The 72,089-nt window shown below is 41.7% G+C and overlaps 1 protein-coding gene across 1 annotated transcript; it reads left to right on the forward strand.

Moving 5' to 3' along the window:
- Positions 1-13,036: 13,036 nt before the first annotated feature.
- prokr1b (prokineticin receptor 1b) lies at positions 13,037-27,478 on the forward strand. The gene is made up of 2 exons (XM_064930825.1): positions 13,037-13,506; positions 26,767-27,478. The coding sequence occupies exons 1-2, from the start codon at positions 13,037-13,039 to the stop codon at positions 27,476-27,478; spliced, it is 1,182 nt and encodes a 393-aa protein (XP_064786897.1).
- Positions 27,479-72,089: the final 44,611 nt, after the last annotated feature.

Genomic DNA, 72,089 nt, shown 5'->3' on the forward strand with positions numbered 1-72,089 from the left:
TAGCCGTTGAATTAGCAACAGTAGATGCAAACGAGGGTTAGGAAGGAACAGACAGAGTATCCCGTCTATCACCCAATGACGTTACTACAACGTATCCATTTGACAACCAGAGACATTCTTCAAAGGACTCGGTTGGGCAACACGGCCTTCCATCTACCACCAACCTACCGAAGCGCAGCTCAGAGTAAATATTTATTGCATTTTCCTTTTCCAAATGGGCGGTTATTTAGAATGCATAACATACTGTATTTACGAAAGCACAGCTTCTTCCCTTTGTTCCTCGGTCTTCCCGCTCTTTCACTGAAACCCAGCCCCTTTTCGTTTGTGTAACACGCTCTCATATCTGTTCCGCCCGCTAGGGACGTTTTCCTTTATGACGTAATTTGTAATCAAGTTATGATTTAATTATGTGTATGTGTAATTCTGTGTGATTAGTTAGGAATTTAGTAAATAACTAATTATACCAAATTTTGTATTGCTGATTCAACTTGTGAGCCAGGGTTCGTGCAGATAACCAAGAATTTACAACTTACAGATGAGACTAAATTAAGATGACGATTAATATTGACTACTATTGATGTAAAATATTACTAGGTCTTCAAGAGTTTATTCGGAAGATAACAGCTCTATAAATATTATTTTGTGGTGTCCGACTCTCTAGTTAATTACATTTACATGATTAGCTCAATCAGGTAATATTAATTACGGAGACATTATTTTATAGAATAGCATGTCATATCACTTATTCCGGTATAGCCAAAACACAACAGTTCTAAAGTAGCCCTCATACCAAATTCTGAAAATAATCGCTTCCTCATTCACCAACGCCTGACAGAGTCAGACATCCCAAAAATACCTAGGATAGGATAAAGTAATCCTTCTCACCCCCCCCCCCCTTAAATGATTTAGATGCACTATTGTAGAGTGGCTGTTCCACTGGATGTCAGAAGGTGAAATCACCAATTTGTAAGTCGCTCTGGATAAGAGCGTCTGCTAAATGACTTAAATGTAAAATGTAAATGTTATTTGCATTCCAATTCATATGACTACTTTTACGCATCACTAGAACAAGATAGTTAAGGAAGTGCATGGATGAACTTAAAGCTATGTAATTGGAATTAAATCACTGCAGTAGTCATGATAAGAACATTTTACTAACAATACATAGTTACAGGGTTGTAAATAGCTTGTAGCTTGTGTAGAATTTGGTAAACTGGTGCAGGCTATAGATTTGTACATAATTCTACTTAACTACTTAATTAAAATAAACATAAGTTGAAGGTTTCTGCCCCATATACAGTGAGGGAAAAAAGTATTTGATCCCCTGCTGATTTTGTACGTTTGCCCACTGACAAAGAAATGATCAGTCTACAATTTTAATGGTAGGTTTATTTGAACAGTGAGAGACAGAATAACAACAAACAAATCCTGAAAAACACATGTCAAAAATGTTATAAATTGATTTGCATTTTAATGAGGGAAATAAGTATTTGACCCCTCTGCAAAGCATGACTTAGTACTTGGTGGCAAAACCCTTGTGTCACGCCCTGACCTGAGTATTCTTTGTTTTCTTTATATATTTTGGTTAGGTCAGGGTGTGACATGTATGTGGGTGATGTATGTGCTAGAGTGGGCATTGAGCCAGGTGCCATGAAGCCGGCTCTATGCATCTGGTCTCCAGTGCGTCTCCTCGGGCCGGCATACATGGCACCAGCCTTACACATGGTGTCCCCAGTTTGCCAGCACAGCCCAGTGCGGGCTATTCCACCTCGCTTCACTGGTCTGGCTACGGGAAGCATTCAACCAGGTAAGGTTGGGCAGGCTCGGTGCTCAAGATCTCCAGTGCGCCTTCACGGTCCGGTCTATCCGGTGCCACCTCCACGCGCCAGCCCTCCGGTGGCAGCCCCCCGCACCAGTCTGAGCCGCCAGAGTCCCCCGTCTGTCCTGAGCCACCAGAGCCACCAGTCTGTCCTGAGCCGCCAGAGTCTCCCGTCTGTCCTGAGCCACCAGAGCAACCAGTCTGTCCTGAGCCGCCAGAGTCTCCCGTCTGTCCTGAGTTGCCAGAGCCACCAGTCTGTCCTGAGCCGTCAGTCCACCAGGAGCTGCCAGAGCTGTCAGCCAGCCAGAAACTGCCAGAGCCGTCAGCCAGCCGGGAGCGGCCAGAGCCGTCAGCCAGCCAGGAGCGGCCAGAGCTGTCAGCCAGCCAGGAGCGGCCAGAGTCGCCAGGCAGCCAGCCAGCCAGGAGCCGCCAGAGCTGCCAGTCGGCAAGGAGCGGCCAGAGCCATCAGCCAGTCAGGAGCCGCCAGAACCGTCAGCCAGCCAGGAGCCGCCAGAACCTTCAGCCAGCCAGGAGCGGCCAGAGCCGTCAGCCAGCCAGGAGCGGCCAGAGCCGTCAGCCAGCCAGGAGCGGCCAGAGTCGCCAGCCAGCCAGCCAGCCAGGAGCCGCCAGAGCTGCCAGTCAGCAAGGAGCGGCCAGAGACATCAGCCAGCCAGGAGCCGCCAGAACCGTCAGCCAGCCAGCCAGGAGCCGCCAGAGCCGCCAGTCAGCCAGGAGAGGCCAGAGCTGTCAGCCAGCCAGGAGCGGCCAGAGCCGCCAGCCAGCCAGCCAGGAGCCGCCAGAGCCGCCAGTCAGCCAAGAGTTGCCAGTCAGCCAGGAGCCGCCAGAGCCGCCAGTAAGCAAGGAGCGGCCAGAGCCGTCAGCCAGCCAGGAGCAGCCAGAACCGTCAGCCAGCCAGGAGCTGCCAGAGCCACCTGTCACGTCGGCGATGCTGGAATCTCCCTCCTGTCCGGAGCAGCCAGAGCCGCTCCTCAGTCGAGAGGCGCCTTTCTGTCCAGTGGCGCTTTCTACGATGTTCTTCAGTCCGGGGCCCGCTGCAAGGGTCCCCGCTCCACAGGCACCACCGAAGTGGGCCAAGACTGAGGTAGAGCGGGGTCCACGTCCCGCACCCGAGCCGCCGCCTTGAAAAAGGCCCACCCGGACCCTCCCCTTTTGATTAGGTTGTTGCGGCCGGAGTCCGCACCTTTGTGGGGGGGTACTGTCACGCCCTGACCTGAGTATTCTTTATATATTTTGGTTAGGTCAGGGTGTGACATGGGTTATGTATGTGTTTTTGTACTGTCTAGGGTTTTTTGTAGGTTTATGGGGTTGTTTACCATCTAGGTGTTTATGTATGTCTATGGTTGTCTCGATTGGTTCTCAATTAGAGGCAGCTGTTTATCGTTGTCTCTGATTGGGAACCATATTTAGGCACCCATCCTCTTTGGGTATTGCGTGGGTTATTGTCTGTGTGATGTTGCATGTTAGCACTCAGTTTTGATAGCGGTCACGTTCGTCTTGTTATTTTGTTTGTTTGGTTAGTGTACTTCGTGTTTTTTCGTCTTTCATTAAAAGATGTACTCACATCAAGCTACGCTTTGGTCTCCTCAATACGACGATCGTGACACCTTGTTGGCAATCACTGAGGTCAGACGTTTCTTGTCGTTGGCCACCAGGTTTGCACACATCTCAGGAGGGATTTTGTCCCACACTTTGCAGATCTTCTCCAAGTCATTAAGGTTTCGAGGCTGACGTTTGGCAACTCGAACCTTCTGCTCCCTCCACAGATTTCCTCCGGAATTAAGGTCTGGAGTCTGGCGAAGCCACTCCAGGACCTTAATGTGCTTCTTCTTGAGCCACTCCTTTGTTGCCTTGGCCATGTGTTTTGGGTCATGCTGGAATACCCATCCACAACCCATTTTCAATGCCCTGGCTGAGGGAAGGAGGTTCTCACCCAAGATTTGACGGTACATGGCCCCGTCCATCGTTCCTTTGATGCGGTGAAGTTGTCCTGTTCCCTTAGCAGAAAATCACCCCCAAAGTGTAATGTTTCCACCTCCATGTTTGACGATGAAGATGGTGTTCTTGGGGTCATAGGCAGCATTCCTCCTCCTCCTCCAAACATGGCGAGTTGAGTTGATGCCAAAGAGCTCCATTTTGGTCTCATCTGACCACAATACTTTCACCCAGTTGTCCTCTGAATCATTCAGATGTTCATTGGCAAACTTCAGACGGGCATGTATATGTGCTTTCTTGAGCTGTGGGACCTTGTGGGCGCTGCAGGATTTCAGTCTTTCATGGCGTAGTGTGTTACCAATTGTTTTCTTGGTGACTATGGTCTCAGCTGCCTTGAGATCATTGACAAGATCTTCCCGTGTCGTTCTGGGATGATTCCTCACCGTTCTCATGATCATTGCAACTCCACGAGGTGAGATCTTGCGTGGAGCCCCAGGCCCGAGGGAGATTGACAGTTCTTTTTGTTTCTTCCATTTGCAAATAATCGCACCAACTGTTGTCACCTTCTCACCAAGCTGCTTGGCAATGGTCTTGTAGCCCATTCTAGCCTTGTGTAGGTCTACAATCTTGTCCCTGACATCCTTGGAGAGGTCTGGTCTTGGCCATGGTGGAGAGTTTGGAATCTGATTGATTGCTTCTGTGGACAGGTGTCTTTTATACAGGTAACAAGCTGAGATTAGGAGCACTCCCTTTAAGAGTGTGCTCCTAATCTCAGCTCGTTACCTGTATAATACATCTGGGAGCCAGAAATCTTTCTGATTGAGAGGGGGTCAAATATTTATTTCCCGCATACGATCATAGATGAATTTGACTACACATGTTTACAAACAATTACAATGGCAAAGTCACATTAATCACAAGAATGGCTTCAGATCAAAGTCTACGTTGAGAACGAAGGGCGCAAGGGTCTTTAAATTAAAGATCCAGGCAGCTTCTCGTTTTAACAATAAATTATCAAGGTCACCCCCTCGCCTAGGGAGGATGACATGTTCGATGCCAATGTAACGCAGAGACGAAATCGAGTGCCCTGCCTCCAAGAAGTGGGCCGCAACTAGATAAGTAAAGTTTTTACACCTAATGGTGCTAGACGCTCTGAGATACGTACCTTTAATTCGCGCTTTGTTTCACCTACATCATTTTTACCACAAGGACAAGTTATAAGATAAATAACTGCCTTAATGGAGCACGTAATAACACCTTTTATTGGGATCCATTTCCCTGTTTGTGGGTGTTTGAAGGATCTGCATTTATAAGTGCCATTGCATTGAGCACAGCCATTACATTTGTAATTTCCATCCAGTAGCGGCGCAAATAGATGTTGTTCAGGAATATCTTGGGGTGGTAAATCAGAGTTTACCAATTGGTCTCTGAGATGTCTGCCCCGCGAGAATACAACCAAGGGAAGGTCCAAAAACACATTACCGAGACTATCATCGGATTTTAGGATGTGCCAATGTTTGTGAACAATTCCCTTAATTTGTTCAGAGCACTTTGAATAGCGGGTAGTTAGAACGCAAGAATGAGTCGGCATAATGCCGAAAGAATGAGATGAAAGCGGGGTACCATTCAAAGTGCCTCAACACGGATTTTGAATCAGATTGACGTGGAAATAATCCAGTCAAGTCCGCATACCGATCACTTGAGTACATTGTTGGAATTGCTGTCAGCTAAGGAGGACAGCTTGTTTGAACTTGATCATGGAATTGAACAGTTAACGCCATTGGACGGATTGGAGGCGGAGTTTGCATGCATGGAGGATTACAAAGAGTGTGTTATCATGCTGAAGAGCCGTACACAATGGGTGGTCAAGAAAAAACAGGACCTCAATCCACTATCAGCATGGGTGATTGATGCTAACTCAAACAGATCACAGAGACAATCAGTAAGGCTACCAAAGTTGACTATTGAAAAATTCTAAGGAGTTTTGGAGCCAGTATGAGACTGCTATTCACAACAATGATTCAGTGTGTAATAAAGAGAAGGTTACCTATCTGAAAACGTATCTCACTGGACCAGCTGCTGAGGCAGTAGCAGGACTGATGTTAACAGACAGAAACTATGATGATGCAATCGCTCTGCTCAAGAGCAGATTTGAAAGGAAAGATCTTGTGATTAGTGCTCACATGGTAAAGCTGCGGAATCTTAATCCTGTGAAAAAATCCTCTGTTCTAAATGCATTGAGGCAGCTATATGATGAATGTGAAATTCAGATTAAGAGCTTGGAGTCACAGGGTGTAGTGTCAGAAACCTATGGAAGCCTACTATGCCCAATCTTACTGTTGATGATTCCAGAAGACATAGCTCTTGACTATAGTCATCATAGGGGAGTAGATGATGGATGGAATCATCAGTTTCCTACAGAAGGAGGTTCAGAGCAGGGGGAGAGCACTACAAATGACAAGATCATGCAACCAACAGAAAGAGAGCAAACCATGGAACAAGTCTTGCTCCTCCAATGAAATTAAAATAAAAAGACCCAAGGTGCCATCTGCTCTGGCACTGCACACAGCCAGCAAGAAGGAACAATCCGGTCTATTCTGTGATAGTGCAGACCACAAACTGCCCTGACCACAATATTGCTACACGCAAAGAGAAACTAAAGAATGGGAAGATGCTTTGTATGTTTAGGACATAAACACATAGCAAAATTATTTAAATTCAAAGATGTGTCATGTGAAACAAGTGGAAGCATTGCTGTGTGTACTGGTAAGAGGAGTGAGGTGCAACCCCCTACTGTTTCTGCAGATGCTGTTGTTTCCTCAGTTATTCCCCAATCAGTGAAGATGAAACTAGATGGACAGAACACTGTGTTGCTACAAACGACAAAGGTATGGGTAGAAGGCTCATAGGGTAGGAAGATAGCTCATTGCTTACTAGATGGAGGCAATCAGAGAAGCTTTGTACATGAAAACCTTGAGAAGGGCTTGATGATACCAGTAACCAGAAAAGAGGCACTCACTCTTCACACGTTTGGCTCCTCTGCTTCAGCAACGTCCCAACGCAACACAGTGAAAGTCGTCTTGGAGAATGTCTGGGACACACAGCAGAGAATAGTAATAGAGGAATTTGAAACCACACAAGTGTGCACAGCTGTGATGAAGGTTCCCGGTGAACAGGTTAAACATGAGCTCAATAGAAAGGGACTGCAGCTCGCAGACTTTCCAGGAGATGACAATGATCCTGAACTCTGTCCTGATAGGAGCAGACTACTTCTGGCAGATGGTATCAGGCAGAGTGGAGCGACGGACAGAGACACTGGTTGCTTTAGAGATCACCTTTGGATGGTCGGTGCAGGGACCACTGTCCATGTCAAGTGATGCCGAGGCAACATGCATGTTCATCCCACTTGATGAAGACACACTAGTCTCCAAACAACTGCATGCATTCCGGGAGCTCGAGTCTCTGGGTATTATAAGCGAGAAAACACAGAACCCAGAAGAAAACAAGGCTCTACAGAGGTTTGAGAAAACAACCACCTTCAAAGATGGACGATACCACATGGTTGCCATGGAAACGAGACAACGATAGAATCGCCAAGAAACGGTTGAAGGACTGAATAAGAGACTGAAGAAGGATGTGATGCTGTACAGCAGATACAATGAAGTAGTAGAGGACTACTTACAACAGGCAGAGGATGTGCACAAGGACAATGCATCAAGCACAGACAACGTAAAATACTACGTACCTCACCTCACCATCTGAGATGACAAAACTGAGAGTGGTGTTTGATGCCTCGTCCCATGAAGATGGCTGTCCATCCCTCAATGACTGTCTACTCACAGGAACGAACCTGAATCTTGATCTGCTCAGCGTTCTGATAAGGTTCATACTACATGAGATCGCATTCATGGCAGACATCAAGAAGGCTTTCCTGCAGATATCCCTAGCAGAGAGGGACAGAGACGCCATGAAATTCCAATGGCTCACAGGCCCACCAAGGGGAGAAAATGAAGAGGAGCTGCGTGTGCGTAGGATAAACAGAGTGGTATATGGAGCTTCCACAAGTCCATTCTTGCTGGCAGCTACAATCAGGAAGCACCTGAAACAATATGAAACAAAGTAACCAGAAGTTGTTGACATATTATGAGAGTCACTCTATGTACATGACTTCATTGCAAGTTCACGAGATGTTGAAGAGGCTTACCTTGTGACAACAACTGCAAAGCGAATGCTGTCGATTGCAAGTATGGACCTCTGCAAGTGGATGACCAACTCACCTGAACTGAAAACAAAATGGGAGAGTACGACAACTGACCACCCGTTGGCGCTAGAAACACATGGAGTAGTGCTGAAGGTTTTATGTTTAGTATGGAGACCGGGAACAGATTACTTTGTGTTTGAACCTTAGGCCGTTACTGAGCATTCTAAAGCAAAAGGAAAACACAAAGAGAAGTGTTCTGCAGTCGTCTGCACGTATCTTCAACCCTCTTGGTTTCCTGACCCCCTTCACCATCAGGATCAAGTGCATGTTCCAGGAAATGTGGGAGAGGGGACTCAGCTGGGTTGAAGAATTACCACCTGATCTAACACGAGAATGGCAACAGTGGTGTTCAGAACTAACCCAGTTACACCAGCTCGCCATACCAAGGAGGTAGAGAACAGTCATGCGGCCACAGAACAGCCACACACTGAAACTACACGTGTTCTGTGGCGCAAGTGAATGGGCTTACGGTGCAGTAGCTTACTTGCAAGGTGAATCACAAGAAACGGAAACAACGACAAGTCTAGTCGCATCCAAGTCCATTCAAGAAAATGACTCCGCCACGCCTGGAGCTCATGGGAGCTGTGATTGGAGTGAGACTAGCAAACAACCGGATGATCACACTGCAAATGGAACAAAAACAGATCTCTCTGCTTGGGATATCTACATTCTCTCTGCTAGGGATATCTACATCCTCTCTGCTAGGGATATCTACATCCTCTCTGCTAGCGATATCTACATCCTCTCTGCTAGACACTCAGCATCCAATGCTAAACAAGGAGAAAATTACACGCAGATGGAATACAGGCAGAGATTTGTGACCAGTTTCTGGAACAGCTGGCGAAGAGGCTACTTGCTGGATCTAAAGTCAGCACACCGCTGTGACACACCACAGCCCACCCCACTGAAAGTGGGTGACGTGGTACTCATCGGAGAAGATAACACACCCAGATAAACCTGGAAACTAGGAAATATTGAGGAACTGTTTCCAGGCCCAGATGGCCTAGTTAGGTCATATTCAGTTCGTACTGCTTCAGGTACTTTGTTGAGAAGACCTATTCAGTTGATATACTGCTTAAAGATTTAGATGAAGACAGTTTTTCATCATTGTAACTTTTAATGGGTTACAGTGTTAATGTTTACAGTTAATTCATTGCGCTGTATCTAAAGATATTTTCTTTACAGTTATTTACATATGCAATTGTATTAGAATTTGTGTGATGGAGATTGAGAGAACTACATACATATTTATGCTGTATTGGTTAGTACTGGATTAGGCTATTTACTGCAAGTACCAGAATGCCTTGCAACAGGTAGTAGAAAAACGAAGAACACGCCAGTTATGTACAAGTGATTATCCGGACTTTCACTAGCAACTTTCTTTTATTGTTTGTAGAATCTAAAGTTGTTAAATGTAACATGAACAAGTAGTATTACTAAAAGAAGCTTTCACTTCACAACCCGGCGTCCAGAGTTAATACTTTGAAGATAGTTATTCTCATCACTGGTACAAAGGAAAACTAATACCCTCACTAACTTGCTTTCCAAACAAGATGCATTCACAAATGAGCTATGTACATGTGAAACATATTCAGCAAAGAGGACAGTGGAAGTTGACTTTCAATAGAATAGAATAAAACTTTATTGTCCATCTAGGATGGACATTTTTCTTTGGCATCACCTTCATTAAAATAATCACATACATACACATTCTCACATAATACACATTTAAATATACATATTCATTATCAGACGCATGTTCATTATCAAAACTAAAATGTATATGCTTCAGCTGTATATTTTCACATTTATTCAACCACCAGTGCATATATTTCTAATGGAAAACAATTGAATTGCTTCCAGGGGTAACATGCAGTCTGGCCATTGACTGTTTGCTAAAATGCGTGCTCTAATGCCAAAGTGTTAAATCGGAAGGACATTTTGTGATTATACAAACTAGCTAATTGTGAAAATGTCACTTAGAGAATAGAAATGTCACCCATTAGGCCTATGAATAGTCTTGAATTTGTATTTTAGAAACATATTAAACAGTGTGGCCCCATGAGTGAGCGAACTGTGACCTCTGCCAAGGTACTGGAAAATCTCCCCATTGAGTAGACTATAACGTTGTAACAGGTGCACCACGATTCAATTAGCAAAGCCAGTGAGGTCATGTGTGGTGGTTAGTTTCTTTATTATCAAATGAGAGACTTATCACGCAAGTCAGAGTTATACTTAAACTAAATCTTGAATCACTTATTAATAAAGTGAATCGATTGAGTGCTCTACGGTAATGATGGCTGGTCATGGTTGGTCGACGATTCACACTCAGATGATTCGTTGAGAGCCCCAAGACAAAAGTACAAAGGTCTTTTATAGCCAAGATACACCCCTTTCAACCTACATGACAAACAGATATATAGAATGGGTCACAAGGTTAAGATTGGTATGAAAGATACCTATAATACATAGCAGACAGTATCTGCTGTGTCAACAGTTTTCATTGTGTAGAGACCAGTGTCCTCTGACTCCAAACTGGAACCATCTCTCCCTCGTACGGTATAGAACAGAAACATTAACTCATGCTCTGGAAGGCTCTTTAGGTTTTATCACCCAAAATACATTGTAAATCTCTCCTGTCCTCCCAGAGGCCAATAGAACACACTCACAATAGTTAAGAATACTCTATTCTGTTGCATAAAACAACCATTTGATGCAATAAAATTATTATAACATAGTCTTGCAATTTTCCACCATACGTGCCAGCTGTCAATACAGGGAACTGGACAAGATGTTTCCAACTAGTGACTGAGTGAACAATATCACACATGCATTACACTCACCCTGCATTCAAGACTTGAGACAGGACACCTTTATAAAACACCTTCTCAGCTAGAGAGGAAGCCTCTCTGCTAGAAAAGAAGAAACAGTATGTGTCACATTGCCAGAAGAGGGAGAGGAGGAGGAAGCATATTTTTTATTCTCTAGGAGCACGTTGGTGGAGAGGAGTGAACAGCAGGAAGGACAGGAGCGACAGTGCATTTGGAGGGATGAAGAGGAGAGGACCTGTTGTTTTCTTACAATAGCCTACGGAAAGTCATTGCCTGGGGACGTGGGCTAGACTACATGTTAAATACATGAACTGCTCAAGATGAGAATGATAATGCGAAAAGACGACACTTCCTGGGATCTTCTGAAAGCAAGTCAGTATCCTGGATATATTTTCAGTTTCTTATGTATCAAATTGGTGATCTTTTTGAGAGACGAGTTTAAATGTTACTTTCCACAACGGTAAATCTTTGCAAAATGTAATTTACACTGCCTTGTTGAATAATGTACCCACAGTGACGGATTTCTTTGGTTTTCTCTAGCCCACATCCACTTGCTTATTTCATTCAAAGAGGTTTAATGGAATGGAATCCATTTCACATGTTGAAAACGCATGTAGGAAAATACCTTGTGCGTGCATAGTCGGGTGTTTGTAGCCTATCAGTCGGGATTACTCTTCACAACACAGTGGTGCAGCTTCAGCTCATTAAATATTATATAGGCCAATAACATTTTTAAAGTTAAAGCTTTAATCTTAAATGTCTGTGTGATGCTTAATTGGACAGTGCATAAGTCCTAATTCATATTGTTTTCCATTGGTGTGAGAGAACGATCGGATGTTTTCTGCACTTGATAATTCGACATCGCCTAACAGTCTAATCATGGAAGAGCACAGATGTAAATTAAGTCAGCTGGAACTCCAAAGGTGACAGGTATGCCATGGTTCATTGTAAAGTAGGGCTAAATGATCTAGTCCCAGTGGTTTGGTTAAATAGAGACGAGCCTGTTTGTATAAGAAACCATTTAATGCAATATACCACCTCCTCACTTTTTCAAGGTGCAATTAGCGAACTCAGTTTGCATTTAATTGCAACAAGTGATTATTTAATTTGTTGATTTGCATATGTGTGCATGATTGTTGCTTTATTTTCCCAACAGCTTTAAATTGTATTATTTGCGTGATTGTACTCTCTCTCTCTTCCTCTTTCTCTCTCTCTCTCTCTCTCTCTCTCTCTCTCTCTCTCTCTCTCTCTATCTATCTATCTATCTATCTATCTATCTATCTATCTATCTATCTATCTATCTATCTATCTATCTATCTATCTCATACAAGTGATATTTCTTCCCCCAACCACTCCGTCACTTGCTTCCTGTCCTCTGCCCTCCACACACACTCTCTCTCCCTTGCCAAGAGTGTTGATGTTGTTTGTGGAGGGCTTGTCTATTGAGTCAGTGTTAAGCTTTTTTTCTGAGTGTTTCATAACACTCTATTGTGTGTCGGATGGTGTCCAGGTTATTACAGCTGGCTCTTATTCCACATTATTATTCTAACAATGAGAGTAAATTGGCTAATTCTCTTTCAGCTTTGTCATGGCTATTCTATCTCCTGACCACAAATCACTCTGACGCAATGTCCATTCATGTGGATTGAAGTGAATAATTTTACAACATACTTGCTAGGTACATAACCCAGGGTTGCTCTTCAATAGAGAGCAGACTGGGGGCAAGAATCTGTGTCATTGACCAATAATAAAACTGTTGAACAGAAAATAAATTGTCATAGCGGTTTTCATGATTATTTTACCAGCTCTGCAATGTCAACAGCAGCACCCACAAGATGCTACATTTATTCATGCTTATTTGATCCGGGGAGCATGTTTGAATCTGAAATCAATGTTTAATGAATTTTCACATATTCTCTGGTCTCTCTGTGAGTCTAAGTTGAGAACAACTGTGTTGCAGGTCAGTCGAAGATGTTCTCTTGGCTGTCTGAGTGACAAGTGGGATCTTCTCTACACTCAAAAAGACCCTCCCTCATCCACCTCCATAGTTCCTGCAAGACACTGACACCATGACCCAAACACCTTCTGAAATGGTTCCTGGAAGACGCTGAAATAATTTAGAAAGAAAACACAAATTAAAACAAGAAACCTAAAACTTATTGGGAATTCACCATGGGAGATCCCAACATCAGCCAGCTGGCTGCAGTGTACGCTGAGACCCCTGGCCATGTGCTGGGAGGAAGCGAGCTGGACCCGTTTACGGATAACTACGACACAGACTATGGTATTCCCGACAACGAGATTCCCGACACTACGCAGGGCACAGCCTTCTTCGTTGCCACCATCGTCATCGCCATGGTGCTCATCTGCATTATGCTCGTCTGCGGTGTTGGCAACTTCCTGTTTATCGCTACTTTGGCCCGGTACAAGAAGCTACGTAACCTCACTAACCTGCTCATAGCTAATCTGGCTATATCAGACTTCATAGTGTCAGTGGTGTGCTGTCCGTTCCTGGTGGATTACTATGTGGTGAAGCAGTTGTCCTGGGACTATGGCCTGGTGCTGTGTGCCTCTGTCAACTACATCAGGACTGTGTCTCTCTACGTGTCCACTAACGCACTGCTGGCTATCGCTGCAGACAGGTGGGTCAGTGCCTTAGCCCCTTTTATTAGTATCTTTCAATGACAGGTGTGTGTGTGCGTGTGTCCACTAATTGCCTTGCACTTGTCAGGAGTTTTATCTTGTTGAAGGCACCTTGCCCCTTGTTTCAGCCTTGTAGCAATCAATAAGTGACTTAGCTAGCATAGTCTGCCATCAAAGTCAGTGTCAGTGTCTCTAAATTTTCCCCTGTAAGTGTCTTCCTTCCTTTTTTGCAGCTTCATTAAATAGTACCCGCAAAACACCAGTCTCAACGTCAACAGTGAAGAGGCGACTCCGGGATGCTGGCCTTCTAGGCAGAGTTCCTCTGTCCAGTGTATGTGTTCTTTTGCCCATCTTAATATTTTGTTTTTATTGGCCAGTCTGTTGACGTTGAGACTGGTGTTTTGCAGGTACTATTTAATAAAGCTGACAGTTGAGGACTTGTGAGGCGTCTGTTTCTCAAACTAGACTCTCTAACGTTCTTGTCCTCATGCTCAGTTGTGCACCGGGGCCTCCCACTCCCCTTTCTATTTTGGTTAGGGACAGTTTGCTCTGTTCTGAGAAAGGAGTAGTACACAGTGTTGTACGAGATCTTCAGTTTCTTGGCAATTTCTGCAATGGAATAGCCTTCATTTCTCAGAACAAGAATAGACTGACGAGTTTCAGAATAAAGATATTTGTTTCTGGCCATTTTGAGCCTGTAATCGGACCTACAAATGCTGATGCACCAGATACTCAATTAGTGTAAAGAAGTCCAGTTTTATTGCTTTTTTAAAAATCCGAACAACTGTCGCGAATACTCCCACTCCGGCCTCTAGTTCATCAGGCTGCTGATTATCCCGCACACCTGTCAACATCGTCAAGCGTAGCAGCACCTCATGACACTCACCTGGACTCCATTACCTCCTTGATTTTCTTCCCTATATATGTTACTCCCCTTGGTTCTTTCTTCAGGTGTTATTGACTCTGTTTCATGTCAGTGCATTGTTTGTGTTTCGTGTTTATTGTTTTCTTTACTTATTAAAAAACACTCACTCCCCATACTTGCTTCCCGAGACTCAGCGCACTCATTACAGAATAACACCTCACCTAAGAGAAGCATCAGGGAGTGTTTTTTTCTGACAGTGTAAATTACTTTGGGTCTGGGAGCCGTTACAGGCTCTCATGCCTCAGCCAGATTGCCAGACTCCCCTGTCTCCACCGGCTTGTCAGGCTCTCATGCCTCAGCCGGATCGCCAGGCTCCCCTGCCTCAGCCGGCTCATCGGGCTTTCATGGCTCCGCCAGATCTCCAGGATCCCCTGCTTCCACCGGCTCGTCAGGCTCTCATGCCTCAGCCAAATCGCCAGGCTCCCCTGCCTCAGCTGGTCTGGCAGGTTACTGCGCCCCAGCCGGCTCGACAGGTTCCCGTGACAGGGTCCCGCGCTTCAGCAGGGGTGACCGGTCCGCTCCTGATCCCTGGTTTCGTCCCCTTTGTCAGCATCCTGCGGCATGAGCTGCGTGTCTGGCAGGGGGTACTGTCACCTATACACTCTCTGGCCTCATGGTAATCAGGCTACTGATTACCCCGCACACCTGTCACCATCGTCAAGCACACCAGCGCCTCATGACACTCACCTGGACTCCATCACCTCCTTGATTATCTTCCCTATATCTGTCCCTCCTCTTGGTTCTTTCTTCAGGTGTTATTGACTCTGTTTCATGTTGGTGCGTTTGTGTTTCGTGTTTATTTATTAAAACACTCACTCCCTGTACTTGCTTCCCGACTCTCAGGGCACTAAACAGTTTCCAGCTGTGCTAACATAATTGCAAAAGGGTTTGCTAATGATCATTTAACCTTTTCAAATGATAAACTTGGATTAGCTAACACAACATGCCATTGGAACACAGGAGTGATGGTTGCTGAAAATGGGCTTCTGTACACCTATGTAGATATTCCATTAAAAATCATCCGTTTCCAGCTTCAATAGTCATTTACAACATTTAACAATGTCTACACTGTATTTCTGATCAATTTGATGTTATTGTAATGGACAAACAATGTGCCTTTCTTTAAAAAAATACAACATTTCTAAGAGACCCCAAACTTTTGAACGGTAGTGTACAAACTTTCCACAAACCCACAGGTTGGTTTGATGGAGTTTCTTACATACAGTTTCCACCTTTCAAATATTTTCTAAACAAACTAAAAGACAGAGGAGGAAGGTAAGCTATTGGGGCACATCTTTAATAAAAGATCAGCCTGCTGTACAGGATATAATCGACTACCCTCAAGCGGCATTTACCTGCTTTATTTGTTCCTCATCAAAAAGACCAGTCTCATGTTCTTTGCTTGAACACCATACTTTAAATCCCAAATTGTATCAAAACGCAATGATGAAAGAAGAATGTTCTATAAAATGTTATTAATGTCAATGGCTTGTGTCTATATTAGCCACAGAATTAGCCACAGCAGCAACCATTGCAAATTCAATTTTAGCCATTTTTTTTACCCCCCTCAATGTACTTTGAACATTTCATGACTCTAGGACCAAATGTCTTAAAAGAAAGCTTCTGAAGTTTCATAATTGGCCCTGCAAAGAAGGGCATATATAGGTAGATGGGAAAAACAAAGCAGACATTTTGATCATGGTGAAGTTATGAACTACACTTTGGATGATGTATCAATATACCCAGTCACTACAAAGATACAGGCATCCTTCCTAACTCAGTTGCTGGAGAGGAAGGAAACCACTAAGCGAATTCACCATGAGGCCAATGGTGACTTTAAAACAGTTACAGAGTTTAATTGTAGTTACTCCACAATACTAACCTAATTGAAATAGTGACACAATTAAGCCTGTACAGAGTACAAATATTCCAAAACATGCATCCTGTTTGCAACAAGGCACTAAAGTAATACTGCAAAAAAGATGACAAAGCAATTGTCTTTTTTGTCCTGAATACAAAGTGTTATGTTTGGGGCAAGTCCAATGTAACACATTACTGAGTACGACACTCCATATTTTCAAGCATGGTGGTGGCTGCATCAGTTAGGTTATGCTTGTAATCAATCGTTAACGGCTGGGGAGTTTTTCAGGATAAAAAATACAAGGAATGGAACTAAGCACAGGTAAAATCGTAAAGGAAAACCTGGTTCAGTCTGCTTTCCACCAGACACTGGGAGATTAAGGAAAAGTATATCTTTAATTTCATGTATAACACTTGTATTTTCATCCACATTTATGATGAGTATTTCTGTAAACTGATGTGGCTCTCTGCAAAATCACTGGATGTTTTGGAAGCAAAACATTACTGAACATAACGCGTCAATGTAAACTGAGATTTTTGGATATAAATATGAACTTTATCGAACGAAACATAAATGTATTGAGTAACATGAAGTCCTATGAGTGTCATCTGATGAAGATCATCAAAAGTTAGTGATTCATTTTCTCTATTTCTGCTTTTTGTGACTCCTCTCTTCGGCTGGAAAAATGGCTGTGTTTTTCTGTGACTAGGTGCTGACCTAACATAATCACATGGTATGCTTTCGTCGTAAAGCCTTTGTTAAATCGGACACTGTGGTGAGATTAACAACAAGTTATCTTTAAAAAGGTGTATAATAATTGTGCGTTTGAGGAATTTTGATTATGAGATTTCTGTTGTTTGAATTTGGCGCCCTGCACTTTCACTGGCTGTTGTCAAATCAATCCCGAACCTCTTGATACTCCCCATCTCGGATCCGGGATCGTGAATAAAGCCTCAGGCTCATTAGCATAACGCAACGTTAACGATTTCTGAAAATCGCAAATAAAATGAAAATAATGCGCCTGCTCTCAAGCTTAGCCTTTTCTTAACAACACTGTCATCTCAGATTTTCAAAATATGCTTTTGAACCATAGCAATTCACTAATTTGTGTAAGAGTATGCTAAGCTAGCTTAGCATTTTGAGTAGCATTTAGCACGCAACATTTACACGAAAACCAGATAACCAAATAAATAAAATCATTTACCTTTGAAGAGCTTCGGATGTTTTCAATGAGGAGACTCTCAGTTACATAGCAAATGTTCAGTTTTTCCTGAAAGAATCTTTGTGTAGGAGAAATCGCTCCGTTTTGTACATCACATTTGGCTACCGAAACGAACCGAAAATTCAGTCACCAACAACATCAAACTTTTTCCGAATTAACTCCATAATGTCGACCGAAACATGGCAAACGTTGTTTGGAATCAATCCTCAAGGTGTTTTTTCACATATCTCTTCATTGATATGCAGTTCGTGGAAGCCTGCTTCCCCCTCAGAATCGCATGGAAAAATACCAGCAGCTGAAAAAGACGCACCAATTTCGACGGAGGACACCGGGCGGACACCTGGAAAATGTAGTCTCTTATGGTCAATCTTCCAATGATATGCCTACAAATACATCACAATGCTGCAGACACCATGGGGAAACGACAGAAAGGGCAGGCTCATTCCTCTCGCATTCACAGCCATATAAGGAGACAATGGAAAACGGAGCCTCAAAAATCCTGCTGGTTTCCTGGATGCCGTTTCATCTTGGTTTTGCCTGTAGCTCCCGTTCTAGGGCACGCACAGATAATATCTTTGCAGTTCTGGACACGTCAGAGTGTTTTCTTTCCAAAGCTATCAATTATATGCATAGTCGAGCATCTTTTTGTGACAAAATATCTTGTTTAAAACGGGAACGTTTTTCATCCAAAAATGAAATAGCGCCCCCAGAGTTTCAAGAGGTTAACGGGATTTCAGTCGTAAGAAGTTAACAGCACGATTGGTCAAGGCAGGATACTCTGAGCACAGCCCAAAGCAGAAATCTGGCAGCCGCTTCTGATTAAATTATATTTTCACAGAACCGTTTGCTGAAATTTTGTTGCAAGTGAAAATTATGGTCATTAAAGAAAACCTTTTGCACATTTCTCACTTGTCAATACTTTGCCCCCCAGCGCACTTCTGTATGTTGTAAAAGTGTTGCATGGTCGCTGCCCATATTATTGCATTCAGCAGAAAATAAACTAGAGTTCAGGGGCCTTCACTGTAGTGTCCAAAATGTATTTCAAGCTGTCAGACATTCCTTTGGCAGTAAGAGCCTCTCGGTAGATGCTGCAGTGTACCCAAGCGGCGTCAGGAGCAACTTCTTTAACACTCGTTTCCACTCCACTATGACTCCTTGTCATGGCTTTTGCGCCATTCAGTACAGATACCAACACATCTTGACCACCAAAGTCCATTTGATGTCACAAAGTTGTCCAGTACTTTATTAAAAATATAATCTCCTGTTGTCCTGGTTCCCAGTGGTTTGCAGAAGAGGATGTCTTCCTTAATCGATCCCCCATAAACGTAACGGACATATAACAACAGCTGTGCCAGGCCCGCCACGTCTGTTGACTCACTCAGCTGTAACGCATATAATTCACTGGCTTGTATGCGAAGCAGTAATTGTTTCAAAACATCTCCTGCCGTGTCACTGATGTGTCATGAAACAGTGTTGTTTGATGAAGGCATTGTCTGTATAGTTTTTTGGGCCTTTTCCCCCGGCATTGTCCCAGCCATATCGCGGCAGCAGGAAGAATTAAGTCCTCCACAATAGTATGGGGGTTCCCTGTCCTAGCCACTCGGTAGCTCAACATATAAGACCCTTCAAGTCCCTTCTTATTAATGGTATCTGTTTCTTTTATACATGTCTTACTACTCGAAAGTATACTTAATTCTTGCTCTAAAACTCCTGTGGCTTATTTTTCAAATTGGCATGTTTTGTTTCTTAATGTCTGATCAAGAGTGAAGATTTCATAGAGTTGTGAGATAGTACTTGTGCACATATAACACACTGTGGCTGAGGAAAGGCACTTATCTCAATATAAGTGAACCCCAAAACAATGTAGTTCTCATCATATTTGCATCTTTTCAATGGTCCATGTCCATGTCTGTTGCTCGGTGCTTTCCAGGGTAAGGGGGCAGTAACTCTTCGGCTGCATCAGATTCACAACTGTCAGTGTCCATGCTAGCTGGGCTAACAACAAATGTACAATTACTGATGCTAGCATTGGATGTGTTCGTGGAAGCAGAACAACTTGTGTCGTCGACAGGTGCAGGTGTACTACTGCTGGTAGTAAGAGTACTTCCAGTAGAGCTGGCATGTGTCTCTATGGACGCGGGTCTTACTTTAACCATTTATCAATTTTCGCGCAAACGGAATGAGCAGCAGCTACGTTTGGCTACATACAGACCGCTATTGGACTTCCCGCTAGAGAGTAATGGTTAATGTGAGTGGATGTTAATTAATTAACTAGGCTACCTGTATTTGACATTGTGTTGTTGTTTTGCTGAACACTAGATGGTTTCATTTTATTTTTCACAGTAAAATTAGGCTACTCAGGCGAGAGAAATAACCTCACTCAAATGTATAGCCCCGTTGGAAAATATAAATGCACTGTTTGAAAATGTGAGAAAAAAAAGAAAGAAAAAAAAACATAATATAAAATATATATATTGTGAGTCACATTTTTATTTGGCGTACCTCCTACAGCTACTGCCCCATTACGCGTACCCCAGTTTGGGAATACCTGGTCTACTGGTATCATTCTTAAAATGAGAACATGAAGCTCAACAAAATGTAAAAAATGTTAAGCTATTCTCTGCTTCAGATGCACAATGTCAAGGGGTGTATTGCAAATGCCCATAAGGCTAATCTCACGGTTTCCTAAACTCAGTCCTCGAAGGGGTGCACATTTTGGATTTTGCCTTAGCACTACAAAGCTGAGCTGATTCAAATAATCAACTAATCATAAATCAATCAAATGTATTTATAAAGCCCTTTTTACAATGGCATATGTCACAAACTTCTGTACAGAAACCCAGCCTAAAACCCCAACCAGCAAGCAATGCAGATGTAGAAGCAGGCTAGGAAAAATTACCTAGAAAGGCAGGAACCTAGGAAGAAACCTAGACAGGAACCAGGCTCTGGGGAGTGGCCAGTCCTCTTCTGGCTGTGCCAGGTGGAGATTATAAGAGTACATGGTAATTGTTCTTCAAGATGTGCAAACGTTCATAGATAAATAGCAGGATCAAATAATAATCAGTGGTTATAGAGGGTTATAGAGGGTGCAACAGGTCAGTACTCAGGAGTAAATGTCAGTTGGCTTTTTATAGCCGAGCATTCAGAGGTCGAGACAGCAGGTGCGTTGGAGAGAGATCAAGCTTGGATCATTTGAATCAGCTGGGTAGTGTTAGTGCAAAACGAAAACATGCACCCTTTGGGGTCCCGAGGACAGAGTTTGGGAAACTCTGCGCTAATGCCATCATACTGTAGGGCCAGTGGTCCGGTCCTCAAGTACCCCCAACAGTACACAGTTTATTGTTTTCCCAGACAAGCATACCTGATTCAACTTGTTAACTAATCATCAGACTCTCAATGAGTTGAATCAGGCATGTTTGTCTGGGACTGCAACAAAAATGTGCTGTTGAGGTACTAAAGGACTGGAGAACCACTGCTGTAGGCTTATGGCTGTATTGGCATTGCACGCCATTATCAGCTGCAAAATGGGTTCACATGGCTGATATACTGAAAAAAAGAGTGGTAATCAAACAACACTATTAGGAGAGTTTACAACTATACAAAAAGTTAGTTAATGTTAATTTGAGAATACAACACAGACATTAGTGGCAGATTCCCTTACCCCCTTACCCGTTTTCTGCAGAATTGTGAGCTGTGATGAATCTACATTGACGCTGTTCACCTTGAATAATAGTTTTAAGTTAACATTGGTCTTCAAACATGGCGCCTGGTACGGTTTCTAGGTGATTTGTGACGCAACTACAAGCCCTCTATTATTTTCACGTCTATCTTCTTCTTCAACCAGGTTAACAGCAGTTGGCATCAAATAAATGTTTCATTACCGCCACCTACTAGACTGGAGTACAACTCCTTTATACTTTGCTTATTTTTTTTTTAAAGCAGATCAACAAAATCAACAAATACCCTACTGTCTATCCCTACTATTTAACCCTATTATCTAACCCTACTGTCTAACCCTACTATCTAACCCTACACTAAAAACCCACCACACCTTACTCCACTATTTAAATCTACCTAGTCCTACCTCAGGTCAACAGCCTGAATGGACGGGACACCACCACTCAAAACACTCTGTAACTCTTCTGACATCACATCTCGTACACCCAAATCCCTCTCTGCAGCTACCACCACTACTTCAAATTTCTGCGATTTATATTCCATCCCTGCAGTACAGTTGATAAGCATAGCTATAATCTCTAAAAATCCGATTTTACTGAAGCATATATGACTTGCATATATCCCTCTGTACTGGTACAGATCTACTACTCACACCACCCCTCTCATGATCCCTCCCCCTTGATCCTTCTTCCTCTACTTTCCTCACTGCCTCAGCATACGAGAACTTCTGCACTACTCTAACCCTGGAAACCTCAACCTTGCTCTCTCGCACCGGACATTTCTGATCCCCAGCCTATGGTCACCCCTACAATTAACACATACCATTACTTTCCCCAATGCTAAATTTGTCTCATGCCCTTCTGCACACTTCTCACAGCTACAGTAGGGACCTTCCTCCTACACACTGCTGCCACATGCCCATAAGCTTGACACCTGTAACAATGTAATGTATTTGGCACAAAAACCTGTAAGAGATAACTTATGTATCTTAACATGCCTTTGTCGGGCAAAGACTCAACATCAAAACTCAAAGGAACAGACAATTACTTTTATCTGTTTCACCACTCACGCCCCTCTGTCTGCATCGCACTAAACGACGAGCATCACAAACACCGGGAATCTTCCCGTTCAGTTGGTCAACTTTCACATTTACCGCTACCTCATAATCAGTCATTTCAATGGCACCCTTTTCTTGAGAGCAAAACAATTCACATCTCTTTTCCCCATTTGTTTAACATGAAGCGCCTGCGCCCTCTGACCTGCAGAAACACAAGCAATTGATATAAGCAATCCAAATCTGTTTTCACCCACCCTGAAACCACAAATGGATCAGCCAAAAGGCAAGGATCCACTTTTTCGAAAATGGCACAGAGGGTCTTTATCGTGACCCTCGGTGCAAGACCTTCGGAGTAAAACAATATCGGCATATCTATTTATTGTGGTCATCAAAATGTTAGCTATTAAAATCATATCCAACAAAAATATATAGAGGGCCTAGAAATCCAGGGCTTAAAAACAAAGGTGTCATTGTATGCTGATGACATACATTTCTTCTTAAATCTGCAATCTGGATCCCTGAACAACCTCAATGTGGATCTGGATTACAACCAAACTATGATAATATTACATATTGGATCGCTAAAAAAATAAAACTTTTAGGTTACTGTGTAGTTCATCGTCAGACCATTTTATTGGTAAAGTGGACAGACTCACTATTCCTATCCCTAACGAAATAAAGGAACATACTACAACTCATTTTTACAGAAAGTTAGCCAAAATTGATAAGCTCTTGCTAACATGGAGAGATAAATACCTGTCTATTTGTGGAAAAATCACCCTGAGTAATTATTTAGTCATATCCCGGTTTACCTATTCACTTATGGCACGGTCTACGCCAAACTATTGTTCTTTAAAATGATTTGGAATGGCAAGCCAGACAAAATAAAACAGGCTTATTTATATAATAACAATGAGTTTGGGTGGCAAAAAGTACTAAATATTAAAGCACTAAACCTCTCACTAAAAGCATCAGTCATACAAAAGACCCGAACTGGTTCTCAAGTAGATTAGTAAGAATGTCTCATCTCTTGTTCAAAAATGGTCACTTTCAGTTAATTGAAAATTGAACATTTTTCACAATATCACCCTTTCTAAAACAAGACATTCAAAGCTGGCTGCAATTCCAGTTTCATCCGCCAGAAAACACATAACAAATAATATAACAAATATACTAATATACTAATTTCAAATATACTAATTGATAAAAATATATATATATATATATATATATATATATATATATATATATATATGGAAATACGTTTTGTTTTAAGCAATTATCTTTGTTAAATATTATGAATAGGAAAGGTGGAGTTATGTCACATGTGAAGTTAACAAACATACTGTGTAAGGAAATGTTTGCTCTCTCCAAAATTACAAACAACTGATTGCAGCATTACAACAAAAATGGAGGAGGCAAGTGGAAGGGGGAGAAGGTAGTGAACATGTTTGTTTGGCAAAATTAGCACACAAAAAATCATGAATATAAAAACATATCAGTTTTACTTGAGGACCAAAATGTTGACCGTGACGCCATACGGGTTGCAAAATAGCTGAGAATAGATTTAACGTGCCGATTCCATGGCACCTGGTTTATAAACTGATACACAAAACAACACTTGATTCAAACAGAGTTTTTCTATTTAAATTATTGTACAAAATGATTGCCACAAACAGAATGTTATCTACAGTATATGGGGCATACAACCATCTCAGCTCTGCAGATTTAGCTACCAAGAGAGAGAATAATTTGATAATTTGATCACTTATTGTCTTTAACTCACAATCTGTATACGGTATACTATGCAACGAGACAGGTTCAGAATGTATGTCAAACATCATAGCACAGTAGAAAAATATATGGCACATGGAAATCATAAGAGGGTGGTTTACAAAGAGAGATGGGATGGAGGGAGAATAGATGAGAGGTGGGTTTAAAAGCTCAGTTTGACCAAAAACATGATTTATAATATAAGTATAGATAGTACTTATACTATCTATCTAGATGTAGCATATATCAACATATCAAATACTTTTATTCTTGCTATGTAACTATTGAAAAAAGGGCCATGTATGTATACCGCTACCCCATATACAGGGGGGGGGGGGCAGGTATTTGATACACTGCCGATTTTGCAGGTTTTCCTACTTACAAAGCATGTAGAGGTCTGTCATTTTATCATAGGTACACTTCAACTGTGAGAGATGTAAAAAAAATCCTGAAAATCACATTGTATGATTTTTAAGTAATTAATTAGCATTTTATTGCATGACATAGGTATTTGATCACCTACAAGTAAAAATTCCGGCTCTCACAGACCTGTTAGTTTTTCTTTAAGAAGCCCTCCTGTTCTCCACTCATTACCTGTTAACTGCACCTGTCTGAACTTGTTACCTGTATAAAAGACACCTGTCCACACACTCAAACAGACTCCAACCTCTCCACAATGGCCAAGACCGGAGAGCTGTGTAAGGACATCCGGGTTAAAATTGTAGACCTGCGCAAGGCGGGGATGGGCTACAGGACAATAGGCAAGCAGCTTGGTGAGAAGGCAACAACTGTTGGCGCAATTATTAGAAAATGGAAGAAGTTTAAGATGACGGTCAATCATCCTCGGTCTGTGGCTCCATGCAAGATCTCACCTCGTGGGGCATCAATGATCATGAGGAAGGTGAGGGATCAGCCCAGAACTACACGGCAGGACCTGGTCAATGACCGGAAGAGAGCTGGGACCACAGTCTCAAAGAAAACCATTAGTAACACACTACGCCATCATGGATTAAAATCCTGCAGCGCACGCAAGGTCCCCCTGCTCAAGCAAGCGCATGTCCAGGCCCGTCTGAAGTTTGCCAATGACCATCTGGATGATCCAGAGGAGGAATGAGAAGGTCCTGTGGTCTGATGAGACAAAAATAGAGCTTTTTGGTCTAAACTCCACTCGCCATGTTTGGAGGAAGAAGAAGGATGAGTACAACCCCAAGAACACCATCCCAAATGTGAAGCATGGAGGTGGAAACATCATTCTTTGGGGATGCTTTCTGCAAAGAGGACAGGACGACTGCATCGTATTGAGGGGAGGATGGATGGGGCCATGTATCGCAAGATCTTGGCCAACAACCTCCTTCCCTCAGTAAGAGCATTGAAGATGGGTCGTGGCTGGGTCTTACAGCATGACAACGACCCGAAACACACAGCCAGGGCACCTAAGGATTGGCTCCGTAAGAAGCATCTTAAGGTCCTGGAGTGGCCTAGCCAGTCTCCAGACCTGAACCCAATAGAAAATCTTTGGAGGGAGCTGAAAGTCCGTATTGCCCAGCGACAGCCCTGAAATCTGAAGGATCTAGAGACGTTCTGTATGAAGGAGTGAGCCAAAATCCCTGCTGCAGTGTGTGCAAACCTGGTCAAGAACTACAGGAAAGGTATGATCTCTGTAATTGCAAACAAAGGTTTATGTACCAAATATTAAGTTCTGCTTTTCTGATGTATCAAATACTTATGTCATGCAATAAAATGCCAATTAATTACTTAAAAATCATACAATGTGATTTTCTGGATTTTTGTTTTAGATTCTGTCTCTCAGTTGAAGTGTACCTATGGTAAAAATGACAGACCTCTACATGCTTTGTAAGTAGGAAATCCTGCAAAATCGTCAGTGTATCAAATAATTGTTCTCCCCACTGTATACCGCTACCCCAGTATACATGTAACAGCAAAGTTTACGGTACCGGAGTGCCAAGTCTAGGACAAAAAGGCTTCCCAACAGTTTTTACCCCCAAGCCATAAGACTCCTGAACAGGTAATCAAATGGGTACCCGGACTATTTGCATTGTGTGCCCCCTCCATGTACATACTACCTCAATTGGCCCAACCAACCAGTGCTCCCGCACATTGGCTAACCGGGCTATTTGCATTTTGTCCCTCCCACCACCCGCCAACCCCTCTTTTACGCTACTGCTACTCTCTGTTCATCATATATGCATAGTCACTTTAACCATATCTACATGTAGATACTACCTCAATCAGCCTGACTAACCGGTGTCTGTATGTAGCCTCGCTACTTTTATAGCCTCACTACTGTATATAGCCTGTCTTTTTACTGTTGTTTAATTTCTTAACCTACCTATTGTTCACCTAATACATTTTTTGCACTATTGGTTAGAGCCTGTAAGTAAGCATTTCACTGTAAGGTCTACTGTATTGGGCGAACGTGACAAATAAACTTTGATTTGATCTACTAAAGATATTCAACCACTCTAGGTGGAGCATGGAAAACTCTTTCTATATTTTCATTGGAATTTTTGTTTGTTCCTTCAAGAGCAGCTCAAAATTGTTTGTAGATCCCATTAGGATTGGTTCGCTCATAATGTTATGCACCTTGTTTAAATTGCAAGGACTAGCGACAGTATACTTTTCATTTGCATGTGTCCTAGTAGCCCGATGAAAATATATACTGACAGAAATGTCCTTTTTCAAATTTTTATGTACCTTAATACACCCTCTCCTCTGTCCTCAGGTACATGGCCATTGTCCATCCTCTGAGGCCTCGTATGAAGTACCAGACGGCCTACTGTCTGATCACTGGTGTCTGGGTTGTACCAATCCTCATCTCCATCCCTTCTGCCTACTTTGCCTCCGAGACCATGTACCCTCATGTTGGTGCCAGCACCTCTCAGAACACCCACAAGACCTTCTGTGCCCAGATCTGGCCTGTGGACAAGCAGGCCTACTACCGTTCCTACTTCCTGTTTATATTTGCCCTGGAGTTCCTTTGGCCCGTTTTTGTCATGGCAATATGTTACGCACGGATCTCCCGTGAGCTCTGGTTCAAGAGTGTCCCGGGCTTCCAGACGGAGCAGATCCGGAAGAGGTTGCGTTGTCGGCGGAAGACAGTCATGGTCCTGATCGGGATCCTGACAGCATACATTCTGTGCTGGGCACCATATTACGGCTTCACCATCCTACGAGACTTCCACCCGACGATCATCTCCCGCCAGAGGAACTCCCTGGTGGCCTTCTACATTATCGAGTGCATCGCCATGAGCAACAGCATGATAAACACCTTCTGCTTTGTCAGTGTCAAGAACAACACGGTCAAGTACCTGAAAAGGATTGTGCTGCTGCGCTGGAGGTCCACCTACGCTCCCAGTAAGACTGTGGACGAGACAGATATCCGGACGTCCTCCATGCCGTTGACCGAGGAGGTCGAATGCATTCGCCTGAGATAAACGAGGAGACGCCATTTTGAAACATTCGGATCTTGTGATGTTGTCAGGGAGATGTCTTTGTTGGTGTTTTGGCACAACAGAAACCTTTACAGAAACGACAGAAACTAATGTTAATATTGTTATATGACATCCTCACACCATCTCAGTGATCACATACGCAATACTGTTGAAAAGGGATATTTCAATTCCTGTTTTGGCAGCATTCAGTGAACACATGATTCGGCCAGCTGTTCAATTTCAAATGTAAGGAAAAAAAATGGTCTTCTCCTTTATTCTGCTCAAAATTGCAGCAATTAATCTACTGATCAAATAGCCTACAAGCCATCAGTGCATTTCCTGAAAATGAATAACACACTTCAGGGTTGATTTTCTCCAAACAGCCGATCAGTGACACTTCCGTTTGAACAAGCTCTGCTGAACTAAATTCTGAGATTGGTTGCACACGTTGGATATTGTTCTAAAGCTCAGAATCTCATCTTTTCAACAATATACTGAGTCCAATATACATTACTAGTAAAAAGTTAAGACATACCTACTTATTCACAGGTTCTTCTTTATTTTGACTATTTTCTACATTGTAGAATAATAGTAAAGACATAAAAACTATGAAATAACACATATGGAATCATGTAGTAATCAAAAAAGTGTTTAACAAATCAAAATATGTTTTATATTTGATATTCCTAAAAGTAGTCACCCTTTGCCTTGATGAGAGCTTTGCACACTTCTGGTATTCTCTCAACCAGCTTCATAAGGCAGTCACCTGGAATGTATTTTGATTAACAGGCGTGCCTTGTTAAAAGTTCATTTGTGGAATTTATTTCCTTCTTAATGCGTTGAGCCAATCAGTTGTGTTGTGAGAAGTTAGGGGTGGTTTACAGAAGATAGCCCTATTTGCTATAAGACCAAATCCATATTATGGCAAGAGCAGCTCAATAAGCAAAGAGAAATGACTTACCATCCTTACTTTAAGACACGAAGGTCAGTCAATCTGGAAAATATCAAAACTTTTAAAGTTTCTTCATGTGCAGTCACAAAAACCATCAAGCGCTATGATTAAACTGGCAATCATAAAGACTGGCACAGGAAAGGAAGAAGCAGAGTAACCCCTGCTGCAGAGGATATTTGGTTCCTTAGAGTAACCAGCCTCAGAAATCGGCAAATAATTGCAACTCAGATTGCAGCCCAAATAAGTAACAGACATGTCAACATCAACTGTTCAGAGGAGACTGTGTGAATCAGGCCTTCATGGTCGAATATCTTCAAGGAAACCAATACTAAAGGACACCAATAAAAATAAGAGCCCTGCTTGGCCCAAGAAACACGAGCAATGGACATTAGACCGGTGGAAATCTGTCCTTTGGTCTGATTTTTTGGTTTTTGGTTCCAACCGTTGTGTCTTTGTGAGACACAGAGTAGGTGAACGGATGATCTCCACATGTGTGCTTCCCACCGTGAAGCATGGAGGGGATGTGATGGTGTGGGGCTGCTTTGCTGGTGACACTGTCAGTGATTTATTTAGAATTCAAGGCATACTTAACCAGCATTGCTACCACAGCATTCTGCAGAGATATGCCATCCCGTCAGGTTTGCGTATGTGTTATTTCATAGTTTTGATGTCTTCACTATTATTCTACACTGTAGAAAATAGTCCAAATAAAGAAAAACCCTTGAATGAGTAAGTGTGTTCAAACGTTTGACTGGTACTGTATATGTCAGGGTCCATGCGACTGACAAGGATGGAGCAAGTCACATATAAGGTTGTATGGCCACAGGACGGATCATGGTCAGGTGGTAAGATTTCTTTTCAAATTTGTTCATTTGCTGTTGATCAATGGAATGGGAATGAACTCAAAAAGCCAGTTGACTTTTTTCACTCTTATTTTCCTTGAATATGCTGTTTCACCCTTCAATTTATATTTAATTAAGCCAAGCGTCTTTTGATATGACGCCTCGTAAGAGAAAAAGTGACAAATGAATAGCCCAAGATTGACACAACACTTGGTCATAATGATTTTGTTATTACAAAGAATATAGCACTCACATTTAACTGAAATACTGAAATGAAAGGACTTTGTTTTGTTTTGTTTTCTTTTTTATCTATGAAGGGTGTTTTTCCTTCTGTCTTCTTTTCCTTTTAATTTTTAGTGTTTCTCTACACTGCCTTATCTAAGATCTAGACTGCTAATCTCCTTACTCATTGTATATTAAATTAGGAGATAGATGCTAAGCAGCTTGCTATGCTGCTGCCCTGCATCTGTCCAGGGTGGGACCAATGATTTATAAAGACCCTGGATTGCGATGCTATGTATTGGCCATTGAGAGGCTTTGAAGCTGCCGGTCGATCGGCCATATTCTCATTCCTAATTGGGAGCAGTCCTCCATAGAAATAAATGGAATTCTACAGTATTTCAATTAAATACGACACAATTGTATTTAAGTATTTTTGTGTTGTAGTAGGGAAAATAACATTAGTAATCTCAAAAAATGATACTTTAAGGAAAATGTTTCAGTATATTTTTTCAATTCTTATTCGTATGTTAAACTGACATAATATAATTTATAAGTATGAATTAAGGTGTCTGTGATATAATAAATATAGCAAAAACAACAGAGATCATGCCCATATCTACCTTCAATCCCAAATCTTTACAAGACCAATTCAAATGGAAAAGGTCTATGAAGATTATTAAGTACACTCTTAGAAAAAAAGGGTTCCAAAAGGTTTCTTTGGCTGTCCCCATAGGATAATCATTTTTGGTTTTGATAGAACTCTCTGTAGAAAGGGTTCTACAAGGAACTCAAAAGGTTCTAAAGAGCACCTTTTTTCTAAGAGCGTACTTAGGAATTTCATACCAGGTAATACAAATGATTGAAACGGTTACCAATGAGTTGAAAATAATAGACTTACTTCCTATTTATCTTATAAGCAGAGTTAATATCATCAAAATATCAATATTACCAACATTTCTCTATTTGTTTCAGAATCTTCCAACTTCACATCCAGGTCCTGTATCATCCATATAAGACGGGTGGTCTGAATGTATCTAACGTATAATGTATTTACTATTGGACAGCACAACTCGCCCAAGTTAAGCAAAGGTTTTCAACCTGATTATGTTATTGGGCAAGAGTAGAATCCTTTGACATCTTCCCATATGAGTTGAAATTATCTGCACTCCTTTGGTTTGTAAGAGGTAAAGGAGATGACTAATTACCCAGTCATTTTGAAGTCCATAAGTTTGGAAGTCATTTCGTAAGTTACTGGGTTACAATTACTGGGTCTTCCCTTTAGCGCCAATATTTTGAGATCCCTGCTTCTCATCTTGTTTTAAGAATGATGCCGTTAATTCCAGGATTGATAAAGGAATAAGGGAAATGAACCATGTCTTCCAGGATGGTACTTTTATTCTTTCAACCAAGTACGTAAGAAATTCAGTATTCTGTCCACCTATTTGTTTAGATTTGTTCAAGTTGGACAATTGAAACAGGGTTCTCTTATGGAACTAACATCCTCTTAACTAGATGTATAACTGGACAATGGTGAAAAAACTGTAAAGTGTATTTCTAAGGATCATAAATTGTTATTAGATCACATGCCAATAGAGACAGATGTTACTAGACACAAATGGGAACAAGAATTACAGGTGGTAATAAACAGGGAAGACTGGTGTTACATACAGTAGAAGTCTGAAGTTTACATACACTTAGGTTGGAGTCATTAAAACTAATTTTTCAACCTCTCCACAAATTTCTTGTTAAAAAACTATAGTTTGCCAAGTCGGTTAGGACATCTACTTTGAAAATGACACAAGTAATTTTTCCAACAATTGTTTACAGACAGATTATTTCACTTATTATTCACTGTACAACAATTCCAGTGGGTCAGAAGTTTGCATACACTAAGTTGACTGTGCCTTTAAACAGCTTGGAAAATTATGTGGATATATTGAAGCAACATCTCAAGACATCAGTCAGGAAGTTCAAGTTTGGTCAAAAATGGATCTTCCAAATGAACAATGACCCTAAGCATACCTCCAAAGTTGTGGCAAAATGGCTTAAGGACAACAAAGTCAAGGTATTGGAGTAACCATCACAAAGCCCTGACCTCAATCCTATAGAAAATGTGTGGGTGTGTTACACTTTTAGAACTTTCGTCCGTCCCCTCGCCCCGACCCGGGCTCGAACCAGGGACCCTCTGCACACATCAACACAGCCCTTGCCGAGCAAGGGGAACCACTACTTCAAGGTCTCAGAGCGAGTGAAGTCACCGATTGAAACACTATTAGCGCGCACCACCGCTAACTAGCTAGCCATTTCATATCGGTTACATGGGCAGAACTGAAAAAGTGTCTGTGAGCAAGGAGGCCTACAAACCTGACTCAGTTACATCAGCTCTGTCAGGAGGAATGGGACAAAATTCACCCAACTTATTGTGGGAAGCTTGTGGAAGGTTACCCAAAACGTTTGACCGAAGTTAAACAGTTTAAACAGCAATGCTACCAAATACTAATTGAGTGTATGTAAACTTCTCACCCACTTGGAATGTGATGAATGAAATAAAAGCCTAAATAAATTATTCTGACATTTTACATTCTTCAAATAAAGTGTTGATCCTAACTGACCTAAGACAGGGAATTTTTACTCGGATTAAATGTCAGGAATTGTTAAAAACTGAGTTTAAATGTATTTGGCTAAGGTGTAAGTAAACTTCCGACTTCAACTGTACTATGTGTTTGAAAGCCCACAAATGCTCATATAACATAAGACACAAACTCTGCAAATGTAAAACCATTCACAGAGTTCACTATACACCAGAAAGCAGCATTAACAAAAATTAATGCTGAAATGTATTTTCTGTGCTGGAGCTGTAAGAGGCAAAATGGTAGTGTTTTGGACATGCAATTTTATCTCAATGTTTTGGAAATCAGTGATCGATACAATTTCATTATGTTTACAGATTTACTGTTTATGTCCCTCTTGCCTCGCTTGTGTCTGTTTGGCACTAGTGACTGTTGTATATCCATGGAATACATATTAGAAAAAAATATTCCAAGATATGTTTTGCATTTTGCATTCCTATTTCCAATTCATGGCAATAAGAGCAAATCAATAGTAATGGTGGACACTTCAATTGTTTGTAGTTTTTATTTTGGGTTGTTTGATTGTTTCTCTATATGTATTGTTGCACATTTTGGTACTGTACATGTATGTATTTGTAAACTTGTAAATGTATCAACTCATGGTGAGAGAAGAAGAAAACTGTGAATTGTTGATGCAATTGTGCAATTGTGTATTGTGATTTAATTGTTTCTTCTGCTTTTACAAATGCAAATAAACACAAGTGATATTTCTATTGTATATCCGATCTGAATGTACAAAAGCATCTTCTATTAAGGTTGTTCTGTTAAATTATTACCCATGTATGATGTATTTTTAGTGGCATTGTACCATTTATACTGTTATGCTTCTTGAACTAACTTTACATCTGTAGATTTTGCTGTTTGCTCTAAGTTCAGATCTGAATCTGTGAATAAGTTATCTTATATTGCTGTTCACTGTATTGTATGCGTAAGTAGTTGATAAAACGTGTGCTTTTTATGTTTTGTAGTGGTACCTGATCTGATTGACATTAATTCCCAAGAGTTTCAAAATAATTTATGAGCTCAAACAAACTTCTCTCACCAACAGTCTGTAATGTGAACACGCATACAGTATGTGTCCTGAATTGAACATATTTCATTATTTTAGATTTATTATCCCTCTCACATTAGTTGCTAACAAACAGACCACAGGAGTTAGCTGTTTTCTTTGAAGAACAGGTCGATGGAGTCCGAGCGCACCAACAGTTGTAATACTTTTGGAAAATCAACTAGCTCTCACAGTCTCACGTCAGATTTAGACATTCATTCATGTCTCTCATATGTCAAATTTCAAATTTGTTACAAACGTTATATTTCTAAGCATTTAAGGTTAAGTTTAGGCATTGACTCCAAAATCTTAAGGTTAGGCATTCATTCCGAACAGTTAAGTTAAGGGTTAAGGTTTGGGATAGGCTTAAATGATTTTTATTTTAAACAATCGCTGGATTTGAAGTTGAAACCTTTGGAATCAGAAGCAGATGCTTATGAAATGCTTACACCATCCACAATCTCTGTACACAAAACCGAAGCCGAATTGAATGGAACTGTGCTCAATGTTGCCCCTAGTGGCCAGTTTCCACATAATCTCCAAACATCCTCCGACATGGATGGACATCAAATACTGACTTCTATTATGGGTGACCTGGTTGTGGAAAACACAAGGGCATACCATTGGAGGATTGGAGGATAGAAACATTTGATCCTTTTAAAATTGGAAAATGTGTTCATTGTTTTTTAGTTGTTGTGTTTTTGTTATAGGGAATATATATGTTTGTGCTTGTCAAATCAAATCAAATCAAATTGTTTTCTTGTCTGTGAGTGCATGTACCGTCAATAAAACATAAGGGTAAAAAAAGTGGTTTCCTTATTTTACACTGGTGAGTTGTGATTATTTGTGCTCTTGATTGGAATCTATGATCCGTGGAGATCTGACACAACTAGCTAACCAGTTTATTTCAATCATACTCTAGGGAGAAAGATTGACAGAAATAGTTCATCCAAAATCATAAATGGATACCACCCTCCATCCCACTGCTGGCTTGCTTCTGAAGCTAAGCAAGGTTGGTCATGGTCAGTCCCTGGATGGGGAGACCAGATGCTGCTGGAAGTGGTGTTGGAGGGCCAGTAGGGGGCACCCTGTCCTCTGGTCTAAAACAAAATCTCAATGCCCCAGGGCAGTGATTGGGGACATTGCCTTGTGTAGGGTGCTGTCTTTCAGATGGGATGTTAAACAGGTGTCCTTACTCTCTGTGGTCACTGAAGATCCCATGGCACTTGTAAGAGTAGGGGTATTAAGCCTGGTGTCTTGGCTAAATTCCCAATCTGGCCTTTATACCATCATAGGCATCTAATCATTCCCAGCTTACAATTGGCTAATTCATCCCCCCTCCTCTCCCCTGCAACTATTCCCCAGGTCATTGCTGTAAATGACAATATGTTCTCAGTCATCTTACCTGATAAAAAATAACATACGCAGAAAAGCTACCATACAGTAAGTTCATACTAAAGTTGAAGGCACAGCACAGCTACCATCATGATAAAGAAAATTAAGTAATGAACATTAACAATTCTATGTGTGTCACGCCCTGGTCTTAGTATTTTGTGTTTTCTTTATTATTTTGGTCAGGCCAGGGTGTGACATGGGTTTATTATGTGGTGTGTTTTGTCTTGGTTTTTTTGTAGGTGTTGGGATTGTGAATTAGTAGGGTTCTCTAGAAAAGTGTATGGTTGACAGAAGTGGTTCTCAATCAGAGGCAGGTGTTTATCTTTGTCTCTGATTGGGAACCATATTTAGACAGCCGTATTCTTTGAGTGTTTTGTGGGTGATTGTTCCTGTCTTTGTGTTTGTGGCACCAGATAGGACTGTTTTGGTTTTTCACGGTTCTTGTTTTGTAGATTGTTGTAATTTCATCTTTATTAAAGATGCATAAAACTAACCACGCTGCATTTTGGTCCGCCTCTCTTTCCCCAGAAGAAAACCATGACAGAATCACCCACCACAACAGGACCAAGCGGTGTGGTGACAGGCAGCGGCAGGAGGAGCAGCGATCACAGGACTTCTGGACTTGGGAGGAGATCCTGGATGGTAAAGGACACTGGGCACAGGCTGGGGAATATCGCCGCCCCAAAGCAGAGAAGGAGGCAGCGAAAACAGAGAGGCGGCATTACGAGGAGCAGGAGAGGCAGCGATGTCAGGATTTTGGGACATGTGAGCAGAATCTGGACTACACTACTTGGGAAGAGATAGACAGGTGGTCGGTCGACCCAGGGAGAGTGCCGGAGCCCGCCTGGGATTCGATGGAGCAGTGCGAGCAAGGTTACAGGAGAATGAGGTTGGCGAGACGAACACGGCGGTGTGGAAGGTAGCCCAGGAGTCAGCACCAAAAAATTATTGGGGGGGGCTCACAGGGAGTATGGCGACGCCAGGTAGGAGACCTGCGCCAACTTCTTGTGCTTACCGGGGGGCTAGAGAGACTGGGCAGGCACCATGTTATGCTGTGGAGCGCACAGTGTCTCCAGTGCGGGTGCATAGCCCGGTGCGTTACATACCAGCTCCTCGTATCGGCCGGGCTAGAGTGGGCATCGAGCCAGGTAAGTTTGGGCAGGCTCGGTGCCCAAGAGCTCCAGTGCGCCTGCACGGTCCGGTCTATCCAGTACCACCTCCACGCATCAGCCCTCCGGTGGCAGCTCCCCGCACCAGGCTTCCTGTGCGTGTCCTCGGCCCAGTACCACCAGTGCCAGCACCATGCCCCTTGCCTTCAGTGCGCTTCGCCTGTCCAGCGCTGCCAGAGCCTTTCTCCTCTCCAGGGCTGCTGGAGTATCCCACCTGTTTAGCGCTGCCAGAGCCTTCCTCCTCTCCAGCGCTGCCGGAGTCTCCCGCCTGTTTAGCGCTGCCAGAGCCTTCCTCCTCTCCAGCGCTGCCGGAGTCTCCTGCCTGTTTAGCGCTGCGTGAGCCTTCCTCCTCTCCAGCGCTGCCGGAGTCTCCTGCCTGTTTAGCGCTGCCAGAGCCTTCCTCCTCTCCAGCGCTGCCGGAGTCTCCCACCTGTTTAGCGCTGCCAGAGCCTTCCTCTACAGCGCTGCTGGAGTTTCCTGCCTGTTCAGCACAGCCAGAGCTGCCAGTCTGCATGGAGCAGCCAGAGCCGCCAGTCAGCCAGGATCCGCCAGTCAGCCAGGATCTTCCAGATCCGCCAGTCAGCCAGGATCCGCCGGTCAGCCAGGATCTGCCGGAACCGCCAGTCAGCCAGGATCTGCCGGAACCGCCAGTCAGCCAGGATCTGTCGGAACCGCCAGTCAGCCAGGATCTGCCGGAACCACCAGCCAGCCAGGATCTGCCAGAGCCAACTACCTGCCTGAGCTTCCCCTCAGTCCCAAGCTTCCCCTCAGTCCTGAGCTTCCCCTCAGTCCCGAGCTGCCCCTCAGTCCAGTGGGGTCCTTGGTGAGGGTTACTAGGCCAAGGTCGGCGGCGAGGGTCGCCAATCAAAGGACGCGATGCAGGTGGACTAAGACTTTCTTGGAGTGGGGTCCACGTCCCGCGCCGGAGCCGCCACCGTGGACAGACGCCCACCCGGATCCTCCTTTTTCATACACATGGAAAACAGTTCCATACAAAAAGTGAAAGGGAACCTCAGAGCAAACGTAGCCCATACATAGCAGCCATTTCACATTATGTTGACACGTGACATGTACAACCATTTCATCCATCTTTCACTCAAATGAAAAAAATCATGCAGGGTTCACCAACGCAAATACAATTGAGCTCTACGAAGATTGACAACATTCTTAAGAACATTCTTTATGTAATAACAAGTTTGACAATGTCCCAGAATATAGTCAAACATGTTTTTAAATAGAACCATATGGGAACATTCTCAATGTACACCATTTTAAGAACGTTCCTAGAATATTACCAAAACTGTTATTTAAATTTACCCACGGGGGAACTTAAAGGAAACATTCTGTTAAAGTAATGGAATACCAAGAAAATTATGTTCCTTAAAATGTGCCCAAAATGGTGGCTAAAATGTAAATGTTCAAAAGCCAAGCAACTGTTCTTCAATAGTTGTGAGAAGTAAGCATAAAGCAACCATGCTCTAACCATGCTCTAAGCAACATAAGGTTCTTAGAATGTTTTGTGATAGCTGGGTAATACATTGACACTTTACTGCCTAATTGTAATAGCAGTGCCACTTCATCTGAACTCTGAATGAGCGTACACCACAACAGTTGCACAAGCATCTTCCCGGCGAGACTGCTGCAAGTATGTTGAAACAACAAGGTTAATCAATTTCACGTGGCAATATGTTTTATTTTCATCTTGAACGGCTACACCGTGCTCTTCAGACTAAGAAATGAGAACCAATCAGACAAAAACTAAATGGATACTGAAACAAATCATTGGCACAGTGGGGTGAGCCAGATGAGACTTGTAAATGAGAGGCAATCAAGATAGCTAATAATTTTAGATTCAATGATATTGCAGCCCAAGAGAGGGCAGCACTTTTAAGGCAATAATTATGGAGCTGAGGTGGTTCGATTTAAATTCTAGTTAGTGTTTTATCTAACAGTAGAATCATAACATCCCAAAAACATTTTAAAAAATTGATAAACAAAATATATATACATTTTAAATAAAATATTCTTGGAATGTTATCCTTACATTCACAACAATGTTCCCAGCAAACCAAAATTGGTTCTGTGAAAGTTCCCAGAACATTCGATAGGTTGCGGCAAAAGTTCTCATAACATAAAAACTGTCCAGTTGGGCTGATTATACAATGTTTGTATAAAACATTTGGCTGATTTTGCAAGAACGTTCCCAGAACACATTTAGTCTATTCTTCCCTACAATCAAACATTAGAGAGATTTGATAATGATGTGAGGTTGCTTAGCTGCCTCTGGTACTGGGGCCCTTGAATGTGTGCAAGGCATCATAAAATGCACAGATTATCAGGTATTTTGGAGTCCAATGTTCAACCCAGCATCCAAAACTGGGTCTCCATTGAAGGTTGTGGGTCTTCCAGTGGGACAATGACCCCAAACACACATCAAAAAACACCCAGGGATGGTTCAAGAAGAGTCCAGAAGTGAATCATATCCAAAATGTATGGTGAGATCTGAAAAGGGCAGTTGGTGGCAGGCACCCCTCAAACATTGAATAATTACAGCAGTTTGTTGCTAAGAAATAGGCCAAATTGGCGATTTGAAAGGTGCAACCAAATCCTAGCTGAGTGCCAATAATTTTGCCAATGCCATTTGTCTTAATTTTCTAAATTAATATTGTAAACTTAAGTTTGCAAAATTTTGATTAATTATTCAATGTTAATAGCTGTGGTGACCAAGGTTTTATTTAAATGTCAACCTATTTTTAGAAGAAATAGGGAATTATTTAAGAAAGGTGCAAGGGTGCCAATATATTTGACCGTAACTGTATATATTAACCCTTGGCCCCGGCCTTGTTTTTGATCATGTCCCCTTATCTTTTTAAAATTCTAATGAGGTCATAGTGACAGTAAATGCTCACCACTCCAGCATTAACATTGAGATGAGCTATGAGAGGACTTTCTTGGAAAAAAATAACAGATTTTACAAGAGTCTCACTAGGGAGTTAAATGGTTAACCATGGCCTGGATATGACCAATGATTTTTATATGTAGCCGGTGTAAAATGGCTAGCTAGTTAGTGTTGCCCGCTAGTAGTATTTCAATTGGTGACGTAGCCACAGCTTTCATGGAGTGATAGGTAATGATGCTTTGAGGGTGACTGTTGTCATTGTGCTCAGATAGTCCCCGGTTTAAGCCAAGGTTTGGGTGAGGAGACGTAGGGATCCAACACTGTTACATTGATGACATGACTCAGATCACTCAGTTGGGCTCTGCCCAGCAGCTAGGGTTGCTGTGGAGAAGGAGGAGGTCAAAGGGAGATGAGTGTAACCAGTGTGAATTTTCTAGCTAGTTAAGGTTGGCCACTAGTAACATTTCAATCAGTGATGTCCCTCGCTCTGAGACCTTGACATAGTTGTTTCTTTTGCTCTGCAGTGGCTGCAGGTTTTGTGGAGACATAGGTAATGATGCTTCGAGGGTGACTCATGTTAATGTGTTCAGAGGGTCCCTGGTTCAAGCCCAGATTGGGGTGAGTAGATGGAAGGAAGCAACACTGTTACATACAATTATGCTGTATTACCCCTGAATTGCTGATGCTTTGTATTGGCCAATGAGAGGCTTTGAAGCCACCGGCCGCCATATTGGTAATCCACAGAAGGAGCCATCCTGTGTAGGAATGTAATTCTACAGTGTTTCAGAAAAAAATTCACATAATATAATTTTAAGTATGCATTATTGTGTCTGTAATAAAATATACCCTGCAAAAATTAATGCATTTCTTTAGCTTGTGGAGGAGTACAAAAATGGCTACGCAGTGGCTTCAAAACAGCACACCCTGGCAGTTAGGGGTTAGACCCAAACACCAATTGTATGAATCATATGTACATTTACAGTACCAGTTAAAAGTTTAAACACACCTACTCATTCAAGGGTTTTTCTTTATGTTTTACTATGTTCTACATTGCTGCTTTTCCTTCACACAGCGGTCCAACTCATCCCAAACCATCTCAATTGGGTTGAGGTTGGGTGATTGTGGAGGCCAGGTCAGCACTCCATCACTCTCCTTCTTGGTCAAATATCCCTTACACAGCCTGAAGGTGTGTTGGGTTATTGTCCTGTTGAAAAACAAATGATAGTCCCACTAAGTGCATACCAGATGGGATGGCGTATTGCTGCAGAATGCTTTGGTAGCCATGCTGGTTAAGTGTGCCTTGAATTCTAAATCAATAACAGACAGTGTCACCACGAAAGCACCATCACACCTCCACCACGCTTTGTGCTGGGAACCACACATGCGGGGATCATCCATTCATCTCTCTGTCTCACAAAAACATGGCGGTTGGAACCAGAAATCTCATATTTGGACAGATTTCGACCGGTCTAATGTCCATTGTTCATGTTTCTTGACCCAAGCAAGTCTCTCCTTCTTGTTGGTGTTCTTTAGTAGTGGTTTCTTAGCTGCAATTCGACCATGAAGGCCTGATTCACACAGTCTCCTCTGAACAGTTGATATTGAGATGTGTCTGTTACTGGAATTCTGTGAAACATTTATTTGGCCTGCAATTTCTGAGGCTGGGAAATCTAATGAACTTATCCTCTGCAGCAGAGGTAACACTGGGTCTTCCGTTCCTGTGGCGGTCCTCATGAGAGCCAGTTTCATCATAGCGCTTGATGGGTTTGCGACTGCACTTGAAGAAACTTCATACGTTTTTGAAATGTTTCGCATTGACTGACCTTCATGTCTTAGGTAATGATGGACTGTCATTTCTCTTTGCTTATTTGAGCTGTTCTTGCCATAATATGGACTTGGTCTTTTACCAAATAGAGCTATTTTCTGTATACCAACCCTACCTTGTCACAACACAACTGATTGGCTCAAACGCATTAAAAAAGGAAAGAAATTCCACAAATTAATTTTAAACAAGCCACACCTGTTAATTGAAATGCATTTCAGGGCCCAGATTCACACAACACTTGCAAAAATGTAAGTTCAAAAGATAGTTAATAAGTTAATTACTAACTTCTCAAATATCTTCTTACAAATATTCTTATGCTTGTTGCTAGGCAAACATTTTAGCTAGCTATCTACAGTGGCAAGTAAAAGTATGTGAACCCTTTGGAATTACCTGGATTAAATTGGTCATCAAATGTGATCTGAACTTCATCTAAGTCACAACAATAGACAAACATAATGTGCTTAAACTAATAACACACCAATTATTGTATTTTTCTTGTCTATATTGAATACATAATTTAAACATTCACAGTGTAGGTTGGAAAAAGTTTGTGAACCCCTTGGCTAATGACTAAGGAGTCAGCTAACTTGGATTCCAATCAATGAGATGAGATTGGAGACGTTGGTTAGAGCTGCCTTGCCCTATGAAAAAACACTCACAAAATTTGAGTTTGCTATTCCCAAGGAGCATTGCCTGATGTGAACCATGTCTCGAACAAAAGAGATCTCAGAAGACCTAAGATTAAGAATTGTTGACTTGCATAAAACTGGAAAGGGCTACATGTTGCTACTCTCCCTAGGAGTGACCATCCTGCACAGATGACTGCAAGACCACAGCGCAGAATAAATAACATGCTAACATCTCTGTTGACGAGAAAAAAAGGCACAGCACACCAACATCAAAACCTCATCCCAACTGTTAAGTATGGTGGAGGGTGCATCATGTTTGGAGCTGCTTTGCTGCTAAACTATAGTTAGTTAACAAGAAATTTGGGGAGTGGTTGAAAAACTAGTTTTAATGACTCCAACCTAAGTGTACTAAGTGTATGTAAACTTACGACTTCAACTGTAAATGCTGTAACCCTGTATCTTTGACATGACATACTCCTTTCCATTGAGAAAAAGAAGAAAATACTTCAAAATAATATAGCATTTATAAAATTGATAAGCATAACTATTCTGGGGGCTGAATGGGTCTTTACAAGTTTACATTTGCACAGTAAGGTTTCCAATCTTTCAATAGTACTGGGGTGCCAGATTAACTGGTACAACTAATGTCTGTCATTCCGGGATGATGTACTGACATCATTACTCTGCATCAAACCAGAGCAACAGTGTAGCTGACATCTCTTGCCAGCTTGACATCTCTGCTGCAGCATTTGATTGCACAGTACAGCTTCCTCATAAATACAAACAACCACTTAGCCACCATAACATGATGAAAAAATAGTGCTGAGCAGAAGTACAAAGCTATCTCTGCAGGTAGTATAATTAACATACATTTTTATATGACCTTATTCGAATGCTGAGTAAACAGTGACCTCAGCCCTCCATCCACAGTACTTGTCCCTTGAGTTTTTCAATGAGCTTAGCCGTGATGCTACTTGTCAGTCTATGGATGATCATTTAGCATGTTGGCAGCTAATGGCGCTTGTCACCTGCTATGCTGATCAGCTGCAGGACCTTTGTGGGAGCTGTTTATTTGCCATTATCACAGGTGCTGCTTATTGGTGACATAAGTCTCCTTGCCACAGCCTCTTTAGGTGGGCTGTCAGTTAGCTGTACCGGAGTTAAAGATCACTGACTGTCCTCCTCTCTCTCCCTGAGTGCCCAGCCTTTTGCATCTACAGACACACATTGTTGTCTGTACTGCCAATTTTCCAAAGATTTCACAGCTTCAATTTGGCCCATTTATAGGGGGAAGGCAATCTTTCCACACCATCAAATTTCTCAGAATAGACCAAATTTCCTCACACCATTTGTTAATGCATTACGAAATGCTATTGTGCATCACTTGTAAAGTGTGAGCCATTCATTATTGTAAATGGAGTACATTTCATATCTACTTGGATCATCCATAGTGGATGTGGCCTTAGGTGTTACTTTGGTGTAAGTGTGTCCCATAGCGCTGACTGATTCCCAGAAGCAGTGGCGGGACTGTGTCTTGACCTGCCCTGTCTGACCTCAGGTTGACCTGTAAATGAAACTTTCCCCAGTAGGACAGGCCTATTTGGTCATCGGACACAGCTTCTCCTTGTACCATATGTGTGTCAGTTTAGTCTCTCTCTCTCTCTCTCTCTCTCTCTCTCTCTCTCTCTCTCTCTCTATCTATCTCTCTCTCTCTATCTGTGTTTCCCAGTGGGGCCTGCTGGGTGGAGGTACAGGAGGACAGGCTCATTATCCACAGTTCAAAAATGATGGTTCTAAATAGTACCAGATAGGGGTTATTTAGCTTGGAACCATTTTTGGTTCCACAAAATACCCTTTTTATGGTTCTTTATAAAATCTTTATGGAGAACGGTGCTCTAAAGAACCTTTCTCATTCTAAAGATCCCTTTGAAGAATCATAAAGGGATTTTTATTCTGGTCAGCCGTATGATACATATCACACGTATTATATTTGCATTATTACAATTCCATAGGTTTTCCTATTGTGTTAATTGACAAGTTGAATCAAGTGGGCTACAGTGCTGTCAAAATGTATTCGCCCCCGTCCTAATTTTCTCAACTTGTGAATTTCTTTGGATAATTAATGTTATCAGATCTTCAACCAAAACCTAATATTAGATAAAGGGAACCTGAGTGAACAAATAACACAACAATTACATGCTTATTTCATTTATTTCCTAAACAAAGTTATGCAACACTTGGGCTCCCGAGTGGCGCAGTGGTCTAAGACACTGCATCTCAGTGCAAGAGGTGTCACTGCAGTACCTGGTTTGAATCCAGGCTGCATCACATCTGGCTGTGATTGGGCGTTCCATAGGGTTGCGCGCAATTGGCTGGGAACACGCCGTCATTGTAAATTAGAATTTGTTCCTAACAGACTTGCCTAATTACATTTTTTTAAAGCATGTAATTGACCCCTTACACTCAAGAACTGGTTGTGCCACCTTTAGCTGCAGTGACTACAACCAAACACCTCCTGTAGTTGTTGAACAGTCTCTCACATCGCTGTGGAGGAGTTTTGCCCACTCCTCCATGCAAAACTGCTTTAACTCAGTGACATCTGTGGGTTTTCAAGCACGAACTGCTCGTTTGAAGTCCTGCCGCAGCATCTCATTTGGGATTAGGTCTGGAATTTGATTAGGTCATTCCAAAACTTCAAATGTTTTGCTTTTTAGCCATTTTCATGTCGAGTTGATTTTGTGTTTTGGATCATTGTCTTGCTGCATTACCAAGCTGCATAACACAAAATCAAGTCTACATAAAAATACATTTACATTTACATTTAAGTCATTTAGCAGACGCTCTTATCCAGAGCGACTTACAAATTGGTGAATTCACCTTCTGACATCCAGTGGAACAGCCACTTTACAATAGTGCATCTAAGTCATTAAGGGGGGGGGGTGGTGAGAAGGATTACTTATCCTATCCTAGGTATTCCTTGAAGAGGTGGGGTTTCAGGTGTCTCCGGAAGGTGGTGATTGACTCCGCTGTCCTGGCGTCGTGAGGGAGTTTGTTCCACCATTGGGGGGCCAGAGCAGCGAACAGTTTTGACTGGGCTGAGCGGGAACTGTACTTCCTCAATGGTAGGGAGGCGAGCAGGCCAGAGGTGGATGAACGCAGTGCCCTTGCTTGGGTGTAGGGCCTGATCAGAGCCTGGAGGTACTGCGGTGCCGTTCCCCTCACAGCTCCGTAGGCAAGCACCATGGTCTTGTAGCGGATGCGAGCTTCAACTGGAAGCCAGTGGAGAGAGCGGAGGAGCGGGGTGACGTAACTTGGGAAGGTTGAACACCAGACGGGCTGCGGCGTTCTGGATGAGTTGTAGGGGTTTAATGGCACAGGCAGGGAGCCCAGCCAACAGCGAGTTGCAGTAATCCAGACGGGAGATGACAAGTGCCTGGATTAGGACCTGCGCCGCTTCCTGTGTGAGGCAGGGTCGTACTCTGCGGATGTTGTAGAGCATGAACCTACAGGAACGGGCCACCGCCATGATGTTGGTTGAGAACGACAGGGTGTTGTCCAGGATCACGCCAAGGTTCTTAGCGCTCTGGGAGGAGGACACAATGGAGTTGTCAACCGTGATGGCGAGATCATGGAACGGGCAGTCCTTCCCCGGGAGGAAGAGCAGCTCCGTCTTGCCGAGGTTCAGCTTGAGGTGGTGATCCGTCATCCACACTGATATGTCTGCCAGACATGCAGAGATGCGATTCGCCACCTGGTCATCAGAAGGGGGAAAGGAGAAGATTAATTGTGTGTCGTCTGCATAGCAATGATAGGAGAGACCATGTGAGGTTATGACAGAGCCAAGTGACTTGGTGTATAGCGAGAATAGGAGAGGGCCTAGAACAGAGCCCTGGGGGACACCAGTGGTGAGAGCGCGTGGCGAGGAGACAGATTCTCGCCACGCCACCTGGTAGGAGCGACCTGTCAGGTAGGACGCAATCCAAGCGTGGGCCGCGCCGGAGATGCCCAACTCGGAGAGGGTGGAGAGGAGGATCTGATGGTTCACAGTATCGAAGGCAGCCGATAGGTCTAGAAGGATGAGAGCAGAGGAGAGAGAGTTAGCTTTAGCAGTGCGGAGCGCCTCCGTGATGCAGAGAAGAGCAGTCTCAGTTGAATGACTAGTCTTGAAACCTGACTGATTTGGATCAAGAAGGTCATTCTGAGAGAGATAGAGGGAGAGCTGGCCAAGGACGGCACGTTCAAGAGTTTTGGAGAGAAAAGAAAGAAGGGATACTGGTCTGTAGTTGTTGACATCGGAGGGATCGAGTGTAGGTTTCTTCAGAAGGGGTGCAACTCTCGCTCTCTTGAAGACGGAAGGGACGTAGCCAGCGGTCAGGGATGAGTTGATGAGCGAGGTGAGGTAAGGGAGAAGGTCCCCGGAAATGGTCTGGAGGAGAGAGGAGGGGATAGGGTCGAGCGGGCAGGTTGTTGGGCGGCCGGCCGTCACAAGAAGCGAGATTTCATCTGGAGAGAGAGGGGAGAAAGAGGTCAGAGCACAGGGTAGGGCAGTGTGAGCAGAACCAGCGGTGTCGTTTGACTTAGCAAACGAGGATCGGATGTCGTCGACCTTCTTTTCAAAATGGTTGACGAAGTCATCTGCAGAGAGGGAGGAGGGGGGGAGGGGGAGGAGGATTCAGGAGGGAGGAGAAGGTGGCAAAGAGCTTCCTAGGGTTAGAGGCAGATGCTTGGAATTTAGAGTGGTAGAAAGTGGCTTTAGCAGCAGAGACAGAGGAGGAAAATGTAGAGAGGAGGGAGTGAAAGGATGCCAGGTCCGCAGGGAGGCGAGTTTTCCTCCATTTCCGCTCGGCTGCCCGGAGCTCTGTTCTGTGAGCTCGCAATGAGTCATCGAGCCACGGAGCGGGAGGGGAGGACCGAGCCGGCCTGGAGGATAGGGGACATAGAGAGTCAAAGGATGCAGAAAGGGAAGAGAGGAGGGTTGAGGAGGCAGAGTCAGGAGAAAGGTTGGAGAAGGTATGAGCAGAGGGAAGAGATGAAAGGATGGAAGAGGAAAGAGTAGCGGGGAGAGAGAGCGAAGGTTGGGACGGCGCGATACCATCCGAGTAGGGGCAGTGTGGGAAGTGTTGGATGAGAGCGAGAGGGAAAAGGATACAAGGTAGTGGTCGGAGACTTGGAGGGGAGTTGCAGTGAGGTTAGTGGAAGAACAGCATCTAGTAAAGATGAGGTCGAGCGTATTGCCTGCCTTGTGAGTAGGGGGGAAGGTGAGAGGGTGAGGTCAAAAGAGGAGAGGAGTGGAAAGAAGGAGGCAGAGAGGAATGAGTCAAAGGTAGACGTGGGGAGGTTAAAGTCGCCCAGGACTGTGAGAGGTGAGCCGTCCTCAGGAAAGGAGCTTATCAAGGCATCAAGCTCATTGATGAACTCTCCGAGGGAACCTGGAGGGCGATAAATGATAAGAATGTTAAGCTTGAAAGGGCTGGTAACTGTGACAGCATGGAATTCAAAGGAGGCGATAGATAGATGGGTAAGGGGGAGAGAGAGAATGACCACTTGGGAGAGATGAGGATCCCGGTGCCACCACCCCGCTGACCAGAAGCTCTCGGGGTGTGCGAGAACACGTGGGCGGACGAAGAGAGAGCAGTAGGAGTAGCAGTGTTATCTGTGGTGATCCATGTTTCCGTCAGTGCCAGGAAGTCGAGGGACTGGAGGGAGGCATAGGCTGAGATGAACTCTGCCTTGTTGGCCGCAGATCGGCAGTTCCAGAGGCTACCGGAGACCAGGAACTCCACGTGGGTCATGCGCGCTGGGACCACCAGATTAGGGTGGCCGCGGCCACGCGGTGTGGAGCGTTTGTATGGTCTGTGCAGAGAGGAGAGAACAGGGATAGATAGACACATAGTTAACAGGGTACAGAAGAGGCTACGCTAATGCAAAGGAGATTGGAATGACAAGTGGACTACACGTCTCGAATGTTCAGAAAGTTAAGCTTACGTAGCAAGAATCTTATTGACTAAAATGATTGAAATGAAACAGTACTGCTGGAGTAGGCTAGCTGGTAGTGGCTGCGATGTTGACACTACACTAATCAAGTCGTTCCGTCGAGTGTAATAGTTTCTACAGTGCTGCTATTCGGGGGCTAGCTGGCTAGCTAGCAAGGTTGATTGCGTTCCGTTACTTAAAAGAACGACAATAGCTGGCTGGCTAACCTAGAAAATCGCTCTAGGCTACACAATTGTCTTAGATACAAAGACGGCTATGTAGCTAGCTAGCTACGATCAAACAAAACAAACCGTTGTACTGTAATAGTTACTACAGTGCTGCTATTCGGGGGCTAGCTGGCTAGCTAAGTTAGAAGAACGACAATAGCTGGCCAGCTAACCTAGAAAATGGTTGAAAATGGTTGAAAAGCAACAAATTCAAAGTTTTGGAATAGCCTAGTCAAAATCCAGACCTAATCCCAATTGAGATGTTGTGGCAGGACTTCAAACGAGCAGTTCATGCTTGAAAACTCACAAATGTCCCTGATTTAAAGCAGTTCTGCTTGCAAGAGTGGGCCAAAATTCTTCCACAGTGATGTGAGAGACTGATCAACAACTACAGGAAGAATTTGGTTGCAGTCATTGCAGCTAATGGTGGCACAACCAGTTATTGTGGATACAGTAAGGGAGCAATTACCTATTTACACAGAGGAATTGGGTGTTGCATAACTTTGTTCATTAAATTAAAAAATATATACAAAAATTGTTGTTATTACGAGACCGTCCTTCTATATCGCCACCCACCAGCCTCCTCTGGTGTATGAGGGTGTGTGTACGTGTGACTGAAAATTTGTGTGTATTTATTGAACGCATCAGTAGTCTCAACAGTGTGTTGTCTTTATAAAACATTATACAATCGGTGATAATTGTTCTTGTAGTTAACTAAACGATTCATCACAATAAGACAGTGGAGAAGAACTCAACACTGAAATACTCTTTGACTGGAGCTGCTGAGTACTCTATGGACCAGATGCACTCTTCCAATTAAATGCTCACTATGTGGGGGAAATTGTTCCTTCCTCTCCAAACCAATGTGGAGCAACAAGTGGGTGTGTATCCTTTAAGGAAAGTGGCAATATGACTCATGTTTACAAGAGTAATAGGCACAAGTAAAACCAGGCATGTTGAGGGCACTGGTCGCCCGTTGCCTGATTAATTAAATGCTTGCGTGCATCTACACACTCGTAGCCTGCAGGTTTTTAGGGACGTTTTGGGACAACAAATCAATGGCTGGTGATGAATAATCGTACTGATTTCAGGCTCATTTAGTGCTCACCGGCAAATAATTGGATCAATTCTGTTTTTTCAACAGCTTAAATGAGGAACTGCCTATTTGTCATCATTATACAGGAGAAGCATTAGGCCACAGTGCGTTTAGAGATTACATTGAACCTTCACTTTTGAGTAAAGAGAACCAGGGTGATGTAATTATGTATATATGCAAATGTAATCTTTTCATTCCATTCTCTATTTCATCATGAGCCAATTTCCAAATGTTCCTGTCAGACTCTCTTTATTAATTATCCTTCATTGATTCCTCTCTGTCTGCTTCTCCTCAGAAAATATCTGCAGTGTCTCATCTTGAACAACAACCATCTTAAACCTTTCTCAAGATGAACTCTACTTGGCTCTCTTTTTCAGCAAACGGGTTCAATTGACGTAACTCTATTCAGTGTGAAATTGCTTTGAAATTCCAATTCATATAACAGTCATAGTTATTAACCGTTTCTGTTCTAATATTTCTTTCTGAAAGATATGCTTGCTTTTTTATTCAACGTGTTCAAAATATGTTTCATACCGCTCTCTTAATCGAAATATAATGATGCTGTTTCACCTCTACAGTAAACATGTTGTTGCTGAGATAACAGTAGGATTGTTTTCATCTTATTACTTTGCTATTACATTATTATTATTTGTCAAATGATCTAACTTAATTAACATACCCCTTTAATTGACCAATAAGGTACTGAGACATAGGGGAACCCGGCAGTCACTGCAGCAAATCAGTTGTTGGAGTCAATAACACTGTAGTTGATAGGTACTACAGATCAGGATATCTCTTTGGGAAGGGAGTTGATACTTTGACATATATGTTCTAACAACTTCTGAAAGTCCAGCAATGGCTCTCTAATTACTGTAAATCTGGTACAGTATAAAGTGTAGATTTGCCAAAGGTCACATTTGTCTTTTCTGACTCTACATTATCCTGTTATGTATGCTAAGGGAGGTCAAAAGCTGTTGGTAAGCTGTGATTAATGCTTTCTGTCGACATGAATTTCTTATTTAGCAGAGTGACAGTTAATTATTATGACCTTTACAGGAGGTTAAAATGGGTAAATTCTGTACTATGTTTGCTTCTCTTTGGAGCCAAATGCATCTGTGTCTGGGCAGCATCTTCTTTTCCATTCTCACCTGCCCCTCAGCACCGCGATGCATGAAATCAAAGGGAAAACCTACTGCTCCACTGCATGTTGTCAGGTCGCTGCGACTCGTCTCTGCGTTTTAGACAGGCTGTCAGAAGCCAATGTTTGATCCACCCAGCAGGAGGGGGAATACATAAACAAAACATTTATGGATATATACCGTTTTGGAATAAGAGTTTCATTCCATAATGCTATATATCCATTTTCAGAAATGTTGGTAAATGAGATTTTATTGTTTAAAGCAATTCTGAAATAGTTTGGTGTGTTTATTCACTATCTAATCATGGCATGGGGTTGTTCAATGACATATGTATTTGCTTATAGTCTTTCACTTGATGTTTTCATTTCAGACAGAAAAATAAGAATGTTTTTTTTGCAAAATTCTATATAGCCGCCTCTCTCAGAGAAATAACTAGTACTGCTAGGTTTTACACTGTCAAATGTAACAAGTAACCACATTTTTTATAAATAATTGTACAAATTATTCATTTGGGACATCAATACTTACTTTTTCGTACTGTAAAAACAACATTTTAACATTTGAGTTATTAGCTATTATCCAGAGTGACTTACAGTAAATGCAATCAATGTAACAGTATATTTGAGCTTGTGTTTTAGGTTATTGTCCTACTGAAAGGTGAATTTGTCTCCCAGTTTCTGTTGGAAAGCAGACTGAACCAGGTTTTTCTCTAGGATTTTGCCTGTGCATAGCTCCAGGGGCACAACTTTCACTGGGGACAGAACCGGTCATGCCCCCCCCCCCCGCCCAAATTCTGAAATTGCATTCTTATCATTACAGTGTGATACAAAAGGCCACAACGGTGTGCTTTAGAACCATGTGGATGCCTTGAGTGGTCTGGTAGGCTGTTTGAATAATTAATTCACTGTGGTCCTAAATCCAGACGTTTGGATTTTGGACTATGTGGACACCGCAGTGTGAGCTGACAGGCTGTGTGAAGGCAAAGCTTCTGGAAGGCTGGCTGGACCAGCACAAGATAGTTGAGCGTAGTTCAGTGTGTATGTGTTGCGCACTTTCACCGAGTATTAAAAGGAAGAAGCGAAGATACTGGCTAATCTTTAATTGACTGATAGATGGCAAGGTACTGCTGTTTAACTGAACAGAAATAAACTAAACTAGTGTTTATTCGCAGAGCTGAGCTTGTATTGTAAATGATGTGTAACGTTAGCTAATGTTTCATCCCCCCTTGACTGAGGTGAATGAATTATCTACGCTAGCTAGTAGCTACCACAGTCAGCTCTAGCCTCTAGCTATCTGACAGATAGAGATATGAGGTGGCTATTATTACTATCTGATATCTGTTTGTATGGACATGTTTTGCAGCCTTTGTTTTGTCCCGTTTCAACAGAATTAAAGGAACTAGCTTTTGCTAGTTGATGTTCAGTTAGAGAGAGAGGTGGCCAAAAGTTGGCAAACATTAGCTATTATTTTTGCCTCAATCACACTAGACCTGAATCAAACATCGGCCAAAGGACTGAAGATTGATATTTTGACATTTTTTCATTGCAATGTGAGTTTTATTTGTCAGTATGGTCATGAAATGTTATTGATCTGTCAGTTTCGCTAGTTGATTCCCTACTTTTCACACTGACATAGTAATAAATAGAGCTAACATTACAGGCATCATTGTCATGGTGCACAGCAGAGGTCTTCATCAAATCAAATCAAATGTATTTATCACATACATATGGCATATTTGTACCTTGTCAGCTCGGGGGTTTGAACTTGCAACCTTCCGGTCACTAATCCAACGCTCTAACCACTAGGCTACCCTGCCATCCCAATACAATAAAGCAAGTAAAACACTGGAATGGTAGATTTGCAATGGAAGAATGTGCAAAGTAGAAATAAAAATAATGGGGTGCAAAGGAGCAAAATAAATAAATTAATTAAATACAGTAGGGAAAGAGGTAGTTGTTTGGGGTAAATTATAGGTGGGCTATGTACAGGTGCAGTAATCTGTGAGCTGCTCTGACAGTTGGTGCTTAAAGCTAGTGAGGGAGATAAGTGTTTCCAGTTTCAGAGATTTTTGTAGTTCGTTCCAGTCATTGGCAGCAGAGAACTGGAAGGAGAGGTGGCCAAAGAAAGAATTGGTTTTGGGGCTGACTAGAGAGATATACCTGCTGGAGCGTGTGCTACAGGTGGGAGATGCTATGGTGACCAGCGAGCTGAGATAAGGGGGGACTTTACCTAGCAGGGTCTTGTAGATGACATGGAGCCAGTGGGTTTGGCGACGAGTATGAAGCGAGGCCAACGAGAGCGTACAGGTCGCAATGGTGGGTAGTATATTGGGCTTTGGTGACAAAACGGATTGCACTGTGATAGACTGCATCCAATTTGTTGAGTAGGGTATTGGAGGCTATTTTGTAAATGTCATGGCCAAAGTCGAGGATTGGTAGGATGGTCAGTTTTACAAGGGTATGTTTGGCAGCATGAGTGAAGGAAGCCAATTCTAGATTTAACTTTGGATTGGAGATGTTTGATATGGGTCTGGAAGGAGAATTTACAGTCTAACCAGACACCTAAGTATTTGTAGTTGTCCACGTATTCTAAGTCAGAGCCGTCCAGAGTAGTGATGTTGGACAGGCGGGTAGGTGCAGGTAGTGATCGATTGAAGAGCATGCATTTAGTTTTACTTGTATTTAAGAGCAATTGGAGGCCACGGAAGGAGAGTTGTATGGCATTGAAGCTTGCCTGGAGGGTTGTTAACACAGTGTCCAAAGAAGGGCCAGAAGTATACAGAATGGTGTCGTCTGCGTAGAGGTGGATCCAAGACTCACCAGCAGCAAGAGCGACCTCATTGATGTATACAGAGAAGAGAGTCGGTCCAATAATTGAACCCTGTGGCACCCCCATAGAGAATGCCAGAGGTCCGGACAGCAAACCCTCCGATTTGACACACTGAACTCTATCAGAGAAGTAGTTGGTGAACCAGGCGAGGCAATCATTTGAGAAACCAAGGCTGTCGAGTCTGCCGATGAGGATGTGGTGATTGACAGAGTCGAAAGCCTTGGCCAGATCAATGAATACGGCTGCACAGTAATGTTTCTTATCGATGGCGCTTATGATACCGTTTAGGACCTTGAGCGTGGCTGAGGTGCACCCATGACCAGCTCTGAAACCAGATTGCATAGCAGAGAAGGTATGGTGAGATTCGAAATGGTCGGTAATCTGTTTGTTGACTTGGCTTTCGAAGACCTTAGAAAGGTATGGTAGGATATATATAGGTCTGTAGCAATTTGGGACAAGAGTGTCCCCCCCTTTGAAGAGGGGGATGACCGCAGCTGCTTTCCAATCTATGGGAATCTCAGACGACACGAGAGAGAGGTTGAACAGGCTAGTAATAGGGGTGGCAACAATTTCGGCAGATAATTTTTAGAGAGAAAGGGTCCAGATTGTCTAGCCCGGCTGATTTGTAGGGGTCCAGATTTTGCAGCTCTTTCAGAACATCAGCTGAACGGATTTGGGAGAAGGAGAAATAGGGAAGGCTTGGGCGAGTTGCTGTGGAAGGTGGCAGTGCTGTTGACCGGGGTAGGAGTAGCCAGGTGGAAAGCATGGCCAGCCGTAGAAAAATGCTTTTTGAAATTCTCAATTATGGTGGATTTATCAGTGGTGACAGTGTTTCCTATCTTCAGTGCAGTGGGCAGCTGGGAGGAGGTGTTCTTATTCTCCATGGATTTTACAATGTCCCAGAACGTTTTTTAGTTAGTGTTGCAGGAAGCAAATTTCTGCTGGAAAAAGCTAGCCTTGGCTTTTCTAACTGCCTGTGTATAATGATTTCTAGCTTCCCTGAACATCTGCATATCACAGGGGCTGTTCGATGCTAATGCAGAACGCCATAGGATGTTTTTGTGTTGGTTAAGGGCAGTCAGGTCTGGGGAGAACCAAGGGCTATATCTGTTCCTGGTTCTACATTTCTTGAATGGGGCATGTTTATTTAAGATGGTTGGGAAGGCATTTAAAAAAAAATATCCAGGCATCCTCTACTGACGGGTTGAGATCAATATCCTTCCAGGATACCCCGGCCAGGTCGATTAGAAAGGCCTGCTCGTTGAAGTGTTTCAGGGAGCGTTTTACAGTGATGAGTGGAGGTCGTTTGACCGCTGACCCATTACGGATGCAGGCAATTAGGCAGTGATCGCTGAGATCTTGGTTGGAGACAGCAGAGGTGTATTTAGAGGGCAAGTTGGTTAGGATGATATCTATGAGGGTGCCCATGTTTAAGGCTTTGGGGAGGTACCTGATAGGTTCAAATGTGCAACAATAACTTAAGAAATAGGTTAAATTACCAGAGATTCTTGCATGGCCCTTATATTAGGCTATCTGTATTACTGGGCTAGATCAGCCAATATATAAGAAGTAGTTTGAAGAAGGCAGAGTTGCACTCTATTTTATAGTCTACATTTTAGGAGTGTGTAAGGGATTTCCTCCTCTTCTTCCGAAGAGGAGAGGCGAAAAGGATCAGAGGACCAATATGCGGCGTGGTAAGTGTCCATGGTTCTTTTTAATACGTAAATGTACACATGAACAACTGACTACAAAAACAAGAAATGTGGGGAAAAACCCTAAACAGTCCTATCTGGTGCAGACACAGAGACAGGAACAATCACCCACAAACACACAGTGAAACCCAGGCTACCTAAGTATGATTCTCAATCAGAGACAACAAATGACACCTGCCTCTGATTGAGAACCATACTAGGCCGAAACATAGAAATACACAAATCATAGAAAAACAAACATAGACTGCCCACCCCAACTCACGCCCTGACCATACTAAATAAAGACAAAACAAAGGAGATAAAGGTCAGAACGTGACAGAGTGTGAAGATTTTCAGATGAAGAAATACAGTGATCAATATTTAGGCCTTTCTAGGCAATGTAGTAAACTATAGCCAAATTATAGGCCTATTTAGGAAGTACATTTCCTTGGAAAGATAACTGCCCTGTGGTTCTCCGCCCATGCATATTCTATAGACGACTCAATTTAACTGAGACCACACGTGCACCTAATCGCGCAGATATGGCTACTGAACTTGAAGCAGCAAGAATAGCACTTGTTGCATTTTACATAGGCCTATAGGATATAGCCTACCTTTTAGGAGGACAATTTGTAGGCAGAGACAAATAAATGGTGTTGTGACTTTACTTTCATGAATCTGATGACTTATTTATTTTATCCATTAATTATTTTTAATTGTTACCCGATCAAATTAATCTTGTAACAATTAACTCATTAGGATTGTGCGCACCATGAAGAGGTTGTTTAAAGAGTTACAATCTCCCAAATTAAACTCCATAAGGTATATACAGTGGGGCAGAAAATGAAGTTAGTCAGCCACCAATTGTGCAAGTTCTCCCACTTAAAAAGATGAGAGAGGCCTGTAATTTTCATCATAGGTACACTTCAACTATGACAGACAAAATGAGAAAAAAAATCCAGGATCCAGGATTTTTTATGAATTTATTTGCAAATTATGGTGGAAAATAAGTATCACTCTTGAGCTTCCCTAAATAAGTATATCAAGTCAATTTGATGGAAACACATCTGTGGTGAAAATGTGCATCTTGTTTTTATGTGTATATTAGCATATTCACATGAAAATGTGTCGCCAATTGGATAGAAAACTAGCTATTGAGACTAATGTAGTCCAGACCATCCTCAGACCAAAGCTCAGGACCCTGGACTCGTCGGGAAAGCAAGATCAGAGGGACGCCAAATGACTGTCATGAATCAGCCAAAACCTGGTTATCCCCTCCCTCTGGACTATCTGAACAGACCAATTTATTATCCCACACTCTCGTAAACTGCTGAGAAGCTGACCTGTGCTGTGCAACATGCTTATATTTCAATTGAGTAAATCAATTTCATCAAGCTGTCCTTTTTTATGTTATTGCCCATCAGTTATGAAGGAAATGGGCTCCTTCTCTCCCTTTAGTGCAGAATGAGATTGCCGGGGCAAGGCACCATCTGTCTTAACACTCAATTAATTTGTATACCTGAGGGATGATGTTTTACAGGGTTGCTCGTGTATTCTGCTCTGAATTTGGTGTGTGTCTCCCATTGCAAGTCAGCAGGGCTTAAAATAATTCTCTAACCATTCCTGGCATTACCACTGTAGTGTCCGAGAAGCATGCTTTTATTATGGTATTACCTCTGATCAGGGCAGCCCTGAGTTGGTGTAAGGAGATAATACCCCTAAAGTGAAGATTTTAGTGTAACTTTTTTCTCCCCCCGGTGCCTCAGACTGATACAATCTGCAGTTTAGAGAAGGGCAGGAAAATGCTTTGGCATAAAATAAGAAATATAAACACCTTCTATCTGTAGCTCTTAAGGCAGGGATGATGAAATGGTTGATGTGGGTTGGCTTGTGGTGAAAGTACCACATGGTGTACTCACTCTGAGAGAATCTTCAAGGCCATGATAAAGTCAAGCGTTTAGTGTTTATGTCCATAAAGGGACGGGATGACTTTCTTAAATGCCACTTATAGAACCGTTTGACCAACTTGATAGGGTTCTGAATAGAGTGGCTTCATAACAACACTGAGAGCCATACAACGGAAGAAAGAGAATAGCACTGTCGTGTCTTTACTATCATTAAACTGGAGACTTTGTTTTTATCAAAGATTCTCTGTAATTAGTTACTCGATTAAACTGAATAATCATGTAACTGTAATTAACTAGGATGTTGGGGCACCAAGGAAAGTATTCAGATTAAAAAGTTATATAATTTCCCAATATAACCTTTCAGATATTTCCATATCTGATCAATAGTCTTCTGATTAATGATTTATTTATTTTACCTCACGTTAGTCTCATTCCAAACATCGTAAATTGTTGGTTATCTGCACGAATCCAGTCTTCACTATGAGTCATCCATAAATCAATTGTCTTAACTTTTTTGGGCTGCAGGGGCAGTATTGAGTAGCATGGATGAAAAGGTGCCCATTGAAAACGGCCAGCTCCTCAGTCTCAGTTGCTAATATATGCATATTATTATTAGCATTGGATAGAAAACACTCTAAAGTTTCCAAAACTGTCAAAATATTGTCTGAGTATAACAGAACTGATATTGCAGGCGAAACTCTGAGGAAAATCAAAACAGGAAGTGGCTTCTATTTTGAAAACGCCATGTTCCATTGCCTCCCTTTGCTGGATTTAAAGGGATATGAACCAGATTCCTTTTCCTATCGCAACCTCAAGGTGTCAACAGTCTTCAGACATAGTTTCTGTTTTTTATATTGAAAAATGAGCCAGAACAATAACATCGCGTCAAGTGGTCACATGAGTTATGCTCGCGCAACAGAATTTGGATAGGTATTGCTTTTCCCTCTCCTACTGTGAAAGACATTTGCAGTTGATATAATATTGATTATATATTTTAAAAACAACCTGAGGATTGATTATTAAAAAAACGTTTAAGATGTTTCTGTGGACATTATGGAAACTATTTGGAATTTTTGACTGCGTTGTCATGACCGCTCTTTTCTGTGGATTTCTGAACATAACGCGACAAACAAACTGAGGTATTTTGGATATAAAAATCATCTTTATGGACAAACGGAACATTTGTTGTGTAACTGGGAGTCTCGTGAGTGAAAAAATCCGAAAATCATCAAAGGTACACGATTAATGTGATTGCTTTTCTGATTTTTGTGACCAAGCTTCCTGATGCTAAGCGTACTTAATGTTTTGTCGTGCGATCGATGAACTTACACAAACGCTTGGATTGCTTCACTGAAAAACATAATTTCAAAATCTGACACGACAGGTGGATTAACAAAAGCCTAAGCTGTGTTTTCCTATATCGCACTTGTGATTTCATGAATATAAATATTTGTAGTAATATTTATTGAATGTAGCGCTATGCTATTCAGCGGTTGTTGATGACACTTATCCCGATATCGGGATTGCAGCCATAACAAGTTAAATCATGTATTTATTACTAACTAAGTAATTAACAGAAATGCATAAACAAACAGTAAATATGGTTACATGAAATAATAGAACGTGCCCTAGTTGGGATGAACCGGCATGGCGGCTTGCTGGATAAAGGGGCAATGGGGGGTCGACTTCTTCCCTACAAAGTTAATTATAACAATTAAAATGCTAATCCCTTACACATGAACCCTCACTCATTCGAGAACAACTGCAATCAATATATATATTTACGCTCAGTGTGTCGTCTTGATCGCTGGTGAAAAGTCTTTATTTTGTAGAATTGTCTGTCTCTCTCCCCCTCTCTCTCTCTCTGTCTTGGTTAGAGGGGATAGTTCAAAGTGACATTCGTTATAGGATGGACGTTTCAGTGGTTGTCGTTCTTCGCGTTCAATGATGCTGAATTCCTAGCTGCAGACTAGTAATCAATATCAAAGACTTGTTCTTATTCTGTCAGTATCGATTGTCTAACAGTTTAACCACATGGTATGGTTAAAAAGATTCAGCAATGGTCTACACCTTTAGCCCTCTCGTAATTGGGGTAAGCTTGGTCCCCTGATAATTTCTCAAAGTTGGGTTTTATTCGGAATGGCAGAAAAGGGGCTGTCCCAGGATGTCTGACCCTAACTGGGCTCAGGTGCGGTCCTCTGATTTAGTTCAAATCAAAAGGGAATTGTATTTTTCTTCATTAAACAGTCCACAATCATATTACACAATTATACAAACAGTATCATACTCACTCATCCATCTTATACAACAATTAGATGTAAACCTCATATCTGAGGCTATTATATAAACAGAGTTATGGTAATGTGGCCACACCGTGTCACGAATCCCGCTTCCTGAGTCTGTGTTTGCCTGTGTTTCTGTCCTGGAGTGTGTTTCCGGTGTCCTGGAACGCACCCTGTCTGGTTGCCGGGCGAATTAGCTTGTTGGGAGATCAATGTTCACCCGCACCTGTATCCCATCAGTAATCTGCACACCTGTCCTGATCATCACCTCTCCCCTTCAAAAGCTCTGACCTGACATCCATTCCCTGCCGGATCGTTAGCCATGAACAGTATGTTGTGCCCACGAACCAGCCTCCAGTTCATAGAGTTTGTTTTGTTTTATTGTTTTGTACGTCTTGCTTGCCTTTAACTTACCGCCGTTTGTTTTGTCTACAGCCATTCACCCGGAACCCATACCCCATCCCTGTCTGCTCGTCGCCAGTGAGTTGTTATCCATTGGATCTGCCTATCCACTCCCATCAACCCACCTCCGCTGCCCGCTCCTCCACCCGGAACTATCTACCTCCACGTTCTCATTGATTAATAAATACTCACCATCTTTATACTCACCTTGTCCTGGTCTGCTTCTGGGTCCAATTCTGGTAAACCCTGACACACCGTCTTTCTTGAGCTTCCCATGTTGTGCCAAACGGACCAGTTCGTAGCTGGATTCTTCACCGATCTTTTACACTTTCTCTGGAACATGGAATTTGTTCGTACCTCAAGTTCTGTGAGGTGGAAGGATTTCCTTTGTCCTCTGTGAAAGTTGACCCTATCTCTAATACTGTGTGGCCATGAGGCAGGGTCTTCTGAGGAATTTACGATCTCTGACCACAGCAGTCTGGTTGTAGAAGCAGAGAGCGGGGGATGGTGCTCGCTGTACTCAAAGAGGGTAACGTCATGACAGCACTAATGGAATGAAGGTAGGAATCTGGAATCTGAAGGACTGTCAATGTGATGGTGACAAGTTAGGCCTACATGAGGAACCCACTCATCTTGAATCTGGGATATTTTTAGTACATCTGATTTGAATGAGGCTGTAGTGATACTATGGTTTAAAACATTTATAATACCCTATTGAGTACTGCAATTATTTCTGATTACATTTCGCAGCTGGGAAATTACCTGACAGCTATAATGAGGTTAACCTTTTACACTCATGGGAATTTGTGTAAGGTCCTGGGTGTTGTGAGGGTGAAATCAGGTGCAGGAAAGCAGAGTTCAATAAAGTGCTTTTTTTAATGCACACACGGTGAACTATGGTCACCCCACTTACGGGTGCTCAAACCAAATGCCCCAGACACAGGGAAACGAAAACAGTCTAGCACTAAATACACAAACATGTACATCTAATGCAAACACCAGGGTTACAATAATCAATCCCACACAAAGAACCAGGCGGGCCGGCTGACTAATAAAGCCTCACTAATTATAACCAACTCAAACCAGGTGTACTCAATAAACACATAAGGAGGGGGAAAAAGAATCAGTGGCAGCTAGTAGGCCGGCGACGACGACCGCTGAGCCACCCGAACGGGAAGGGGAGCCACCTTCGGTCGGAGTCGTAACAATTGGCCTATTTGGATAGTGTCGCATCTGCTCCTGCAATGCCCTCTACTGCTCATCCTGTGTCTCCTTGACCTGCCACCACTTCCCCAGTACTCTCTCCCGCGCTGGGTGTGTGTGTGATTGTTTGGGCGGAGACAGGTGTGCTGGAGTCAGAGCAGATCCCCACCAGCTGCAATCTGTTCCATAATCAAGACCTCTACAAATACTCAGCCCTGCCACTTCCATGCTGCCAGATCGTCATTTCTGCTCAGTCAGTCTATGGTTCTAGCCATTTGTTCCTGTTTAGATCCTGTTGTCCCTGTTTTCCCTTGACTGACACTGTTTTCCTCTCCACTACAGTTCTGCCCACTCTTACTCTGGTCCATGTCTCCAGTCCCACATCTCGTCATCCTGCTACTCTGTCCTGGAATCCCCACTCTACAACTCCCTTGGATTCCCCTCTGGACCTGCTTACCCTGTCCCAACCCCTCTCGCTCAGCCTCAGCCTCCACACCTGGTTTCTTGCAACCCGCCCAAGCTTCCCCTGGCCTGCACTCCATCTTCCCCCTGTATTTCAATAAATACTGTACCTTGGTTGCTTCATCCCAGTTTCCTCATCTGAGTCTTCTCTTGCATTTTACATGTACTATACTTCTCTCTGCATTTGTTGATAACGAAATCAGATTTTCTTTTGGATACATTCAGTAACAATACATTTTCTGGAAAATGTGGGGTAGGTGCAACATAAGACAAAAAAAAGTGTCTGAGTAAGAGGACTAACTGGTGGATCCAAGTGGCCACGCAGTAATTTCAATGCACCTTTATGACTCAAAAAAGAGTCTTCAACTATAAAGTGATTTTTTTAGCTTTCCTAGCTGTGCCATTGAGGAACTAGAGCAAGCACACTTGTAGTTGTTTTGTTTGGAACATAACCCTGCATCCCCCCCATCACACAATGACTGCTGTTTATGCAATCCCAAATCGGCCCATTATAAATTGCAATCAGGGTCAGGTAGGCATCATTTGAAAGCTTGTTCTATTGTCAACATGACTAGCTAAGTTTTAAAATGCAATCTTACAGTGTTAGGCTTTGATAGGTTTATTCAGAGAACCGGACATCGTTCAGTGCGCTGCGTGGTTATATTGATTGAATAATGGGCTTTTACATCACATTTTTCCCGTGGTTGGGGTCGTGAGAATTTTCACATTATAAAAATGGGGCCGTAGGCCAACATAGTTTGCCCTACCCAATTAGTCTCTAATGCGAGACTTTGGGTAGGCCTGGGGAGATTACCCAATAGTAAATACACTTAGCAGTGTGCAACAATACAACAATGGAAAAAATAGGACTCGAAATTTGTGGTAGAAAGATTCAGTTCAAGACTGTTTTTATGTTCTGGAATGAGCCCTAGAGAGAGTTTGGGAAATTTTAGAGCAAGACACCATTGTTTTTCACATTCTGTGTTGTGTATTACCATTCAGTGTTTCTCTTCTCAACAATTCTCAATTACTATACCCTGTCTTGAAAACGTCCAACTCTGGATTTCTCTGTTCTACACTCAAAAAAGAAAGTCTTTGGATCTAGATAAAGGGATACTTGGGGATTTTGGCAATGATGTCCTTTATCTACTTCCCCAGGATCAGATGAACTTCTGGATACCATGTTTATGTCTCTGCGTCCAGTATGAAGGAAGTTAGATGTAGTTTCACAGTCCAATATTAACTAGCATTAGAGCATTCACTGGACGTCTATCTGCTCGCATGTCACAGTATCATTGGCCTGCAAAACTACCTCTAGCTTTCTTCATACTAGACCCATTCATCACCCAAATGCTGAGGTATCCCATTAAGATAACACACAGCTTTATCTAGGTATTCTATCAGAACTAGGGTATTGCCAAAATCCCAAAGTATCCCTTTAATTCTATTTTGGACAGCAGTGACATCTAATGGAAACAGGCTATTTTTACATTAAATTATTAATACCGATCTATAATTGTATTATTGAAACACTACTGAATTGAGAAATAATAATTATAAATGATTTTGTCCAATTGACAAAATCTATTTAGGTAATCAAGTTTCAACTCAATTAGATCAGGTAGCTCCCAAATAAATGTGCATTCATCCTAACTACAAACTGAAAAAAAGCATTTTGTTACATTCAGCAGTTTTGTTTCCAATTAATAACAGAATAGTGAAGATTTCAGGAGCTTTTGTAAGGGTTTTCCTCTGGTGAAGGAGAAGCGGACCAAAATGCAGCGTGGTGGTTATTCATGTTCTTTAATAAAGGAACTCTAGGACCTAAACAGTCCTATCTGGTGAAAACACAGAGACAGGAACAATCACCCACAAACACACAGTGAAACCCAGGCTACCTAAATATGGTTCCCAATCAGAGACAATGACTAACACATGCCTCTGATTGAGAACCAGATCAGGCCAGACATAGAAATAGACAAACAAGACATCCAACATAGAATGCCCACTCAGATCACACCCTGACCAACCAAAACATAGAAACATACAAAGCAAACTATGGTCAGGGTGTGACAGCTTTGTGCTAACACCTGCTTCTTGCTCATTCATGAGCTTCTCTGATAGCTCCTAAACCAGCAGAATTTAAGAGACAATAAACTAATGAACAGATCAGTATAGCTAAGATTCTCAGTAACGGTTACTTACATTTTTTTACATGTGGTTGTTTGTCTACCTTAGTTGAATGCACTGACTCAAGTCGCTTTCAATAAAAGTGTCTGCTAAATTACCAAAATGTAAATGTAGAAATGTATGGTTATTATTCTAATGAGCTCTGCGCCCCTCTTTGACCAAACAAAATTTGGTCAATTCATTTCTACATGATGGAATCTGGTGCAGATCAAGTTCCACCATGCAGAAATGCTCCGCCATTCCCTATTTGCTCAAATTCTAATAGTTTGCCTAATTTCAGTTTATGTGACAAAACAAGCAAATATATTCGAGAGAATCATTTTACCATCTAAACCGCTGTGAAATATATTTTCCATAACCAAAAATATTGTATTTTCAGCTGTTTGAAGCTGGTGTATAAAACCGAAAATAAAAGACACAAAAACAAAACTTAAGAACGAGAAGAGAAATAACGCACATAGGACGTATGTACCACTTCTTAGACTTGCTTTCAATGAGAATGACAGATCTACAACACACATTTATATGTGAATTTGGTTGGGTAGTCCAAAAAGTTACATATCGCAGCTTTAAGTAAATTCTACAAGAGACAATTACATTCCACCATAAAACATAATTGTGTAATGTTAACAAAATATGATAGAGCAAAACTTAAGGGCAGACAAAATAAAATGTTTGAGTGCATAGACTGTGTTTACTACTAATATGAAACACTCGTTTGAGACAAGCACTCTTCAGGCAAGTCCTATACATTTTTCAGATGTGGTATCCTAGGAATACCTAGGATAGGATAAGTAATCCTTCTCACCCCCCCCCCCCCCTTAAATGATTTAGATGCACTATTGTAAGTGGCTGTTCCACTGGATGTCAGAAGGTGAATTCACCAATTTGTTAGTCGCTCTGGATAAGAGCGTCTGCTAAATGACTTAAATGTAAATGTAAATGTAATTATTATTATTATTAAGAATAATATTTATTATTTGGTTAAACAATGCCATTCGAGTTTTTTGTTTGATTGTTTATGCAATAAATTAACAGGAAGGATGCTGCACCCTACTATAATAATAATCCTTCTCACATTTGGCACCAGCTAGTTTATTTAAGGAAATTATGAGTTGAAACTGTTATTTCTAAAAAAATATGTACATGTCCCAGCGACAGATTGATCAATTAACACCAGAGTGTGTATTCATTTTTATTTTACCTTTATTTAACAAGGCAAAGCTGTTAAGAACAAATTCTTATTTTCAATGACAGCCTAGGAACTGCCTTGTTCAGGGGTAGAACAACAGATTTTTACCTTTGTCAATTTGATCTCGCAACCTTTCGGTTACTAGTCCAACGCTCGAACCACTAGGCTACCTGCTGGCCATAATCTTGTATGAATGCAATGTGTTATGGGTAAACCCCCATATTTTTCAACCATTAGGCTATTTGACAGTCCACTCTCCCCTTGTGATTTGATATTCCCTTTCGGTGGTTTTGTGAAATGGATTCTTCCGACACCCCTGTGGTAAAGCATGTCTTCCATGGTCTCGGTCGAGCTGCTGGAAGCTAGAACTGTAGCCTCCTCGTAAGGTTCTCTCCCCCAGAAAGAAGGTACAAATAATGCTATAAAGAGATAATGAGGTGTGCTCCCTTACTCCTCTGAGAGAATAGGCAGTATCCATTTTATAATTTATATAATATAATATAATTTTATAATTTACTGTGTTGAAAGCAAAGGCGATAGACCAGAACACTGCATTTGCTATGACTCTGGAGACTTCCAGTACATTGTGTTCCCCTTTTTGCCTTCCCCCGTGAGTCACGATCTCTTGATATGACAGTATGATGAAAGAGCTATGTATGCTGAGAGAGCCCACTTCACACTCTAGGTGCACAAACCACCTCTGCTACTAGCCAGAGAGCATGGGCTGCAAACATTTATTTTTGTTTACGAACCCAAGCATAGATCAAAATTAAATACTTGTAATAGGCCTCTAATTTAAAAAATAATGTTTTTTATTTAAAATTTGTAGAACAATATTCTGGAAATGTTGCAAAAATGCAAAATTTGCTATGAAAATCTTGATAATTAAAATTAAATGGTAGGACATTGTGTAATGGCATATCAATCTGAAATTAAGTCAGAAAACTTTGGGCATGATATTTGGATATGAAAATGTTGTGTTATGAAAACTGTGAAAATCAATCAAAAATCAAAATCTGTATTTTATACCCAGGGAGTCAGGAAACAGGTGCGGAATGTGTTTCATCATCATCAGCAAACATCAGCAAACAGGTGAAGAGTACTGAACGTAACCAAAACCACTACTACCTAATGACTGAGGCTTACTGAGGGTATGAGAAGGGAGAGTAATCAGGGTGGTGATGAAGTCCATATGTGCTTAACGAGGGGGAGCAGGTGTGCGCAATAATGGTTGCCAGGTGTGCGCAATGTGGGTTGCCAGGACCAGTGGTTAGTAGATATGTAATATCAAGGTGCCAGAGTGGGAGGAGATGTGACAACATGGATCAAAAGCATTGACAAGTGATGGTAAATATTTTGTAATGGTGTATCAATCTGAAATTAAGTCATATTTTGCCGTGAATAAAATCTAGTTTGCAGAAAATATTTCTGGAAATGTTGCAAAAAGACAACATTGGGTATGAAAATATTGGGTATTAAAATTCAATGGTATGAAAAAAATCTAAATAGATCAAAAATATTGACATGTGATGGTAAATACTGTGTATTGGTTTTTAAATATTAAATTAAGTCATATTTAAAAGCAAATTGTATTGGTCGCATACTCGTATTTAGCAGATGTTAATGCGGGTATAATGAAATTCTTGTGTTCCTACCTCCAACAGTGCAGTAATGTCTAACAATACACAACAATACACACAAATCTAAAAGTAAAAGATTGAAATTAAGAAATACAGACATTTTAGGATGAGCAATGTCAGAGTCTGGAGTGTGTATGTATGTTTAAGGTTCTGCTTTTCTTCTCTTAGTTAACCGTGTGTTCTTTATGTTCTCGAACATAGCCCTGTTTCTTTGTGTTCTGGAACGTAGCCCTGTCTTTCATTTTTGTTCATTGATTTCACCTGTGTTCAATTCTCATCAGCTCCCTATTTAGTTCAGTTCTTTCTGTTTGTATGGTTGTGAGGTATTGTTTGTTTTTTTGAGAAGGAACCAGAAACAGTAATTTCGACAAGTTTATATCTTTTAGAGACCCAACATGTAATGAAGTATATTTATCATAGTTGGGTTTAAGTCCAAAGAAACTCGAGGAATTATCCAGGTCCTCAATAAGGCCCTTCAAGGCTAAAGATGGAGTACTCGAGAGAACTTGAAGCATTGGCTTACATTGATACTTTTGTCTCTAATCCATAAATGTTTTGCCCCTTAATGTTGTCATTGGGAGAAGGATATCACAAAACTCAATGTCTAGTCACATTGGAGGAACTTGACAAGAGACCAATCTTCTGTAACAATTTTCTGTAGTTACTTTTTTTTACGATACCAGTTATGTTACACTCTTGAAAAAAGGTGCAAAGTAGAACCTTATACGGTTATTCGATTTGTCCCAATAGGTGAAACCTTTTTGGTGCTAGGTAACACCCTGTAAATGGTTCTACAGAGAACCATCTATGCCTAGAACCCTATATTAATAGTTATTCTACCAATAACTATTTTATCTTCTAAAGGCTCTCCTCTAAAATGGGGTCTACCGATAACAATTTTTAAGGGTTCTGAATGATTCCGGCAGACTTATCGCCTTTCAAATCAAACTCTTTATGACAATACATTACATATCTCAATAAGCCTTTCTTTGCGGGCCAAGTTATACCCTAACATAGCAGCATTAGAAAACTCCCTTTGTATATGTCAAATACATTTTTTTATTGAAATGCACTGTCAACTTCCTACATTTAGAATGACTGCCAGGGTAGGGATGAATGATTCATGGGACTACCAAAATCATCTCAACTGTAACTATTACAGTAATGGGTGAAATTCATCTAAAATATTGGATTTGTTTACAAAAGTGTATGTTATATTTTTTTTGTATTGTAAGATTAATCAAATTATCATTAATATGATTTTGATGGGCATGGTTGAGTGTTTTACTCAACACAGTAAAAATTACACAATCCCACACTACTCAAAAATCTAATAAAATCAAATTATATTGGTCACATACACATGGTTAGCAGATGTTAATATGTGTGTAGTGAAATGCTTGTGCTTCTAGTTCCGACAGTGCAGTAATATCTAACAAGTAATCTCACAATTCCAAAACAACTACACACAAATCTAAAGGGATTTAGATTTAGGTATTAACAACAGCACAAGTTTTTTTACACCACTGAGTGTTAAGTTAATTTAACTCCTGAATCAAGACTAGAAATGTTACACTGAAAAGTCAACACTAGGTAAAACTGGTCAATTTGGTGTGTACCATATACAATACATTGCTGATTCATACTCCATTCTATTCTCCTACACTCCTACACTATTCTCTGCTTAATAAAATCACAGAAAATAACCATTTGAAAGACAGAAATCCTGGCAAAGATATCAACTCTGTATATAGCTTCGTTATTGTGTTACTCTTTATAATTTTTTACGTTAGTTTATTTGGTAAATATTTTCTTAACTCTTCTTGATTTGCACTGTTAGTTAACCTGTTATGACTGTAATCCCTATATCGGGATCGATATGACAACTACCAGTGAAAATAGAAGGCACCAAATTCAAACCACAGAAATCTCATAATTACAATTCCTAAAACATACATGTGTCTTATATCATTTTAAAGCTATCTCGTTGTTAATCCCACCAAAGTGTCCGAATTCAAATAGGCTTTTCAGCGAATGCACTACAAATGATTATGTTAGGTCTTCACCAAACCACAATAAGCACAGCCATTTTCCAGCAAAATATAGCATTCACAAAAGGCATAAATAAAGATAAAATTAATTACTAACCTTGAATTATCTTCATCAGATGACACTCATAGGACTTCATGTTACACAATACATGCATGTTTTGTTTGATAAAGTTCATATTTATATCAAAAAATCTGAGTTTACATTGGCTATTTAGATTCACTAGTTCCAAAAACATCAAGTGATTTTTGCGTAGCCACATCGGTTCAACAGAAATACTCATCATAGATGAAGATAAAAGATGATAATACAAGTTATACACATGAAATTATAGATATACCTCTCCTTAATGCAACCGCTGTGTCGGATTTCAAAAAAAAGTATATGGAAAAAGCAACCCATGCAATAATCTGAGACGGCACTCAGAACAGTAGCCAAATTAGCCTCCATGTTGGAGTCAACAGAAACCATAAAATACATGATAAATGTTTCCTTACCTTTGATGAACTTCATCAGAATGCAGTCCTAGAAATCCCAGGTCCACAATAAATGCTTGATTTGTTCGAAAATGTCCGTTATTTATGTCCAATTAGCTACTTTGGTTAGTGCGTTTGGTAAACAATTCCAAAGTCACAAAGCTCGTCCACTATGACGTGACGAAATGTCCAAAGTTCCGTAACAGTCAGTAGAAACATGTCAAACGATGTACTGAATCAATCTTTAGAATGTTGTTTACATATATCTTGAATAACATTCCAACCGGAGAATTAGAATTACTTCAGATAAGCGGTGGAACGCAAGTCCTCCCCCTGTGAACGCACCTGGTGAAAGCATGGTCCACTCATGGCTGTGGTGACTATTTCCTGTGTCAATCGCCCCCCCTTCACATTAGAGTCATCAGACTCTATTATTGACTGCTGACATCTAGTGGAAGGCGTAGGAAGTGAAAACTCATCCATATCTCGCTGTAATTTTAATGAGACCTTGGTTGAAAATATGCCATCTCCAGAAAAGAAAACAAGAGTGGAATTTCTCAGGTTTTTGCCTGCTATATGAGTTCTGTTATACTCACAGACATAATTCAAACAGTTTTAGAAACTTCAGAGTGTTTTCTATCCAATACTACAATTAATATGCAAATATTAGCAACTATGACTGAGGAGCAGGCCGTTTTGATATGGGCACCTTTCATCCAAGCTACTCAATACTGCCCCTGCAGCCATAAAAAGTTAAGGGCTTGTAAGTAAGCACTTCACGGTAAGGTCTAAACTTGTTGTATTCGGCTCATGTGACAAATAACATTTGATTTGATCTATGTCAGTATTGTATTTTTTATTTAACTATGCAAGTCAGTTAAGAACAAATTCTTATTTACAATGACGGCCTAGGAACAGTGGGTTACCTTGTTCAGATTTTTAACTTATGGTTACTGGCCCAATGCTCTAACCACTAGGCTGCCTGCCGCCCCTTGTATATGTACAATGACTAAGGGAATGGCAGATATGTGTAAAAATATATAGTGCATTCGGAAAGTATTCAGACTCCTTGACTTTTTCCACATTTTGTTATTTTACAGGCATACAGGCTTCTACCTGGCCACTCTACCATAAAGGCCTTATTGGTGGAGTGCTGCAGAGATAGTTGTCCTTCTGGAAGGTTCTCTCATCTCAACAGAGGACCTCTGGAGCTCTGTCAGAGTGACCATCGGGTTCTTGGTCACCTCCCTGTCCATGGCCCTTCTCCCCGATTGCTCAGTTTGGCCGGTTGGCCAGCACTAGGAAGAGGCTTGGTGGAAGCCACTTTGTTCTTGGGGACCTTCAATGCTGCAGACATTTTTTGGCACCCTTCCACAGATCTGTGCCTCGACACAATCCTGTCTCAAAACTCTACGGACAATTCATTAGACCTCATGGCTTGGTTTAAATAGACAGGTGTGTGTCTTTCCAAATCATGCCCAATCAATTAAATTTACCACAGGTAGACTCCAATCAAGTTGCAGAAACATCAAGGATGATCATTGGAAAAAGGAGGAACCGGAACTTAATTTAGAGTCTCATAGCAAATGGTCAGAATACGGTATTTCTGTTTTTATATTTTATAAACTTGCAAACATTTCTAAAAAACATTTGCTTTGTCATTATTGGGTATTGTGTGTAGATTGATTAGAGCAAATATATATATTATCAATTTTAGAATAAGGCTGTAACGTAACAACATTGGGAAAAAGTCAAGGGGTCTGAATACTTTCTGCATAGACTATAGGTACAGTTTAAAACGTTCCCACACCTATCTTTTTGAAGATATCAGATTACTCAAACTCCTGATGTTAAAGTTTAAACACTGAAGGAAATACTATTGCTCAGGCACTATTAAAAATACAGATTTTTTTCCAATTAAAAGCCTATTCAGATTCAGAAGGGTTCTATGTAGAACCGTAATTGCCTTCCAAAAAATCTTTCTTACCTTCCAAACAATTATCTCACACACACATACATACACACACACACACACAGACACACAAACCTTGAGGTTATGCTGCACTCGAACAGACAGAAATAAGAGGCTCTGACCATGGCAGCTTTGGTGCTGAGTGAGAATGATGTATGGAAACTGGATGAGGAAAATATTGGACAGGATTTTCCGTCCAGGTTGAGGTCTTTATTTTCAGCTGCCATTAAAGAGAAACTTCACCGCTGCTCTATTTCACTATATGTGGCCAAAAATATGTTATTAACATATCATATGTGTCATAGTTTTTTTTTATTTCCTCACAACATGCAAATTCATGCTTTTCTGCTTCTCAGCAGTAGAAATGTGCATTGGTGCAAGGTACATTGCCTTGCTGTAAGCTAACCACAATATCCAGAATTCATAGCGATTTCAGGATGTGGTGGGCCCGCCCCGTGGAGGTGTGAAAAATGTAAAAATGTCTGTGTTTGTAGCCAGCACTTTCAGTCAGAGGATTTCAAAACGGAACTGAAGTCTCAACTGATATGTTTTTGCCATGTTGTCGAACATTGACAAGAAATGCTGTTCCATTGATTTCCCCTGCACTTCATAAAGGGAGATATACAATCAGCCAACATCAGTGCAGCAGAAAATAAGTCACGCTGAGGTAACTTAGCTAAGGTTACATAGCTAACTAGCTAGCTGGTGAACTACATTTGTTTATCTAAACCAAAATGTAACTAGCTTTCATAATACGCTGAATAGACATTCTGAAAAAATATATAAAGGTAATTAGGCAGCTGCTATTTAGCGATGTGATTTGTAACTTTGTAAGCTAACGTTAGCATTGTTAGGTTACATTAGCTAACCTTTAGCCAGCCAACTAACTACCGCAGAGACTAACATGACTGTGTTCAATTTAAAGTCCGATCCCATCAACAGATGCAGAGACATCAACATCAAGCTCTTTCTAAAGTCTTACTAAAATCAACTAAATCTTTCTAGGACTCCATGATGTGCTAGCCATAAACATGCTTGTTGTAGGTGTGTAGGTGTGTTTACAACATCCATATTCAGTTAGACTGATGTTGTAGTATCATATAGAATGCCTAGTATGCTCACAACTGCTTTGTGGTACAGATATTGCTAGCTGTTGTACATATGTACAGTACCAGTCAAACATTTGGACACACCTACTCATTCCAGAGTTTTTCTTTTACTATTTTCTACATTATAGAATAATAGTGAAGACATCAAACTATTAATAACACAAATGGAATCATGTAGTAACAAAAAAAAGTGTTTTATATTTGAGATTCTTCAAAGTAGCCACTCTTTTCCTTGATGACAGCTTGGCAGACTCTTGGAATTATTTCAACCAGCTTCATGAAGTAGTCACCTGGAATGCATTTCAATTAACAGGTATGCCTTGTTAAAAGTTCATTTGTGGAATTTATTTTCTTCTTAATGTGTTTGAGCCAATCAGTTGTGTTGTGCCAAGGTAGGGGTGGTATACAGAAGATATCTCTATTTGGTAAAAGACCAAGTCCATATTATGGCAAGAATAACTCAAATAAGCAAAAAGAAATATCAGTTCATCATTACTTGACGACATGAATTTCTAACATTTCAAGAACGTTAAACGTTTCTTCAAGTGCAGTCGCAAAAACCATCAGGCACCATGATGAAACTGGCTGTCATGAGGACCGTCACTGGAAAGGAAGACCTCTGCTGCAGAGAATGTTCATTAGAGTTACCAGCCTCAGAAACTGCAGCCCAAATAAATGCTTCATATAGTTCAAGTAACAGACACATCTCAACATCAACTGTTCAACTGAATCAGGCCTTCATGGTCAAATTGCTACAAATAAACTACTACTAAAGGACACCAATAATAAGAGACTTGCTTGGACCAAGAAACTCGAGCAATAGACCGGTGGAAATCTGTCCTTTGGTCCAAATTTGAGATTTTTGGTTACAAATGCCCTGTCTTTGTGAGATGCAGAGTAGTTGAATGGATGATCTCCGCTTGTGTGGTTCCCTCCAAGAAGCATGAAGGAGGAGGTGTGATGGTGTGGGGGTGCTTTGCTAGTGACACTGTCAGTGATTTATTTAGAATTCAAGGCACAATTAATCACCATGGCTAAGTTGGGGAATAATCAGAATTGGTTGGTAACATAGGTAAGACGTTTTAGTGTTCATCATATGTTTGTAAGTTACTTCTCATCAGAATGTTGTTTTTGTATAATACTGTGGCGGGGTTGCAGTATCTG

This window comes from Oncorhynchus masou, chromosome 23 (genome assembly GCF_036934945.1).
Source record: "Oncorhynchus masou masou isolate Uvic2021 chromosome 23, UVic_Omas_1.1, whole genome shotgun sequence".
NCBI classification, from domain to species: Eukaryota; Metazoa; Chordata; class Actinopteri; order Salmoniformes; family Salmonidae; genus Oncorhynchus; species Oncorhynchus masou.

Bases quoted from the DNA above. Each gene is read 5' to 3' on its own strand.
- prokr1b (XM_064930825.1), top strand. From the start codon at position 13,037: ATGGGAGATCCCAACATCAGCCAGCTGGCTGCAGTGTACGCTGAGACC. The intron at 13,507-26,766 runs GTGGGTCAGTGC...CTCTGTCCTCAG, and splicing joins CTGGCTATCGCTGCAGACAG to GTACATGGCCATTGTCCATC.